Source organism: Rhodamnia argentea, chromosome 5 (genome assembly GCF_020921035.1).
Source record: "Rhodamnia argentea isolate NSW1041297 chromosome 5, ASM2092103v1, whole genome shotgun sequence".
NCBI lineage: Eukaryota > Viridiplantae > Streptophyta > Magnoliopsida > Myrtales > Myrtaceae > Rhodamnia > Rhodamnia argentea.
Genome location: NC_063154.1, coordinates 24,065,012 through 24,137,100, shown reverse-complemented (window position 1 = coordinate 24,137,100; position 72,089 = coordinate 24,065,012). Strand labels below are relative to the sequence as shown.

Below are 72,089 nucleotides of genomic sequence, written 5' to 3'. Positions count from 1 at the left end.
CTGGACTCTTGAGCAAACATTCCCCTTAAGATTTGCCCATTTGTTCTCACTTCACCGGCATTTACGGCCACAAGTGTTATTGCTTCATATTTTGACTATCTATAGGAGGTGATCCTGTATGCACTTACTCCCTGGTAACGTCATGGAGAGGTCATGAATTTGGCATGTGAGATGAATGACCCAAACGAGATGCGAATGGGAACAATGCAAATGGTATTTTTGTCTAGGGTCGTGTTCGATCTCTAATTTTCTTCTGCACTAAATAACTAAATAAACTAGCCGGAACTTAGGTATCAACACTTTTAACCAATGATCATTAGCTTCTCTATTGTATGGTCCTTAAAACATCTATGGTCCATTGAGTTCGAAATTTTTTTAAATAAAAATTAATAAGAGGAAGGCATCTCAAAAATATTCTTGAATGATGTAGTTAGTTTCTAATAAATCTGTCTTCATCATTTGATACTTTATTTGAATGAACCAAATTTAATTTTACTACAAATTATGGATGCTCTCGAGCCTATCTTATTGCATTCTATCCAAATTCTTGCCCGTATAATTTGTCAACGAGTAATGACAAGCTACGCCGGAGTTTGGTATTTCGAGAAGCCTTTATGCACAAGAAGCAAAGTGACATAGCCCCGTCTAGATATGGTCTCTAGTCGACATAAAAAGATTAAATTAATTAAGCAGAGCCAATTTACTGGTACGAAAAAGAAAAAACCCAGAATTAGACCAAGCTTGAATTCCACACAATCCGGGAATGTATGGTTTCAAAGGGCATGTGAGATTTTACTGTTTTGGATGTTTGGGATTTTTGGATCATGGGCAAAGAAGTATAAACCATCAGCTGGATCACAACGGCGTCATTGATGACTAAAACAGCCTCGTGTTATATACAATCAATTAAACTTTTGTTTCGGGTTTTTGGCAGAAGCAACCGGTGTTTCGGCTGAGACAAACACAAGAATATTAGGATGAATTACCTTGAAAAAAAATTTGAAAATTGGTGCCAAAGTGTTGAGCCTTTAACTTGTATGCTTCCTGTCAAATATGGTTTTGTGAAGTGCACATGCATCTGATTGAGGTAACCGAAGTTTCAAGTTTCCAATTAGGAAATGTCCCAACAATAGGACCTTCATCTCAAAGGACAAACTCTCGAAGTTGTTGCAGGTAATGAAACAACCAGAAACATCATTTTCAATTGGTTCAACTCATAGAGAAAATAAGAGAACAAAAGAATATAATCCATGATGCGGAAAGCGTGTGTTTATAGCCAATTCATAAGACAATGAATTCCCTCCTGTTTTTAAAAAAAATGTAAGGAACATAATCTAGATTAACAATGATACTCAATTATTTGTTGTGTCAAGCAATTGTTTTTATTTAACTATAAAAAATATAGCTCATTGATGAATCAGAAGAATGATATCACTAAAATTAATTTTCTTGACTTCCCTTGGCATTCTTTGTTAAGCAAAAGTGAACTGCGAGAAGCATAAAGCTTGAGATGTACCGGAGCATGTCAATAGAAGGACTTGGGGGATGGGAACTATCCATCTTGTGACACCCTGGAAATTCGTAGTTTGTTAAGAGACTGAGTTCAATAAAAAGGATTGTTATTGAATTCCAGTGGGTATAAAATTTCGGATTAAAAGGACGTAAGTGACGATTTTTGAACGTTTCCCGATTTGTCGTTCGGTTTAAATTAGGTTTCGAATCTCGGTCACCACGATTTAGGATTTTTAATCCTCGCACCTAGCCTTTTTCCGGACCGAACCTACCCAATGAAAATCCAAATTTCATTCCCAATCGGTTGAGCCAAAAATCCGATCGATCCCGATTTATCAAAAGACTGTTTCACCCTTTGATATTATGCATATGAGATGAAAGTGTTTAATTTTGAAGAGACCCGTGGGCCCCACTACTAGTCAAAGTCTTCTCTCTCTCGCGTGCGTGCACGGCAAACTCCCCCTCCACCTTTCTTCTTGCGAGTTCCCCCACCCCCCAAGAACCGTGCACACCATCCTCTCCCTTGGCTTTTTTGTGCGACACAACCACCTCCGACCACCACCTCAAGCCCCCACCATCGCTCAACCACCTCGTCGCCACCCCCCGACGGCCGTTCGCCGCCGCGAACCCCGAAAACAAACCCACCCGGCCCCTGCTCTGTTTCGGGTCCAACGGGTTGTTCGGGCTCCGACCGCCCTAGCGGCCGCCTTCGACCACCATCCACCACCACAACATCTTCTCCTCGACCTCCGGGCCATGTCCCACCGCCGAGCTTCGCCGGAAACAGCTGCGAACAGCCTAGGTCAGACCCGAAGCCCGTCCGCCCTGTTTCACGCCGAGTTGCTGTTCCTTCGCCTCTTTTGAGTCGTACCCACCGCCCGCCAACCACCCAAGGACGTCGCCCTTGACCCCTTGACGCCCCCCAAAACCGTCGGCAACCGATCGCCGCCCGTAGAGCTCGATTTCAGCCCCGGCCGGATCTCCGTTGTTTTGACCCAAGTGCCCCGTTTTCTGCGCGGTTCTGTTTACAGCTGCTCGCCCCGCCTCCGGTCGTCCGCCGCCGCATCCGGCGCCACCACCTGCAAGCCCGGAGAACCCCCGATCTTGGCCAACCCTTTCCCCAACCTTGGGCCACCCGAACCCCCTCCGTTCAACCCCATTTCCCCTGAATTTGCTACTGCAATGTTCTCGCCGAGCACTGTTCACCACCGGCTGCCACTGTTCCGGCCAGCTCCAACCACCGGCCGCCACTCCCAAGTCCCGTGCCGCTGTCCCGGAGTGTCACCAAGTCTCGCGGACCACCTTTGACCGAGTTGGAGCCCTAAGTTTAAGTCGGGCCGCGAGTCGTCGTCGTCGTCACGGGCCGGGCTGAGTTCGTGTCGTCGCCGCTCGAGTTGAGACCGCCCGAGCTAGTTTAATTGTGAGTTTGCCCCTAACTCTTGATTAGGACGCTAATTGCGTTCGGATTAGATTAATTAGCTAATTAGAGTGTTTCGGTAAATTAATTACGGTCGGGCTAGATAGAAATATGGTTCAAGTTAAGTGACCGTAATTAGTTAAGATTAGTCAATTAGCTAGGTTGTCCGTGGCTACTTGGTGAGTAGAACTGACCGATTGGATTGATTGCATTGGTTGATTGCGAGCGAGCGATAGGTCAAAGACGAGTGCGCAATTGGAATTGAAATTGGAATTAATAATTGACTGGTTGCAATTGACTAATTGATTTATGAATTATTGGCTCAGAATGCTAGTTTGGTCATTAATTGCCGTGGGGGTCCGATTAGAGGTTAATCGCCCCAAATTGGTTGAGTTATCAGTCAATATAATCGCGCATTCATTTGACCACGTATGAGATCAAATTGTATGTTTTTGCATGAAAATGGCCTTAGGCCAAGTATTTAAACATGCGAGATGAGCATTCGACCTAATTCCAAGAAATGAACCGACTAGTTGTCGAAGTGCTTGAATGATCACATAATGGGATAATTCCGACGATTATTGTCTTATGGTCGATCGGTCCTGTCAATCATTGTCTTATGGTTACTGGATACGCGTCGGCCATTGTCTTCTAGCCGTTAGTTTGTCGGTCGCAGCTTGTGATGGGCCGAAGGCTTTCAAAGATTCATGTTAGCTCCGTGCCGTGTCGACAATCATTGTCTTACGGTTGGTCGAGCGGAATCACATGGACTATCAAAAGCCGTCACCAGAAGTAAGGGACGATGTATGATCCTGGTAGAAGAGCACCAACTGTCTAGTGTGCTAGGCCATGTGGCCTCATCTGTTAATAAATGGACTACGTGTGGTATCCTGTGCATGCAAGTGCTGTGATGCGTTGCTAATGGATTGATTGGTTGGATTGGTTGACTATTGAGTCGAGTCCGCATCGCATTATGTGTGGCTTGGAGGGCAAGTTTGCATGTGATTGAAATACCTGCTCTGTGTTGATGAGATTGTATGTTAGGACGTTTGAGCGAATCAATACCTTAATTGGGCTTAGGCGTTGACTCACGGGGATTTTATATCTCACCCTATCGTTGTTAAACATTTTCAAGCCTTTAGCCGTGGAGAGCTGGAATTGGATGTGGACCTTATGGGATAAGTTGGGTAGTCGTGTTAATTTTGATCTAGTATCTCTAAGGGTTGTAGAAAGTAGCCCGAAGAATGGGCTTGTGGATATTTCACATCCTTGAGTTAATGAAGATAATTAAATACAAGGTGATTTTTTGCTGATCTGTTGTGATTTGGTTAGTGTAACTATCTATTTAACTATCCCCGTTGCTTGATTTGATTCTTTGGGGAGTGCACGTTCCGCATGCGTAATTGAAGATTAAAAATAAAACGGATCGATGACGTGCCCGGGACGTCATTCTTTTTGACCCGAGGCGATTAGGTAGGGATATTGCGGGCCCAAGAGTCGGGCGTGACACATCTCATGTCCCAAACAATCATATTGAATTGGGCATAGCAAATTTCCTAATTCATTACGAACACCAACGCCAAATCAAGCTATTAAGAGATGACATGTTTAGCATATCAATCTTTGTCAAACTGCAAGAATCTTGAAGGAGCTAAGCTTACTAGCAATACATTGTTATCCCGTTTCCTAACAGCTTTTGAGGAATAAAAATGGTATACTGTAAGACTTGGAATGATCCTACTTTCAATGCTAAAATTCTTTGATTTCTTGGCGAGACTTACTGCATGCAAGAAATGCGATCGGTGAAAGGATGGCCTATCCACCTGGTTTAAGAAAACAGGATGAAGTATGATGACTACCAACAAGCTAAAGTTTCACGAAGCGAAGGAAGTGGCAATGGAAGCACTCGCGAGAGCCACTCGACAAGATGACCAACAAACATCACCGAGATCACCTGCAAACAACGTATCATTAGGTTTACTAAGACCAAAGGCCCAGGCACAGCGATTGCCCCCTCATTTCCAAGAAAATGTCTTCTTTCTTACAACCATTCCATGATTCACACACCTTTCTATCGAGAAACCGCTAAAAGGCCGACTCTCTTCGCTACGTTCGCTTCATCCACTAGTTTTCTTACACTTTTGGCGGAATCAGCAGAGTCAAGAGACAATTGCTTAAAAGATTTTCTTAGCGAAAAACAAAGAGCAAGTCGATGATTTTTATAAGGTGAACGAATGCATTTGTCTGTGGTGGCTAGTTATCCAATTCCCACATGTTGTGTCAAGTAGTGGTGTCGGCGACCTACCTTCAAGGGGACAACCACGAAATTAAAGTTTTCCAGGTGTGAGGTAAAAATGAAAACTACAGTAGCAAAGAAATCATCATAAAAGGGTTGAAATCTAGCCCAAGACATATCCTTGTGCACGCATCTTGAAACAATGAGGAAGAGAGCAACCCCCAAAAAGATCAATGAAGACAAATTTGGAACATTGGCAATTCTTCACCGATTGTACACTACAAGATCAATAGCAATTGCTATGCTCAATTACTTGCACACGACCACACACACATGAAGGTATCGTGCTTCCATCAGCAACTATTCCAACCATCACAAAAAAACACAGAGTACAAAACGTAATAAATTTCCTTCCTTTTCACTTTTTTAAAGGACTTATTGGATACATGAACTCGTCTTTTGCTATGCACACTTATCCTTACAACTCCTCATTCATTCCTACATCACACGCATAGCCATTATATTCTGCTTCAAGCACACAAACAAAATTTGCTAAACTTCTAATTAATTTTTGCTCTCTTGGTGATTGCTCAATGAACACTAACAACAAACACACATTGCCATCATGGCAACAACAACTTCTCTTCCGGTGCACTCACTTTAATTCGGAGAACGACATGAAAACATTTTCACATCTACTTAAGACCTCTTTTGAACTCCATTCCTATAAAAAAAAAAATACAAGTCTTAATACCAAGAATATGCTTCAATGACTTATTCAAATATGCAACACTACTCATCACAGAGATTTACATACTTGGAACATCAATTGACATGCATCAATACACAGAAACAAACCAAAGATGAAATAAATACATGTGGTAAAATGAAAATGAAGCAAGCATGGTATATGCACGTCTCAGCCCTAGCCTAAACCACAGGAATCAGAAATGGAAAAAGAGAATTGAACGGACATATTATGATGTGAACAAATGGTAGACAACAAGATATTCAGATTTAGGAAGAAGCCTCTCAAATGTGTATACGATTTCATTCAGGCATTTTCAATTTTGAGAAGCAAGAGTGCAACATCTTAGCATCAGTATAAGCTCATACTGAGACTATCACAACAACAATGAAATGTGTTTATATCACTAATAGATCCCGATTCAGCAACAATTTTCACAGAAATCTCAATTAGGCCCCTTTACCTCTGTTGTATACGAAGTACTTCAGAAACGGAGCATGAACTCCTACCTCTCAAATGTTTGGGAAGAAAGAAAAACACAGAGTAGGTACAAATCCAGCGAGTAGTTAATTGCGTTGCGGTAAAGGGGACCACTTTAGTTGTTTTGTGTCTTGATTCCTAGCATCGATCCTCAATGAGCTTGAGGCATTTACCGGACTTTCTTTCCCCGGCGAAGCCTATGGTTAAGGATTCACCGTGTTAGCTGAAATGAGTGCTTGCGTAATAGCAGTCAGTGAGGGGAAATGATAAGAAGATCATCAATAATACTCCATTCACCACTCAATTAACAGCGATGTTGATTACGCAGCCCTGCGCACTCGGCCTACGTGGTAAGATCTCCGAGTTGTACATCCATGTTAAAGGCCTCATTGGAGAAGAAGGCTATGTAGGAAAACACCGAGGTGAGTCAGAAGGTTATCCCGCCAACACTCTTTATCAACAAAGGACATCGGGTGATGTCATTGAGGAAGGTGAGGACGAGCATGAGCATTGTCCTTTGAAGCAGACCGCCATGGTTGCTCAGAGCTTTTTTGTAGAAGAAGGTGATGTCAGCCTTCTAAAAGATGCAATGGTTATGAAAGATGACAGCATCAATGCTAAAGGCCTATTAGAAGAAGTGGATTCTAACAACACAAATGAGGATGTGGCGGACAGATGGGGTCACGTGGAGGATGAAATCCCGCCACATGCCGTCTCCGATGCTCTGCTCGGTGATATTGACAAGTGCAATGACCACGTTGTCAAGTTCACCAAGTAGGGAACCGAGGGGGGCTTATGGCGGGATCTCCACCCGACCTCGTCCATCCGCCACATGCTAATTTGTGCTATTGAGATTCACTTATACTAAAAAGCCTCTGGCATTGACACAATCGTCTTCTACAATCCTCTTTCCTCGCGTTTTCAAGAAGGCCTACGTCACCTCCTCCGGCAAAAAGTTCATCATGATCATTGCAATCGGCTTTCTAAAGACAATGTGCATCGTCGTCGAAATCTTCCTCCTTGACCAAGTTCGGAGGCACTTGTTGCTACGAATCTCTTCATCCTCGTGACCATTGCGGTGATTTCTTTTGGGGACATTCTAGTGTGTATGCGGTATAATCTCGTCCCCTCTCCGGGTGATTGAGTCATGAGAGAGAGAGAGAGAGAGAGAGAGAGAGAGAGAGAGAGTGAAAAAGTTTAGTTAATCGCATCTCCTCCTTCGCGGGAATGCGAGCCTTGGTGATCTATCTTTTTCTTCTTGGGCGTGCATGAGTTTGTTTCCACAAATTTTAGAACAAGAGAGAAATCCAGAGAGAGGCCGAGCTTGGGACTCTTCATCGAATGAGGTCTTTTTGCTTTGGGTTGAGGCCAATATCAAAAATGGCATGGGCGGTATGATTTGTAGGGGTGAGCATGGTTTCAAGATAGAAATTAAAACCTAGAACTGCAGTGTTCGTAACATGTCCAATTTTAGGTTCCCAAATATGCGGGGCAGGTTCCAAGTTCCAAAAATTAGAAAACCTGTTCCAATGGGCAAATTCCGGATCCCAAGTTTTAGATAGGTGCTGGAATCTAAAACCGGTAACAAATTTTTACGTTTTTCTTGATATATGTTTTTACACGATCTTGCAATGATGAGTGTGTAGTCCGGAATCACCAATCTCGGGTTCCATTTTTGACAATATTTTTTACTAACTTACTTTGTTAATGTTTCACATTTATTCGTGTGTGTAAATATAAGTTGTGGTCCGTGGATTGTACTAGTAAATAGTAATCATTAAAGGTGATGATTCATTGTAATAGTTAAATTAAAAATACAGGTGGAACTTCAGAAGATCCTAGAATAGACCTCGGAACCTGTGACAAAGTAGGTTTCAGATTTTAAGGTATGTAGGATAGGTTACGGGTTCCAAAAAATAAGACATCTATTATGACGAGTAAGTTTCGAAACCACGAAACCCGAAACTAATGACTCATAATAATTTGATTGATTGGTTCTTCTAATGGGCTACGAATCAAATTCTTTTATTGATTTCCCATTAAAAGTCTAGTTTGAGCATGGATTGATATTTAAGGTTCGAGGGCAGGCGATTGATTTGGGCACACAAGATGGGCTGCAGTAATGGGTTTAAGTTGGCTTTTTATTTTTATTTTTTTTCTCTTACTTTCCATATCAAAATCAGCACCTAATTGTAGACTAAAATTCGGGTGTCAACAATATCATCATATATATATAAAGGTCCGGTAGTTGATTCCTAAGCTATGTGCATTTTAATCTAGGAATATCCAAAACTAATTCTAAACTAGTATTAGCACTAAAAATCTAATAAAATTAACTAAAAATCCAATTTCTAAGCTTTTTCCTTTTTTAAAATTTTTCAGAGTTTTTATTTCTAATATTTTCTATTTTTAATTTTTTTAGGACCTGTATAAGTCCTTAAACCGCTTCGTATGAGGGCTCGTCCGGACCTCCGGATCCCTCGGATGTAAAGTAATTAGAGGGTATTCCCCGTAATTAGAGAAGAAAAAGATATGATTAGCAATTTGGAGGTGGGGGTAGAGAAGGTAGACTCCATATCAACTTTGGTTGACTACCTCCGGATAGGGTCCTATAGTAGCGTTTTACGCTTGAGGTGAGTCATCAGAGCTTAAGCTCCCGTGTTGCTAGCCTGTGCTTATGGATAGTGCTAGTAACTAGTTCGAAGCATACCCCTAGTTACTAGCATCTTGTATTTTCAAAGTCTTTTTTATTTTTAATTTTTGAAATATAGGGATTCAAATCGAGTCGGAGCATCCAGTCCGAATTTGTGGGTCCGACCAGCACCTAAGAGTCCATGTTGGGTCTCAAATTCGGACCAAGCCTGTTTTAAATATATCCAATTCTTAATCCATTTCACTCAGCACAAAAATTCCTAAACCCAACTTGTTCTCTTAGCCCGACCTGGCCTTATTATATCCAGCCCATATCTCCATTTTTTTTTTATATTTCTTTTATATTTTACTATTACTTTTTCTTTAATATTTGCTATTATTTATTTCTTTTTCTGTTTTCTATTCTTTCTTTTTTTCGGGAACCTCTTCACCGATGAGCTTGCCAAAGCAACTTTTCCACCGGCCATCCAACGCCGGCAGTCAACCTCACTCCCTCGCTGCCGGCCATCTATTCCGGCCATTACCTACCGGTGGTAATATCCAATTACCTGAATTCATTTATTAATAACCTAATCCAGCCATCACAGTGCAATTACAAGGCAATAAACGAGGAAAATTATGCTAACCGGAACCTCATTTCGAATTCTGTTGGATATCCACACCCATCTGATCTGTCTCCGGTTATTCTTCGCCGAAATTAGTGCAGAGACATACAAGAACACAAAACAAGAAAAAAACAAAAAAAGATGCTCAGATTCGAGAATTAAAAAAAAAGATGAAATTGAATAGGATTCCTGTGCTAGAGAACAAATGAGACAAGTGACTCACACTAACGCATTTCAGAAATGATGAAAACATGGACGATTCTCGGTTACACTATTGAGGCATTTTGTCAAATACTTTACCTGCATAGGAAGTTCTAAGTTTGTTCCAAAAAACGGAGGTACGTTTTCGTCCGACATCAAAAGAAATCCGTATTAAGGTTACAATAATACCTCACAAATAATTCAGTATAGCCTTATTTTGATGTGATTAACCGGTGGGTTCATCAATTGACCTCGGTCTTCAAAACTCCACCAAAACAGAGCAAAAAAAGGAAAAAAATAAAATAAAGGCAATACAGATCACCTGGTCAATAGATGAAAACGGAGCTCTACGGTCGGAGACGTCGGAGAGGAATTGGACCAGCATCGTATGCTTCGTAATCTCGGTCACGATAAGTTGTTTACTTGCTCAATTCTGATGAAAAGTTGAGGACTGAGTGAGCGAAAAACAGGACAGAACGAAAGGAGGTTTGGTGAGGCTCCTGGACGTCGCACGGTATCGATCAGTGGCGGCTATTACGACTGTAGAGCAATGAAAAGAACGAAAATCATCAAGAGGGAATTCTTCTCTTCAGTTTTGTCAGAGGAGAGAGAAAGAGAACCATCATGAAGGAATTTTTCTCCTCCCTTTTGAGCCCAACTTATCGCATACATTTATGGGAGACGGTTAGTAGAGAGAGAAAGAGAGTGGATTGACGGCCGCCGCTCGAAGCTCTGAAGAAACCATGGGCCGAAGGATTCGAGTGAAATTTGAAAACAAGATTGGTTTCTTTTCAATTCAAGCCCAACTCACTCTTGGCAATCTACAAGAGGTGATCTTATGTGCGAAAGTCCGTGGCAACATTACAGAGAGGCAATAAGATTATCACGTGCAATGCACGAGATTCGCTTGTAGTTATGCAAACGGTATTTTGTTTATGGGTCGGTTCAATCCCTAATTTTTTTTCTACTATAAATGACTAAATGAACTAGCCAAAACAAGGTGTCAAACATTTGACCAATGATCATTAATTTATGAAGACATTGCACGACGGAAATGGCATAAAACACAAATCAGCGGGAATGAAGCGTTGGCTAGAGGCCCAAGCGGACAACATCATGTGATATTGATGCCTACGTAACGTCATGACCTCTTTTTCTGATTGGTGGTGCTTATGGGATTATTCAGATGAATTAAATCTGTCTATGCTAGTTGACATGCATTTAAAACATGAACTACAAACCAAAACATGAAATTACATAAGAACTTTAGCTTTACCTTGAGTTGGGGGTTTTGGAGACGCCAAGAGGCAAAACAATATAAGCGTTGTGGCCCTAGACTTGAAAACTGAACACGGTGTCAGCGAAGGGAAGGGGTGTGGCTAAGAGCAATGACAGTGGGGACTTGGCAAACATATCGAGGGCGTGCGACCGCGGCGGGGAGGTACTGCAGGAATCTTGTTGTGGCGGGGCTCGCTGAACATAGAGCAACAGTGATAATGGTGACAAGCCCAGTGATCATCCCATCCCAATCCTACTTGTAAAGCAAATGAGCAGCGATGACAGCAAAGAGAAGCAATTCTGACGAACCTGAGGAAATTGGCGAACCTATCGCAAGCTGATCACAAACAATTGAAACGCCGGGCTTGCAGACCCTTCACTAAGATGTTTGTCGAAATCTCGAATTGATGTGGAAGGATGTGCGTTCTGCCATCTCTTAGAAGTGGCGCGGTCAAGACCCTGGCCTTGTGCACTTCTCCTAAACCTGTGAAATCTCAAACTCATCTCGCCAAATGTCTTGCTTTTGTTCTCACCCCTCCAAGATTTACGGCCACTAGTGTTATCGCTTCATCTTTTGAATTCATGGAGAGTTCATGTGGGATGCATGACAGTGTCGGATTTGATCCCTAGTTTTTATATAAAATCAATGATTAAATAACTAGACACAATTTAGGCCTCCTTGGAGAAACCGGTTCAAGTTCTTTTCCAAGATGGTGAAATCCTGACATATAAAGCAGCGCCTTGATTTCTGAGTCCGGACTTGAACACCACCAACATATGAAAACATGCACCAATGTACTGATTGCTGAACTGATCGTCATTAGGAAAACATTGTTCTCTATCTAGAGGAACTTGACGTGACATTGAACGAGAGCAAATGCAAAAATGATAGGGATCATGATGCCAGCATATGTCCCTGCCTCCCCAGATATACCAGGAATTTGCTTGAAGAAGAGAAAGATTTTGCCCAAATTGGTCGATAGGGTCGCTAACGGAATGCTAGCTAATAGGAGAACAACTCTGCATGTGGATAACAAGCATGCTGAACTGCTTAGTGCCATAGGACTGACCGCAAAATGCATCCCAGGAACTTGCCATTCCTATCTATTAGAATTGCGAAATAATACATGAGGACATATTCACAATCATCTACGAAATCATGTTTGCAACAATTCATACACATCCAAAAATGAAATTTCAGAAGTTCGTAAATATATCCTCGGAACCCACTTCATGCAGTGCTTGAAGCAATCGGACTGAATTGCCATAGTTAACATGTGTCCAACTATGCAAGCTTTAGAAAAAGAAAATGGAGGGGAGGGGAACCTTCTGTACAATCAGATTGAGATGCGCATGACAAATTTCCTAATTCATGACGGAACACCAACGCTACATCTAGCTATTAAGACATGACATGTTTATCATGTCATTCTTTGTCAAACTGCAAGAAGTCTTGAAGGAGCTAAGGTTACTAGCAATACATTGTTATCCCATTTCCTAACAGCTATTGGGCGAAAAATGGCAATCTCTCACTTGGAAATCATAGCTAGATTATGTCAAGAGCTTGGATACTGTAAGACTTGGTATGATCCTACTTTCAATGCTAAAATTATTTGATTTCTTGTCGTGACTTACTGCTCCCAGCAATGCAGTAAGTGAAAGGAATGGCTCATCCACCCAGTTTAATCAAAACAGGATGAAGTAGTATAACTACCAAGAAGCTAAAGCTGGTCGCAGAAGTAAAGGCAAGCAGCAATGGAAGCACCCGAGAGAGCCAGCTCTCCCGGATGACCCACAAACATCACCGAGATCACCTGCAAACAATGTATCATTAGCTTCACTAGTACCAAAAGCCCCGACAATAGCAGTTGCCACCTCATTTCCAAGAAAATGTCTTCTTTCTTAAATCTGTTCCATGATTCAGACGCCTTTTCCTGAGAAACTGCTAAAAAGGCCGACTCTACCGTTTCTGCCAAAAATTGGGCCAAGAAACTGTGGGACTGTGGACTAGCTGCTTCTTTTGCAAGACCTACTGAAGTAAATAAAGCTTAACCAGTTAGGATTACCTTATTGCACCACTAAGTCCTAGAGGTATCATGTAAACCAAGCAGCAGTTGTTCTTGTTGGAAATTGTGATCCATTTTCTCTAAACTAAATCTAGAAACTACTAGTTAAATCTTGAACGTGAAAAGACAAAGTGTGAAGCAAACACCAAGTTGAAGAGTCCAAGGGGCGCTTGAAAACTCTCATGTGAAGACAAGCAATGAGAAGTCCACAAGAGTCTTAGAAAAAATCTTAATACTTGGCGGCATAGAAATGTGTAGACAGGACTAGAGTTTGTATTAAAAATATTCTCTAATTGCAAATAAAATCTGCCTATGTCGGTGGAATAGCTCTATAAATAGAGCTTGTACTCATTCATGTAATGTGTGTGGGGGGAGTTGAGAATAAACTCCACATCCTTGTACTCCTCCACCAACACCACCAACTCCTCCATTAACTATATTTGTACAACCATCTTCATAAGCTAGTGAAACTATCCTTTATCCCATAAACCTTGCCTATATTCCTCAAAGTATCCGACCCTTGTTCGTTCCTCTACATCAACTAGACTATGCACATATACCCTTGCACCCATCAAAACACGATGAGGACCGGCATCTCAAGTTTTGGTTGGGGAAGAAATCCTGATAATAAGATCATCATTTGAATGACCACATCTCCGAGCTGTTGTAGGCAATGAACCAAACTGAAACATCATAATTGCTTCAAGCTACAGAATCATGAAGACCCATGTTGATACTATACAAGGAATAGCGTCAGCGCCAATAAATAAGAAAATGTAATCCCTGTGAAGTCGTAAAATCACGTCACCAACATAAAATAGAATTAAATGGTTGACAGCCCATTAATGATTCTGAAGAAGGAATATGACCATCATTTGTCTCGTACACTGTCCCGCAAGTTTTTGATCTTTTATGGATTTTTTTGTGTGTGCCCAAACTGAGCTAGGAGAAGCATAAAAGCTTGAGAATTACCAGAGAATAACAGCAGAAGGAATTGCCAGTAACAGCACATTTATCCAGTATGAGATAGCATTTTTCAAAGCAGCACCTTCATTTCCTAGTCCAGACTTGAACACCAGAAACCAGCATATGAAAATATGCAGCAATCTGGTGATTCCTGAACTGACCATCACTGAAACGACATTGTTATGCGTCTATAGAAACCTAACGTGGCACAGCAGGAGCACATTTCTAAAAATGCTAGGGTTCATGAACTGAGCGTTGGATCCTGCCTCTGCCATTATCTGAGGATCTTGCTAGAAGAAGAGAAGGATTTGTCTCTTGTTGTCTCAAATGATAGCGAGTAGAATGCTAGCTCATGGAAGAACAATCATGGCCGTGGTATTGCTTAGCTCCATAAGACTGATCGCAAAATGTATCGAATGCAGTTGCCATTGTTATCTATTATGGACCAAGCATCTATAAGATGGTCTTTGTAGCAATTCATAGACGTCCAAAAATCAAAAGTCAATAAGTTCGTCACTATAACCTAGGAACCCAAATGAGGCTTGCTTAGAGCATCAGGACTATTTTGCCACAGTTCACTCAACCTATATCCAGTGGAAGAATCTGAACATTCGTTTTCAGACTGGTGCCACCGAACAGTCTCTTTGCATTCCTGAACCTAGCTAGAGGGGTGAAAATCCCATTTAGCACACTAAGCTTATCGAGAGATAAAATGTCCAGTAGATCAATCTTTGTCAAAGTGCAATAGTCTGAAAAAGAGCTACGGTTAATAAACAAGCAATCTATTCATTGTACTTGGAAAGCAGGAGCGCAAGCAGTCTTAATTGATCCAACAATCGCTAGACTCTGTTTATTCAACAGGAAATAGAACTCCTACGTTCATGTCAACATTAGCAGTGCCTCTATACATCTTCCAAGATAAATAACAGCCTGGAAGGAGACTTTTATGGGAGTGACATAGAATGATGCTACTTTTTGATTCTTAAAAGATCTTTCGTCTCTTAATTGGTCCATCTGAAGATTAGAACAGGAAGAATTGTTGCGTCTTACCAACATGCTAAAGCTAGTCACAGACGCGACGGATGTGGCCATGGAAGCACCGGAAAGTGGCAGCAACAACGAAGATCACCTACAAAAAATATATCATCAGGTTCACCATTGCTCATGGCCTGGCCAATGACAGTTGCCGCTTCATTTTCGGGAAAACCTAGTCTTTCTTGAATCCATTCCCCGATGCTGACGCCTTCTTCTCATGGGAAACTGCTAACAGGGGTGACTCCAAATGCATGTGAGGGAAGGTGAGATGAAAAAATCTCCTCGAAGTGTATATTCTGTGACGGTAAATAAACTTGCTAATAGACATACAACAACATTGAGGAAGGTGGCGACGAGGATGAGCATCATCTTTTCAAAGCCGACAGCGATAGTCGAGAGGAGCTTTTTGCCGAAAGATGTGATGTTGACCTTCTCGAAAATGCAAGGGTTGTAAACAACGATATTGTTGATGCTAAAGGCTTGTTAGAAGAAGTAGATTCTAACGACGTAAATAAGGATGTGGCAGACGGACAGGGTCACATGGAGGATGAAATCCTGCCACACGCCATCCCTAATGCTTCGCTCGGTGACATTAACAAATCCTACGACGACATTGTCAACGTCACCAAGCGAGGAACCGAGGAGGGTGTATGGCGGGATCTCCTCCTCCACCCGGCCTCATCCGTGTGTCACATGCTCATCTGCGCCATTGGGATACACTTATACTAAAAAGCCTCCAACATCAACGTCATCGTACTCTGCAGCCCTCGCATTTTCAAGAAGGCCTACGTCACCTCCTCTGACAATAAGCTCCTCCTGATGATCGGAATCGACCTTGTCAAGATGAAGTTCATCATCATCACACTCTTCCTCATTGATCGAGTTGGGAGGCAGTTGTTGCTACGAGAATCAGCGTTGGCAACATGATCTTCTCACTTGCCTCTCTCAGAATGTGTCTAACCATCATCGGCCACCGCAGCCACACTAAACACTTGTGAGCGGTGGCCATGTGCATGGCCTCAATGTTGTCCTACGTGACCTTCTTCATCTAGATGGGGTTGATCATGTAGGTGTATAGATCAGAGATCTTCCCGTTGAAGGTGCGTGCAGGGGTATGCAATTGGTGTTGACTTGGATAGGGTGATGAGTGGAGTGTCATCAATGACTTTTTTTTTGTTGCATAAGGTGTTCTTCTTCACGATAATGCCAGAAACGCAGGGGAGGACGCTACAGAAGATGTGGCAATTTTTCAGTAAGTACATCAACTGTAGGTCTGCGGCGAGGGATAGAAATGCAAAGGAATAATGGGGTTGATAATTTTTTTATCTGTCATCAATTTTTACATTTTCACGTTGAACGTGCATTTTTCTTGTCACAGAGGTGATCGCTTCTTTATGCGTCTCATGACCCTCCAGAAGCGGTCCACTGTCCGCTGGAGACAAGTTTAGATGTAATGTTGGGTTGGGGATCAACAGTCCTCAATCGGCAGGAATTCTCTCAAACCCTTTACTTGCGCAACGTTGGTACTTCATAATCTTGTGCAAACTTCACATGATAAGAGGTCACCCCTAGCCTATTGCTGTTAGTTAGAAACCAAGTGGGATATGGGAGAAGAACTCACTATGAAACCAGATTTTTTACTACCTAACTTGATTGATTGTTTACTGTCTCATGCAGTGTTTGTCCAATTATGAGTCCTAACCTTTCCAATGTCAACGAACATGAATAAGAACACAAAAAATGATATCAAAGGAATCACAAACAAGCCCATCAAGAACAGTACTGAGGAGCAAATAAATGGTAAAATACGATAAAGTAACTCAATGCAATATTGGGCAAAGAACATTACAATGCCTCATTCTTAAGTACAGGGAAAGCAACCCTGTGAGCTAAAATCGAATAGAATCCTAAGTTTAATTCCAATTCTAATCTCTAATAATGATTCTATTGCAAATAAAGCCTACAAAAGAGGAAAAACAGGTATATAAACTAACCCTTAAATGCACGTCCAATGTTAATGGAATGGGATTTTTATCTTTCAGTTTTATATATTTGCCTACTTTTTTACATTTTCTCTTTTTATTTATTCATCTGGAAAAAGACCAAGTTTGGATTTATTTAACAAATCCAAAGAAAATGTCTCCCTAAACAAATGAGCGTGATCTAAACTAAAAATTCAATTAAGACTTCCACGTAAGATATATACACATATTTTATCATTTTTATTCCCTTTATTTTATTTTTCCCCTTTTTTAGTCTTATTTTACGCCCAAACACATGTTGCACAGCTAAACTTACTCTTCCTCCTTTCTTATTTTTCACTTTTAATTTTTTTTTAATTTTCTTTCTTTCGGTCTCTTTCCAAACATCCTACAGAAACATGATCAACTCTTTGCTTTGTCCATCATTCGCCTAGCTCTGTTCATCGTTGTTCTAGTTTCAAAAGCTAAATATAACGAAAAGTCTTTATCAAACAGGGAAATCATTAAAACTATAATCCATATTCTAATCATCAAATAATGTAATCAAACATGCTCAAATCACAAAAAGGATGTCATGGAAGACAATCATCAGGTAATCGGTAGTTAAGATCCCTCGTCGTTGTTTCTCAAAGAACAGATTAGAGAGGTGCGTAGCTGAAACAGAAAAAGGACAATACTATTGCCTGAAACCAAAAAAAAGAGAGTCAGAGAATGAGAGAGAACTTAGCTTTAATCCTGTCGCCGTAAGCGGATGATGAAGTGCTCGGACCGATGAATCTGAGTTCAATCGAGTTACGGTTGTTCGATGAAGAAGCTCCTATTTATGAGAGTATTTCCTGCAATTCGTAACTGTCAAGATACACCTCCAAATATTCCCTACTTATTCAGTATGAATGTTGAATTCACCTTGATGTTGGAAGTTTTAAACCGATAACAAGTAAAAGTGGTTTGGTTTAAATTATATTTGAGGTTTGTCCAGATATATAAGTTATTGACATGGAGTTCAAATTGAACCAAAATGGACCATGAACGCCCCCGGAGAATCTCCTAGCAACTCAAATTCACATAACATGGAAAGTCCTGTCCAAGAGTACGTTCGAGATGACCGCCGACGAGATGATGCAGATCTGAAGATGTTACTATTCTGGTGCTTGTACCTCGGCTCAGTATAATGTTTCTATCAATGTCCCCATATTCAACTTCATGATATTTCTTCCTTTACGGAGACTCACTAATTTCAGTTGAAACCGAGCATCTATTGGCTACTCATGATGAGCTGCGCTTATTGATGGTGAGGTTCCTGAAAATGTAGTATCTTTGCGTTAGCGCAAAATCCAACTTCGAAAGAAACAAAGGCAAGAAAAGTGAGGACACATGCCGGTGTTGGCAGTTGATCCGACATGTGTTGACGGTCGCAAAACTCAACTTCATATGCATAGAATGTGAAGGAAACAAGAGAGAAATATGTGCCCCGCCCTGCAGACTCTTGAAAGAGGATAGATATACCCGAACAACCGCACGAGCAAAATGAGTAACCTTGATGTGTTCGACGCCTCAAAGAGGATGGCCGGCGGCGACGATGGTTGGACTTTCACGAACAGGCGATGACCGCTGGGGGTGCGGGGGCTCGGAAACCTGCGAAGGGAAAGGTCAAGTGCCGATATAAGTGGATTCGGCGAGCGATAATAGGATCAGCTAGGGATGAGATGATGATATTGTTAGGATTTCCTGGGGGATGCCAACTGAGATAATGATGGTGAATTTGATAAGAATTGAACTCAAAAAGAAAAATATTAATAATAATCTGTCGAGTCCTTATCTATTTCACCACCGAATCTTCTCTCTCAATTCTCCAATTTTCGGTTCTTATCTATTTCACACCGAATCTGAATACATAGAACATTGTAAAATCTTCAAGAATACCACCATAACAAAGAAAGGAGGCTGTAGAGATGAGTTTTCGCTTCACAAATTGAAAGCCCAACGAATTCCATCTTCTCACAACAACTTACGAGAAGTTCCCGAGTTCCACAATCTTCTTTTTGTGTAATTTATAGTTAAAAAAAAAAAATCTTCTTTTGTGTAATTTTCAAATGTGAAAACCACTATAGGTTCTTGGCCCAGCATCAATCTTGATTCAAATCAAACTCACTCTATATGAGATGGGCATGTGAGTTGCATGACCTAAATGAAATGCGAATGTAAACTATGCATATGGCATTTTTGTTTAGGGATCGGGTTTGGTCCCTAGTTTTTATATACAATAAACGACTAAATACACTAGACACAATTTTAGGTGTCATATGATTTGACAAGTGATTATTAGCTTATCTATTGTGTTATCCTTAAATATCTGTCTTTTATGTAGTCCAGAATTAAAAAATATATAAAATGTTCTTGAATGATACAGTTAGTTTCTAACAAATATTTCTCCAATCAAATAATTTTTTATTTTAATGAACCAGATTTACTTAACTAATAAATGATGGATCCTCACAAATTCATTTTATGGTAAGCATGTCTAATTTTTCAACGCTTGTCAGTGTTGTCACCATCATGTCCCTTATTACCCTGCTATTCCCTTGCCTTTTACGGTTTTGACAGAGGCTTATGGCCGTTGGATTAATCAAGAGCTCCATCGTTCCTTGAGAATTTTTTATACTTGTAAGTCAAGATATGTCGTATGGAAATTGCAATAAACTGTTCTTAAATACGACCGCATTATAGATCTAGAAATAGTATTACGAGAATGATTTAATAAGCCAGATGGACTGAATTGACATATTTAACATTTATCCAACTGGGCAAGCTCGGGAAAAGAAAATGGAGTCAATTGCAATATTGGGTTTTGGGGGAGGGGGAACTATCCTTCCCTTGTCCCAAACAATGATATTGAGAAATGGTATCCTCGTTTCCTAACAGCTTTTGGGGAATAAAAATGGTATTCTCTCACTTGGAAAATAGCTTGGATACTGTAAGACTTGGTATGATCCAACTTTCAATGCCAAAATCCTTTCATTTCTTGGCATGACTTACTGCTCCCAGAAATGCAATCAATGAACGGACTTGTCTTCTCTATAAATTGTACTCTCTGATGACTGACGATGGATGTGAAGGAAGGATAGACGGACGTCAGCAGTGATCAGTGGAAGTGAAGCTTCTTGGAATCATGGACTACCGGAGGATTTTTTTCTTCTATGTCTCGGTTCTGATCTTCAATCTGCGATGGTGCTAGATCCGTCCACTGGAAATACTAAATCGAGATTGAAGGGGATCGAGACTGAATTGTCACTCGGTTCCGTGAAACTGTTGAATATTTTCCAGCGTCAATTGTCCATGAGCTTGAGGCATTTACAGGACTCTCTCCTGGCAATGCCTACGGTTAAGTATTCACTGCGTTCGCTCCCTATTCCCATTTCTTGCCATGTATATAGTGAAGTTCACTATGTTGCTGAAATGAGTGCTTGCGGTATAGTAGTCGGTTAGGGAAAATGACCGCCGGCAATTTTTTTAGATAGCCGGATTCAATGGCCTGAATATGTGACCGGCGGTCCATTTACTGTCATGATTGGTGCTTGATGAGGGTGAACTAACAACAGTCGCCAGCGTTGGTAGTAAATATTGATGGCAGGTGTTAGAGGAAAAGAAATTCTGGTGAGCTCAAGGAAAGGTGTTCCTGGTGAAGCTCTCCCTGAAGAATGGAAAATAAAAAGAAATCTCTCCACAACATTTCTTAGACACACTGAAAATTACCTATTTCTCCCGGTCAGTACATCCTGTTAGGACCCCAAGTAACAATGCTTGCATGAAGAGTGCAACTATAATCCAAGTCTAGAGGCCCTGCAGCTCGATAAGCTAGCCTCGAGAGAAGGAGGGGGTTTGGGGTTTAGGGGGGTGAAATTATTCTCGCAAAAACCAAAGAGAACAAGTTAAAACTTGTTGCAGGGGATATATTCATGCTCTACTAATTGATCAAAAAATTAAGAAGACAAAGTAAGATCCGCTGACACGGATACTTCTTGCAAGTCTAGGAAGTCAAGAGCAAGATTATGCCAAGGAAAACACGAGCGGTGGACCGTGCATCTAACTCTTCCTAAAACTAAACACAAGTAAAGTTTAGGCTGCAACATTAGATCCTCATCAAGAGATTTCTGAGATCAACCTTGATGGATTATTAATCTAACATTTGTTTCAGACCATTGGCGTAAGCTCCATGTGTGGCTCTAGCACGTCTTATTTCATCAATTCACACTAGGTTTCAATGCCAGGAACCGGAGTGTTTGCAATCTACCATCTGATTCCAACCGCAATATTTTTTCACCGGAGCTTTACAATAACAATCCAGCGGCAGGACTCATGGCGCTATGTACTCTGTTAGTGGCTTCCTTTGCCTGCAACAATGTAAAATGTCAAGTACCAACCATAGATCGAATAATACTTTACACGGTAACAACGTTCGATTTATCGATTTACTGTAAATTACCTCTTTCTCCCAGTCGATACATCCTATTCGGACTGCAAGTAACAATGCTTGTGCAAAGATGTGCAACTATAATCCTAGTCCAGAGGCCCTACAGCTCGATAAGAAGAACAAGAAATTATAGGAATATCGTACTGGCTACTAGTTACGATGAAAGCAAAGGACGAATTGCAATAGAATGGTGGGGCAACTGTAATTTACAGGTTTGTCTTCAATGAGATCTTTACAAAGCAGGCTTTGTCGGAGAAGACTTGGGGGCAGAGTGATGTGGCATCACGGCAAAGGGATTGGGCTCCTGAAAGAAGTGAGAGATCGTGTAAACCACTAATATTAAGAAGAGGGACGATTTTCAGTTTGATTCGGTTTACCTAAAATGAATCAAACCGGAAAAATGAAATGATATTTTTCATTCTCCAAAACGAAAACCGAATCAAACCGAATAAAACATATACACACGAAATTTTCAGTTCGATTAGGTTTTCGTTTCATATTTTTGGTTTGGTTGTGTCATTCCTAGCTGTGATCATGACGTAGGTAATTAGTTCCCAAAATAAGAATATAACATAATAGAAACAATTCAAAATTTTGTAGAATGCTAATAGTAGATTCAATATAGCCAAAACTTTTCTCAAAGCCAAAGTTGCAGGTACAGCCAATGAAAAATGTTTATTTCCCAAACCACCCTAAACGTCTCTTAAATCATCTCCCTGTATTTCTACTTCTCAAAAACAGCAAGCAATTGATATCAAGCGGACCTTATCTCAAAATCTGACGAAAGGGTTTGATGTGAAGCCTTCTAACTTATTTCCATTTTCATCATTTGTTCCTTCTGAAGTGCAAACATACTGCACTGCCTGAAGAAGCCTCTCAAACCATTCATCAACAACGTGTTCTCCAGTTAGTTCATTGGACCCGACTAATATGGCATAGTATTCGGAGGCCGTACTTGTACAACTTCCTCGTGATTCAGCTTTGAGTGCCGTTCTAACTTGGCTGTTCAATCTTCCTCTCTGGAGAAACTCAAAGGTGACACATTCCTTATTCCGAAGCTCCTTTTTCTCTTCAACTGATCTTCTTGATAAGCATGAGCATCCTCTATATTGAAATCTGGGAGATCTCCCAAGCATTGCATGGTTTTCTGAAAGAGAATATATATCTCAAGTTGTTTGTGGCCTTCATAATTCTTGTCGGCCGACTTCCATACCTTCTTTTCAATAATGTCGTAAACCTTTTGCACTACAAAAGCAGGATTCTCTTTTCCATTAGGGAGTTGCTTGTGAATTGGAATAAAGTGTACCACACACTCGTGCATCACAAATTCTGTGGGAATCTCATCTCGACGGAAACTATAAAAGAGCTCTTTGGGGTCACACGGCTGCCAACTCCCACCTCCCTTTTTCTCTACCTCGCAGGTCTATAGAACCATTGCCGAGTAACCATGATGCTTCCATTACTGGTTTGGGCAATATCCTATATATAATCAGATGATGAGTACCTAACTGAATAAATCATAATACCAACAAATGGTACAAACTTTCTACGACAGTTATCAAAGAAACGGAGTTTTCGCAAGGTAATAAAGAGAGAAGGCCAACTTCAAGTGATAAAAAAGTGAAAAATCAAGGAATGAAATGTGGAAATAGTTGCCTTGATAATAGACACATTCGGTTTTTGATATGTTTCATTGGGGATCACAAGAACAGTATCCTCCTGAATGACAGCCGCAATGGGAAAAGAAGGAAAGTTAAACAAAAATTTGAGGAAGAAGGAAAGTAAAGACTTCCAACTTTGCAAAAAAATACTTACAAGTGCGTATTGAATTCCTTCGGATTCGAAGGCCTCGTAATGGCACCTCCGCCCGCTCCCCTCGCCGTAAAACCTAAATGGCACGCCGATCGGCTTAACATCCCGGTCAGCGTCCTCCACTCTCTCTAGCATCCGATACTTGACCCAAATCCAATGACGAGAGGAAGATCACGACTGATTGATAATAGCATAGCGGAGGCATGTCAATGATACAAGGGGAGACAGACGGGAAGAAGAAACGAGATTGTGGTTCTTGGCTATGTTGCACCGACACGACACGGGACATGGCACATGACACGACACACCGACACGTGATTTTTCAAAAAATAGAGAATTTCGACATGCTAGGACACGTTATATATTAAATATATATTTTTATAAATACATATTAAATTATCATTTTTATGAAGCACAAATAAATAAATAAATAAATAATAAGAGTCCTAGAATGAATTTACATAATAATTTATTTCGACATTGAGTTTTGCTTATGCGTGGATTGCATGACTTCATTGCTTCTTCTTACTCTAAGCTAGAGGTGGCCGGTTCCGTGGAACCACCGGTTCCGGTTCCTAAAAAAGGTGGAACCGCCGGTTCCGGGCCGGTTCCCGTTCCGGTTCTGTGCCGCTGGTTCCTAGGTCCAAATTGCTCTTTTCCCCCATGCCTCCTCCCTTTTTTTTTTTTTTAAAATGCGGGCTGGAACCGACCCAGAACCGGCCCTTGAGGGCCGATTCCGGTTCCAGGTTGGAACCGTGGGCCTGGTCAACGGGCCGGTTCCGGGGCGGTCAACGGGCCGGTTCCGGGCCGGTTCCGGGCCGGTCAACGGGCCGGTTCCGGGCCCGTTCCGAGCCCACGGTTCCATTTGGCCATGTCTACTTTAAGCTATCACTAGCATCAAGCATATGTTTACGTAAGTGAAAGAGTACAAAGATTTACTTTGACCGGCCGGTTCCAGGCCGGTTCCGGGCCCACGATTCCATTTGGCCATGTCTACTCTAAGCTATCACTAGCATCAAGCATATGTTTACGTAGGTGAAAGAGTACAAAGATTTACTCTGAAGTAATTTCTTTTTGTCATTTTTTGTTTTAAGAGCCAGTCATTTACTTCTTGCCTTGCACATTTCTATTTTCACGCATTAAGTTTTTTCTCTTCTTTTATCTTTCGGCGGTACCTCTCTTCTTCCTCCCTGGTATGGTCCATGTCCCACATTGATTGAGAAATAGAAGAAGAGAGGGACAACTCCATATAAAATGGGGATCCCAATATCTTAGGTTGGGCAGTACGCTGGGCTATCAGTAAGGCCCATGGTGCTTGGGCTGGATTTCAAGTATAAAATTTGTCTGGGACGAGAGTGTATCCCTCAGGGCGTGTCGGACACGTGTCCGTGTAACATAGGTTCTTGGTCGGCCACTTTCTAGAAATCAAGGAAACCATATAAAATTGTGGTTCACTTTTCAATTTAATAAAGTAATGGGATATGATGGAGGAAAACCACATTTTCTGTGAATTTTCAAAAAATCAAAAATAAAAAACAAGTGTCCCCATCCCGTTGCTAAATTGTGCATATCTTTTGGATGTAGTTTTAGAGAAATTTGGGATACTAAAATTATAGACAATCCTATGTGAAGAGAATCAAACTCTTTCAAAGTTTTTTAATATTCGATAAAGTCCGTAATATGTTTTGTCAGCCATACTTCTTTTCCACTTTGCTCATGAAATGTCTTTACTCAGCTATATAAAGTGCGGGGATGTTTGAGTAAAAGGCAGATTCCAGAGAAGAGAAAATTTTGCAAACTTCCACTATGTTCTCTCCCATAGAGAAAATCTTGCAAAGTTCCACTATGTTCTCTCCGATGTCCTTATAAATCTTTCTCCTCGGAGCGTGGTTATTGGAAAGATGGACTGAATAAGATGAGTGGATTCAAGTAGACTTCACATTTGTCACTTGTCGCAACCCTCCCAAAGGTCGGAAAAAAGTATGCCCCAGGGGACGGTTAATGGATTACTATGCCAAAAGGATTAGCTCGAGCTCTCCCAAGCCCATACCAATTCGTAGCCTTCGAAGTGTATAACGCACAAAAGCAATCGCCTCTAGCTTATTTGGGCCGGCTAGAAACCAAGTAAGGTGCGGAAGCATTCCTACAAAACCAAAGATTTCTAAGGTCCGAGCACTTGATTACACTAGCCAATCGGCTAATGCTTTTTTGGTACTTAAAAATGATTATTCATTTTTTAAAGTGTTTTCATGCCATTTTTCTATCAATTTATTTCCAAAATTCTTGTTTGCTAAGTGTCCATGCAACATCTCTAACTGCTAAAAAAGAACAAACAATATAAGAAATGCACAATCGGGTAAAAATTGAAACAATGTAAAATGCACAATTAACAACCTAGCATTTTTCTAAAAGAAACGATCAAGATCCTAAAGTAAAGCACTAAAGGCTTATTCAATTTTTTGAATCACTAAAATCTTTAGTTGTTCAGCCTTTTGTTGATCATCCCCAGCTTTGCTTTAACGCTCCCTTTCACCTGGATCCCCATCCACTTGCTGTTCCTGTTCGGTACTTCCTGTTCCTTCCGGTGTTGGTGCTGGTTTCTCTTTGTCTTCTCCTCTTCTCTTGCTCTACTTCTCCTCTTCTGTTCCTTTACGTTTCCTGTTGCTCTCTTGGTCTCTTTTGGCCTCGGCTTCTTCTTTTCCTTCCGCCCGCACTTTATTCCTACCTTCCTGGTGGTGCCATGTTGTCGGCTCTTCCCTTTGCTTTTCTCCTCTCTTCCCCGGGTGTCTGCTGGCTATTTACGGGCCCTCTGTTTGTCCCTTACCTCTTTGGTCTCCCCTTCTTTGGACACTTCAAGCCGGCCTCCCAAGCTCCTGCTCTCTCTCGTTGGTACCTGCTTTCTTGAAGTTCTCCTTTGATTCAGCTACCTCCCGGCTCTATGTGGCTCCGTCTTCTTTGGACATAGTTCTCGGATCCTTCTTCTATCGCTGAAACAATGGGAGTCTACTGCTGGTTCCCCCGTGAGGTCCTACACCACATTTGCTGACTTGGCTACTCCCTTCCCCACCTACTACCTGCGTGGCTACCGAAGATGATCGATTGCACCTGTGCTGTCCTCCCACCGCTGTCACCCACAATTTTCCCACCACGGTTCTTGCTAAGCTGCTTTTGATCCCTCCGACAGACGACGCCTCTGTCGTTGCTGCACCTATGCTGATGCCTCCTCAACATACTACCCGTGTGGAATTTTGAAGCTCCTTATGGCGTTGTTTTTCTGCTGATGCGGGGGTCTATACATTGTCTCTCTCGGGACTCTCCGTCTACTTTGGTTGATCATTCGCTCTTTGGTTCTCTTGGAAGATGCCACTTCTCGTCCATCTTCTAGGCGTGTACTTCGCTTTGTTGGTTCCTCTTCTTGTTTGGCCACTTGTTTGGCCTTTTCTTTCCCCCTCTAGCTTGCTAGTCTTTTGGCTCTGGCCCCTCTCTTGGGTGTATTTTGCAACCAGTCAACGTTGAACTCTCCATGGCACCCTATGTGCCATGTTGAGTTCATAGCTTCAGTGCCTGGTTTTTTTGTATCTAGCTTTTGAAAGATCAATACATACTTACCTTACCAAAAAAAAAAAAAAAAAAATCTAGTAAAACTAGTCTAAATCTAATTTCTATTTTTTTTTTTGGAATTTTCTAGAATTTTTAATTTTAAATTGTATTTTTTATATGTATATTTTATTATATATTATTTTAATTATTTGTTTTATTTCTTTTTATTTCCTTTCTTGATTTTTTTTAATCCTTTTATTCTTTATTTTATCTAAATCGGGTCGGATGACCCGACCCACTCCACTAGCATCCGACCTCGACCTTAAGGGTCCGAGTTGGTCTAAAGCTTGGACCCGCCTTAAGGCCCGACTCGAAAATGAACCTGTTTTAGGCCCAAATTCATTCAATCTATTCACAATAGGAAGCACAAACTCCAAGGGCCTCCGTGTCTGATTTCTCCACCCCGCGATCGACATGTGATGTGTGAGACATCCGACAAACAATGAATGATATTAACAAACGGTAGATTAATGTTTTTAGCGTAAATTCGTTCTAGGCTCTTTCCTCATTATTAATTTATTTGTGGATTTAAATCAAATTAATATGATTGAAATAATCATAAAGATGATAGTAAAATATATACAGTTAATATACGTGTCCCAACTTATCGGAATTCTCTATTTCTTAAGTCAGCGTGTTGTGTCATGTTGCTATCACGTGTCGGTGTTACTTAGTTATTAACTCTTTAGCCCAATTACTACCCGACTCAATTCTTGAGTAGGCGTACAGTGTTGTGTCGCTATCGCGTGTGGGTGCTACTTAGCTATAAACTCTTTGGCCCAATTACTACCCGACCCAATTCTTCAGTAGGCATGCCAATTCTAATTTTTTTATTTTTATTTTCTGGATCATCTTCTTCCTCGCACACCTTCTTCCTACGTAGCATTTCCGAACTAATTAGCTACAAATCGGTTTCATCGATCAATCTTTGAGTACTCGGTTTCCGAGAAAAAGAAGAAAACATATTATAAAGGGAAGCGTTACCTGATTCGATGGCGAGGAAAGGTCGCCGGAATCACTGACGGCGGTGGACCTTGGCTTGGCTACCGTCTCGGTCGCCGACACTCTCTCGCTCGCTTCAGCAACAACAAAAGACCAACCTCTCCTTTCATTCGGGCCTAAAACAAGACAAAACGTTGGAGAAAACCGGCCCAAATGTGGGCAATTCAATGGGCTTACCAGGCTTATATCTTTTTTTTTTTTTTTTTTGTGGTAGCATCGCCTAAGTAGATCTTGCCGATAAGAATGAAGGACAAAGAGTCTTAGGAAAAAGCTAATGGTATTTGGAGATAAACAGACAATCCAATTTAACGGTAGCGAAGGGTAGGTGTATGAAGATAACATACTTGTATCGAACATAACTCACTGCTGAATGCAATATGTATACCTGTACATCCGGTGTATATATAAATAACATTTGATAATTCAGAACATAACCAACCAAGCACAATATACAAAACTTGTCGACGGCTTAGCTAGAGAAGCATTGAAAGTGATTGTTTTCTTCTTTTTCTAAAAGCAGAACTCGTTAGGTGAAAGATGCACGAACCCCGACAGATGAATTTGGTGGATCCTATATATAAAAAACAAGGGAAAGGGGGACAAGAGGGCATGTGTTTGACTCAAAATTTCAATCTGCTTATAGTATTTTTTTTTTAGTCCTCATTTGCGTTAAAGTTGAAGCAGACAAAATTATAATGACATAATCAAGTGAAAGTATAGGAGTGACGATTGAAAGTTCAGAACGAAATACTTATTAATTTCAGAATTTAGAACGTTTATACAATTTTCCCTAAACTGAAAGTAGACATAAAGGATGACTGTTGGGAATGTGGGTCCCAAGAATATAGGTCCTACCTTGGACTCATCAAATGTGATAAATTCAGTTTAGGACATGTGTAGCGTTTACTGGATATTTACAGGTGGAAGATACTGTCATTATCGTTATCATCGATTATTTTTCGCAATTAAGGAGGATAAGATACAAGAGAAAAACTAATCAAATCAAACCACTGAAATCCACACGATGAGGACGCTATTACTATAGTTGCTTTCCTCCAAATTTTTTTTTTCAAACTTGTAGAAAACGTTGACTTTTCTTAATGTTATGAGACCAGAGTTTCCTGTAGATATCGTGTCGTTGAGATTTTATGATAGAGTTTAAATAATACGTGGTTTATGACCTCTAGCAATCTTATACATAGCCAAATTAGGGTGCCATACACGGAATCTAGTAACGCAGTCAGTGGAGTAGAAGAACTTTTCACCAGCGGCTTTAATAGCCATGTAAGCTTCAGTTTTTAAAGCAGGTTAAGAGCCATGCATACTCGTAGGATAGTTGAAGGGTTAATTCCCTAAAAAAAAAAACCATCAATTTTAGATTTAATTCAATTCTATTCCGATTTTTTTTTTTTTTTTTGTCTAACAAAATCCACAACCTTCACTTTAGTCCTAAATCTGCATGCGTAAAAAAATCACTACTAGTTCTTTTTTTTTTGGTACCTATATGTATATGCATAAAAGACATGCATCCTCGGTCAATCCCAAACCCAGCAAACTATAACTCTATAGCAGCTATGTCGCTGATTATTTGTACTCTCTTTTCAGGTTTATTTTCAATGAAATCTTTACAAAGCAAGCATTGTCGAGAGAAGACTTGGGGGCGTGGTGATGTGGCATCACGGCAAAGGGATTGGTATCCTGAAAGTACAAAGAGATCATCTAAATCGCTAATATTATGACGAGGGGCCATTTCAGTTTGATTTGATTTAACCAAAATGAGCCGAACCACAAAAAGAAATTTTATTTTTTTATTATCTGAATCGAAAACCGAACCGAATCGAATATGTGTTTGGTTCAACTAGGTTTTCATTTCTGATTTCGATTTGATTTGACACCCGTAGCTATGACAATGATGTAGGTTAATAGTTCATGAAATAAGAATCATAAGATAAACGAAACAATTCGACAATTTGTAGAATGCCCATTGTAAATTTACTAAAGCCAAAGCTTTTCCCAAAGCCAAAGTTACAGGTACAGCCAAGGAAAAAGTGTTTATTTCCTAAACTCTCTTAAATTGATAAAAGTGTTTATTGGATAAGCACCAGAAGCAAACTTCCTCCATAACGTCATCTCCCCATATTTCTACTTGTCAAAAACAGCAAGCGAGCAAACATATCAAGCGGACCTTATCTGACAATCTGGCCAAAGGGTTTGATGTGAAGTCTTCTCCAGTTAGTTCATTATACCCAACTAAAATGGCATAGTGTTTGATCTAATTTGGCTGCTGAATATTCCTCTCTGAGAGTCCCAAAGGTTACACATTCCTTCTTCTAAAGCTATTTTTTCTCTTCAACTGATCTTCCTGATCAGGATGAGCATCCTCTATATCTAAATCTTGGAGATCTCTCAAACGTTGAAAATAGGAAATTCCAGCATTATAGGAAAATACCGCACGCGTGCACGAGGAATAAATTCCAACTCGCACGTTGAATTAGTTATAATGCAGATCTTCTCAAATCTTCTCAAATCAGTCAAGATTGATTGATATTAGCAGTGATGGCACGTCAATGACAGACGGGGAGGAGAAGAGAGATTGGAAGTGTAAAATCAGTAAGGAGAAGAGGAAGGATTCGAGAAGATTTGAGCTCTAGTGAAGAGGACGGATTTCGTTTTCTCTTTGAACTGATTTGAGAAGATTTGAGAAGATCTGCATTATAACTAATTCAATGTGCGAGCTGGAATTTATTCCTCGTCCACGCGTGCGGTATTTTCCTATAATGCTGGAATTTCCTATTTTCAAGCCCAAAGAACCTAACCATCGAGGCCAGGTCGGTACCTAGAATTGGTTAGTCGAATGCTGCTTCACTGGCCTTTCTCTTTTCTTGGCTGTAGAGCAAACAACGTAACGTCACACGTTGCACTAACCTCTACTCTAGCTTGAACTCAATCTTTATGATGCGATCCCCAACTACGGACCGGTCGGTGAAGCAGCATTCGACTAACCTCTTCTTTGAAATAGAAGAATGTCGCGTAGAATTGAAGGCACGATCTCTATGCTTTGGTTGAGTTACTCTAACATCATAGCGTCAAAACCATTGCTTATTACTCCAATTTTTTTTGTTTCCCTGACCCCTTGGATTCAATTTGGATTAGGAGAATTACCGGAAAATTAAAAAAAAAGGGCCATGGTTGTATGGGAACAAAAAGTGGGCTTTTATGGTTGATTTGGTCTATTAATGTGAAAATCACGACAATCATACAGTCTAAGTTCCTCTCATATCATCCTATGTTGTTCACTTAGTAACCTCATTGTGATGTGACGTTGCCTGCTGTTCAAATCATTTTAGAACTTTCAGTTCTATAAAAAGTTTAGCTCCTTTGGTATAGGATGCTGTCCTTGTTAGGTTTATAGCTTTCTAGTCAACGAATTTACTTATAATTGTGATCATTTTGATTCTATTAGGAGTTTAAAAAGTTTTTAGCACGGTGGTGGGGATGAACATAAACAAAGAAGGAATCGCGAAACACGATGTGCAGGAAACTACGGGGAAATCATTTTAGCAAAAAGCAAAGCTACTCGGACATAGAAGCGAGACACACCCCTGCGGTCCTTTTCGTCGCAATCAATTCTCGTAGAGGAGAAAGAGATTCTTCACTGGATCAAATAGATATGTGTGTCTCACTTCGAATTTCGAGCAACTACGCTTTCCGTGAAAATAATTTCATCGTAGTTTCCCTCATGTTGCGTTTCCCAATTCCTTTTTTCTTTACACATATCTTGCTAGTTAACTTCGCCTTTGAAGAGGCCAAAGAGCATGAAGAATCTCCTTCTCTCCTCTGCAAGAATTGATTGCGAAGAAAAGGACGGCAGGTGTGTGTCTCGCTTCGAAGTCGAGGCAGCTTCGCTTTTCGCCAAAATGATTTCCTTGCAGTCCCCCACACATCGCATTTCGCAATTCCTTCTTTGTTTATGTTCATCCTCGCCATTGTGTTAAAAAGTTTTTAAAGTTCTAATAGAATCTAAATGATCACAATTATAAGTAAATTCGTTGCCTTGAAAGCTATAAACCTCACAAGAACAACATTCAATCGCAAAGGAGCTAAACTTATTAAGATTTTAAAGTTCTAAAATGATTCAAACAGCAGCAACCTCACTTCACCACGGGGTCACTAAGTTAACAACATATGAGGGACTTAGACCGTATAATCGTCGTGATTGTCACATTAATAGGCCATGCATCCATAAAAGCACACATTTTTGTTCCCATACAGCTATCACTTTTTTTTCCGCAAATTCTCCTAAAGCACATTCAATCCAAGTAGTCGGGAAACAAATTATGGAGTAACAAGCACTGATTTTGACTCTACGGATGTTCATGTAACTCAACCAAAGCACAGGGATTGTACCTTCAATTCTGCGCGATATCTTTATATTTCAGAGAAGAGATTAATCAAATACTGCTTCATTGACCTGTCGGTAGTTGAGGATCGCAGCATAAGGATTGAGTTCGAGCTTGGAATAGCGAGTGAGAGCTCTTCAAGAGAACTTCTTGCCATCATTGCACTTCATTATGTACACAGATTTGGTCAGGATCAGATTGAATCTCATCTTGGCCCTATCGACATCGGCATATGCTTGTTCACCACTGTTGTACTAAAAAAAACCTGCGGTTACATAACGTCAGGATGAGCAATATGACTTTCTGAATCTACAAAACAAATTTATAGGATCACCTCTCTACGACTGCCGCGGTGTAAGACTGCATGTTTTGATAATATAAGCACCTGAATCAAACAATGGATAGAATAACTTCAACTCACTGGCAACATGTCCAGTATCTTGGAAGGTTCTCGGTAAAATTTATACAGCAAAAGGCACGGACAAACCGCCGAGCTTTTGGCAAGAATATTTTTCCATAACCCAAACAATTTCTTACCTTCAGAATGAACAATAACTGCCCCCACGAGGCGATCTCTGCGATTTCGATGGCTGGATCAAGTTCACGCCCTCCCTTCCCCTCGTAATCCCTCTGATGCTATCTCCATCTCCTGAGAGCTCAGCTGGTGCTTGCAGAAGCACCGTGTCTGCGGAGAAGGGCGTCAACCAGGAACCAGAAAGCACCGTGTCAGTGGAGGTGAGCATCGATGGGCGAGGTCCGGTGGCCGAGTAACTTTGAGTCCCAACATGCCCACCCACTGGCACCTGATAGGCGCTACCGCCGAAGCCACCCTTCTTCACATGGTCGCCAGGCTTTCTTGTTTCCTGGAGGACTCATCCGGTCTTCTCCGCGAAACACAGAGCTGCCGCAAGTGCTAGCCGAGATCTCAGGAATGGAGACGGCAGGGAAAGGGAATCGCAGGGATCGCCTCGTTAATCGGATGGTGATGCCCATGCGCTTCTTTTCTTTTCCATCAGATGTACGTTGTAGAACCTCGAGCATCCCATCTAGGTCCACATTTGCATGGCTAGACTTCGTTGATTTCATTTCATCATGCGACCTATCGAGTCAAAGCTTAGAATGTCAGGATCATTTTTCTTGTTGAACATTGTTTAAGATTCTGATGTGATCCAGTTCAAAACAGGCAAGAACCGAGACAGGTTTAATGGTCTACGAGAAACACAGAACATCAAACATGTAGTGATCTATCTTCTATTGGCTTCTAAGCAAACAATAATCAAAGCATTCATTCATCAACGTATGAGCGTCTTATCCACTATGATATCCTATATGCATTTGACTTCATCAAAGTTCAAACTACATAAGTTAGAGATGAACTCTTTGACCAAAAAAAAAAAAAAATTAGAGATGAACTCACCAATCCGACGATTAAACTAGCGATCCGGCCACCATTTCCCTCCTTGGGAACTGGACAGATAGGCCAAGGAACACTCACCACGACTCAGAGGGTGCGCACTCGAGTCAATGATTCCAGATTACATCCTCTCCGGTACTGCCATTGAACATCGACAGGCCTTGGTTACCAAATGGAAGCGAAGCGGAGATGATGGTAATGGTGCAAGATGAAGCCGCGATTCCCACCTCTCAGTTGCGAAGCAAGGGAAAACAGAGTACCTCGGACGATCCTTCGAGACGGCGTTCAATGGCGAGCGAATACCAGGACCTAGGTAAAACACACATCCGAAATCCTCTAACGAAAACCAGTGAGAGAGACCAACGTCACCAGAGGCAGAAGACTGATGGCGCTGATGAGAGGAAAAAGAACGATGTTCTGGGTTGCTTGATGCTTCTAGGGAGAGAGCCGGTTCAGAGAGAGAGAGAGATCCCCATACCCTCCGTCTGCCCTTTTTCTCATGACGTCCCATGAACGTTTTTGGCACCAAAGGAAACGACGCCCTCCATCTCCCCTCTCTTGCCTTGCGGCCGCCACCTTCTTTTCTTCTTTTTGCCCAAAAGTTGAAAAACTATGTAGGTTTTACTTAGGGTTTCGCGCGATTTTGAAAGGTAAGCGCTCAAATCCTCCTATGTCAAGCATGATATTCTCAATGACCAATCGGCTCTTGAAATTTAATTTTTTTGATCGGGATCTGATGTCTTTTAAAATTTATAGGGATCTCGGATCTTGAATCTCGAAATTTATAATTTTTAACCATTGGAAAAATTCAGGTGTAAACAATCTCGAGAAAAATCTTAGTTTTGTGTGTATATCCCCCTCTCATATCCCTCATTCCACACTTTTCTACCCCCCAACTGCGTCAAAAAACCTGTTAGAGTCTTCTTGACAGAATTGATCCCCTTTTATTTGCTTATTATTTTTTTATTTACTTACTTTTTTCATTATCTATCTTTTTTCTCTTTTTTACAATAAAAAAAAATTATTTTTTATTTTTATGTTATATATTTTTCGACTAACTAGTGACACATGCACTGTCGGTCAAGTTGTTTTCGTAATTTTGTGATTCTTATAAAAAAAAAATTTATTATCTTATGTTGTATCAATTTTGTTGTTTTATTAATTTCTCTTTAGTTGCACAAAGTGTAAAATTTGGTCAAAACTGGTGATCAGTAATATAATATGGACATGTCATGAAAGTATTAGAGAAGAGATACGGCACAACAACATTAGTCTCAAATTTCATCTAATTAGCTAAGAAGATTGAATATGGTTGGTCATTCGCTCTCTCACTCTAATAAATGAAGAGGCTTATAATAGAAATTTTTTGTGCTCCCTCACCTACCTCCAAAACTATTTTTCACGGCCCTTTGATGCACTTCTATCTTGTGTTGAATTTGCGTGCACAACTATTTAGACTTAAAGTTTAAGAGAATATAATATACCGGAATTAAGATAAATATGCATGCATGTCGTACAAAGAAAAATGTAATTTGTATGAGCAAACCAGGACATTTCTGTTTACAAGGTAGTTTTAATCATTGTAATGTAATTAGGAATTTTGATTGATCACATTAGAATAATAATCTGTTTCTTTTAAACTTAGATATTCAGTTCTCCACGTGCAAGGCGACATTTTCGAGCTTTGACTTTTAAGGGCGTCCGATTTGTTAGACCTCAAGGACTTTTTCTGGAAAATCTGTTGCTGTTGGTAAATTTTTTTAATGAACTTGGTAAAATCCTAGTTAGAACAGTAACTTCGAATAAATGAAGTAAGTAACTTCTACTTAGCACCCCTAAATCTCAGTGTTTGCATTTCGTTTTCTCTAACTACATTATTGATTTCAATTCAAGTATAGCTTCCCTATTCTATTTTCACCTGTTCCCTATTCCTTCATTGTTGCACTCAATCCATCATCAAACTCAGCAAAAATGGTGACTAAAATCCATATGTCAACAAAGACCGATAAAAACTTCATGATTTCATCCTCATTTTTCCTTTTTCTCTGTTTTTATTATTATTATTATTATTTTGACAAGTTGCATTGTCTAGAGAAAGCGACACAGGACTTCAAGACTAGCCTTTTGATCCGGGCTCAGCCGAACTTTTAGATCAGAAGCCCCATTGCTCGCAGCCATGACTCCAGATGTGGAACTCATGGCCAAAAGCTGCTGGAGTGCCGCGAGCAACATGGCTTGTTAGTCGCCAACGACCGTGGATGACCAGATCCTAAGATATATTTGCGTGCATTCCTCTTTTCTATTTTTGGTTCCTTGTTCCAATAGTTGTTTATTGTCTGAGGATGCTTTCTTCTTAAGTATTGTTTCTCGTTATGATTTGTAGGTCAACCTAGTTAACGTTGGACCAGTCACCATGCAGCTCAATTCATTGCAATCAACCAGGTGAATGTGATGTAAATATTGGTGATTTAAGCGGCATTAGTAGAGAACCCTTTAAAGTATCTGCTGTTGAAGCTGACAAGACATTGTCATCATCAATCATTTTCAGGAATGCCCAGTCTGCAGCCGGCGGGTCGGGAAAGTAGTTATGTTGGATGATATCCATGAACCTCACAAATCTCAAATTGTAGAATTCTTTGAACGTAATGGCAGTAACGATGTGATCAGTGAAAATACACCCTCACTGAACTTACTGGGTTTTGTCCGGCATTGCGTGAACTCTTTCTGTATGACCTAGTAGAATAGGTGAAGTGTATAATGCACTTGATAATACAATAAGCTTCATTCGTGGCAATGGGTTGTACCGGGTGACTTCTGTACTCAGTAGGTTTCTCGGCTCAAAAGTTTAAGATGCTTGCCCAGGCACTAAAGTGATGCCCTTCGGTTTTCCCAAAAAAGGACTAAAGATGTATGCAATAATAGGGCATGCACCCCCATAATATTGTATGGTGCCCGCCGTCCAGTTTACCAGGATTTGGTTCCTCTGAGCCCAGGGTCCTGGCCCCCAGTCCCAGCGGCCCCAATTGCGGACTCCTCGAAAAGTAATTTATATCTTCTGTAGTATACTCGTTTGTCGACTCAAAAGGTTTTAGAAGGGACAAACCGAAGGATCAAACTGATGCTTTTCATTTCTTGAAACAGGACTTTACAAGTGCGTGCACACTCATAGATCATAACAAGGCACAATATCTACATGTACCGGTTGCCTGACCATGCATGGGTCCCCCATGGCCAGACCCAGGTCTTGGCTCCTGGACCGAAATTGCCTGAAGGCTGGACCTGGGTCACTGCTTGCCGGACCGGAGACTTGCCTGTGGACCTGTGCACCTAAGGTTGATCCCACTTTAAAAGCATATCATGAAATTTCTCAGCTACATATGCCGATGAACGGACTCATGCTGGGACTTATTTTCCGTAAAAAATTTGTTCGATGAGAATATTTTTCATTGGAAAGCAATTTTATGGGTACAAGAAGGCAATATCACCGAGATTCCGTTTCAATTTTGTACACCTGGTTCAAGACTTTTAGATTTTTAGAACATGGGATGGAAGGACCAAATTAGGTGGAAAAGAAAGAAAAATTAATAAGCTTGAACGAGGGAACACAATTTAGTATGAGGACCATATCCCAAATCGTTGCTAGATAAGGGACCAATTTGTTACTGCATCCTTAAACCTGTCAACTGAAAAAATGTATAGACTGAAACGCAAAAACCATCGTTTGAGATTCTTCTCTAAACTGCAACGATAAGGCAATTCAAAGGGAAAGTGACTGTTCAGGCATAATTAGAAGGCATAATGCCAACATGAGAGGTACTTCATATGAATTTGTCCAAGTCGAGAATATAGCAAAAATGGCGAGATCACCTGTTGATAGAACTCTTCAGAAAGTCTTGAGGAGTGATACAGGGCAATTCTGTTCATTGCTACGACTTGATTGACAGGATGGCAGTGGCTACAAACAACGCTTCTTTCCCAGTTGGTAAGATGTCCATCTGCCTGTCCATGAAAGTTGCGCAGTCGACAATGAGGATGACTGTAGCATTTAGACAGTGATAACTGTGGTGCTATAGTCATTTGACTTTGACTCTGTTCATTTATAATGAGATGCATGCAGATGAAAATTGAAATGGAAGCTATTTCAGCTAAACCTAAGGAGATGCTTACTCATCCATTTTTTTTAAGCCATCAAAAGCAGAGATCATATGCTTGCATATTTCCATCAAGGAGCAGTCTACGACATCTCCGTCGGACTTGAAAACATCCTCAGCAGAATGAGATTTGCATGAAAGAGCCAACTGGGCCTGAAGGATATCCATGAAAAGAAAGAAAAATAATCAATATAATGCAAGACCTCAAGACATCTGTAGTGCGTATTTAGATCATATCCTTCACCTGGAAAGCATGAGCTAGGAGCAACTGGACTGTTTCTGCACCAATCTTCTTCATAATGCTTCTCAAGCTACTCCCGTTTGAGAGGCACTTCAAAACTCCACCAAATGTTGGATCATCAGTATAATCACTTGATCTTCGAGTACGAACAGAAGGCTGTCGATCAGGGGAAAGAAAAAGGGCATGCAGCTATCAAGGATGACAGGAGTAATTCATCCCTTAATTTGTCCATGAATAAAGCATGTCTAATGAAAATTTCTATTGAGGAAAGATAGAAACACTTCATCAAAGAATTGGCAGCAATCCTATGGTCCAAATCAAACCTTGGCAGTGTACTTAGAGAGATACTGCAAGATAAGCTCCAGCTTCCATTTTGGCTGATTAAAAACCTGAAATCAATTTTGTGAAATTAAACTCAATCTTCTAACAACCACTAAATTTAAAACGTTGCAATAGAGACATATGAACTGTCGTAATATCAGAACACAAAATATTGGGATATTCAGATAAACCATCCTCAAGTTTCATCTAACCATACTTTGCATCCTCTAGTTTCGAGATTTACATTTCGCACCTTAGTTTCAATATCCTAAACTTTGCACTTCAATATTTCAGAAAACCTACTCTGCACCTCACATTTGCCTATGGTGTTAGACCCCAAGGTGTCAAGTATTAGGTCCTTTCAAAACTCTAGTGTGCAAAGAGTAAATATTGAAACTAGAGGGTGCAACATGTAGATTTAAAATTAGGAAGTTCATAATTGTTTTTTCAATTGTCCCTAGAACTTTTCATGAAGGTGAGTCAATACACATCCACTAAAGAAGAAATATAACAATATTTGCCTTACTGCAAGTTTTATGATTTTCCCTTTACTAGATAAGAAAAGTCCGGATGGTTTTTTTGAAGGTCTTGCTAACGAGTGCCCCCAAACACTCATTAAACATGCTCAATAAGGAAAAAGTCGATTTTCAGGACATTGATTGTGCATATCATGAGGATAGTCACTGCATCGGAAAGTGAAATATTTCTGTATCTAATTGCTTAACAAGTACCCTTTCTGACAAAATCCTTCTTCAGAAAGTTTGAGAGCTCTAGCATCCCAACTCTGCACACACCCCATCCCATTCCCCAACCAAAAGAAAGAAAAGAACAAGCAACACCCACAATACCACCCCAAATATGTCCATCCCTATGTGAGAGGTAGAGACAGTCCTATATTGGTACCTGAAGATATGGAGACAGGATCTCATTATTGTATAACAGTTCATCTAGTATTATCTCCAGCAATGGAGTTCTGCACTGAATCCAACTGTTAATGCATTCTTAAAGGTAAACGGAATTACCATACAAAGGTGGTTTATAAGGTGATTAAAACTAGGAAACATGTACCTAAAACCATCAGCTCTTGTCGTACAGCCTTTCTTATCTGCTTGGTTTTTCAACACATCAAGCTCCATAATCTAAAAGAACACAAGTCAGCACCTCATGTAGAAAGCATTTCTCTAAGTCCCCATACAGTAAAAAACAATTACCATTGTCATAAGTTTCTGCATAGCCGTGCAAGTGTTGTCCACAGCTTCAAGTGATGCAATTACCAACGAAGTGTCACAAACTTTGGATGACTTGGCCTCTGAAAACTCTGGAAGCATAAGATCATTACCAAATCCAGTGCAAAGTTGCCGCAACTCACACAAAACAGATGGGCAATCCTTCATCAAGTTCCTGTAGCTGAATCTTCTTGAGCACTACACAGACGGCAATGCATAATAATTGACTGTCCTTGCACAAGATTTTACGAGATAATATCCCTTCCCCTACCAATACTGCATTGTCGAACAGAGGATTTTTTTCTCTCTCTAAAAGACAAATTAGAACATGCGCAAATGAAGACATTGCTATTGTTGCCATAAAAAGAAGTAATTTAGCAGATACAGAAAATACCAAAAGCATGCTCAGCGAAGACTCCCTTATGACAGTCCAATCCATGGTTTCTGCAATAGCGTCTAGTCTCTTAAGCCTTCACTGTGGGGCACAAATGCACAAATTATCAGGATTACAATGAGACAGGACATCTTACCTCTATAAAAATAGCTGCGAGATGAAAAATCTCCTTCAAGAAAATTGATGAGATACTGGAGCAATAACATATTTCTGAGAGACTGCAGTCAAAAAGACAAGGAAAACCAATATTTTTAAAGCTATAGAGAACCTGTTATGGCATTAGACACAAAAATTACACTTGGAGTAGAGCCATAGAGAACAACAATAAATTGGTCTCTGGCATAAACAGCAAAGAGGACTGAGTAGTCAGGATACTGGAACGGATATAAGTATTTAAGATCAGTAACAGTGAAGTGTGACTGTCATCAAATAAATTCTAGAGCAGGAGACATTTACCAGAAAGAGTATACTGTGTCATTAAAGATTGTTTTGGACTAATTACCTCCATTTTCCCTTTTTAACCAGAGTTTCTAAATAGTGACTAGCATAATTTTCCGACGATAGAAGGGGAAAGAATTTCTTGATCATTTGTAAATTTATCTTTAGCTCAACTTACAGATTCAGCTTTTAATTTTGCACACAAAAGTTCCACCAGAAAGAGGGTTTCAAGAAGATGCCTAAAGAATTAACAAGTAAGATACATGATGTGAAATAGATCAAGCTTTTCCTTTTTGTTCCTTTTGTTTTCCAGCTTTATGGAACTAAGCCAATTTATTATGAACAGCAGATGGATATACTTCACAGTTCACACTCTTCCCAGAATGGAATGGTTGGTAGACATACTACTAAATGCAACTTTGTAAGCATGATTTACCAACATGGCATACCATCTATTCACCAAAGCAAGAGAGTTCGGTTTAGTTGACATAGCACTGAAAATAAAACAGATAAGCAGACCTCCATGTCAACTACTTGATGATTTGTCCCATCCACCAGTGTAAATAGGCCTCGTATCAGAAGCTCAAAACCCTGCAGTGATGGATCGAAGAGCTTTGATTAACTATGGCAAGGTTTATGGACCACTTAAGAAGAAAAAACACCAGAAGGTTAACCAAGAACAAGGTCAATCACCACCAAGAGCCATGATAAAAGAACTCACATTTGCGATCATGAAAGTGCAAAGAACTCACATTTGCGATCATGCAGCACTTTCTATCGTCTACATGAAGTATGAAAAAAACGCTTTATTCTACTTAGTTCGTCCTCCGATTTAGAAAGAGTAAAAGAAAAACAGAAGGAGAGATTGCCACTATGTCCATCCAACCAGAACTGGGTTTTTATGAGAAATTGGAACATAATCATATATCTGTAGCCGGCTAGCATTTTTAATCTATCACATTCATATGCATGTTTACACGATTCAAGGTCTAGATATATCTACCGCTAAATGCATTTCAGTTCACAACTATCAGCGCCTCAAACCTACGGAAAGTGTTGAGAGCAACAATACAAAAGGAATGTTACTATTGTAACAGAAGATATCGCATAATCAATCAATTCCAAAGAAATGAAAATGGAACAGATTAGCCAGCATACACAAATTCAATCAGTTTAAAGTACTATAAAATGAATGTCACGAAGCATGTCTTAAATTCAACTCACAGGGGGGTCAAGAGGTCCACAAGGGTTTTTGTTAACTGCTGCTCTCCCACTAGTAGCACTGTCTGAAGCGAGAGACAAGGGAGACCAAGCCTGTTACAGAGGTGTTGCTTTAGCAATTGAGGGGGGAGAGAGAGAGAGAGAGAGAGAGAGAGAGAGAGTACTAATACCTCCTTTAGCACTTCAAGCTCAGGTTGAGCAGCTGAAGATGATTCAGATGTACGTCCAACAGATGAGAACACGCGAGGATAGCGCTTCAAATAGAGCAAATTCAGAACTTTGGTCATCCAAAATGAGTACATCAATATACAGAGAAGCCATTTACCTTTTCCAACTCGTTAAGAAGTTGGAAACTCGCCATGATAGATTGCAGCGATTCTCCAGTCCTGAGAATCCGAAAGATAGCCTCCAGCATTTTGCTGTTGCCACCAAATGAAAAGAAACTCACAATCAACTTAATGGGCAGCCAAAAACAAAGCATTAAATCGACAGAAAACCTCTGGTACTCATGAAAGGTAACGAGCGACGCAAATATAGTGCAAAGAAAGAAACCAAGCTGAACGACACACCAGACAGAATCAATAGGTGATTGCGAAGAACTAAAGTCTTCACAGTCGAGCTTAGCTTAACATTAACAATTTCAACATCTAGCACAACGACAATCACAGAGAGGGAGAGACAGAGACAGAGAGATCAATGGGGGATTACTTGGTCGGAGGAGTTCCATTTTCTGCAACGACTGAGGCACCGCGAACTGCTTCGAGGAAAGCAATGCCTAAAATTTTGCAATTTCCCAGAAACGAACAATCACAATCATCAATACTCAAGCTCGCACGCGAAGTCGAAACAAAAAACGCCGCCGATTTTCAAAACATGCAGGTGGAATCGTCAATCCAACAAAAGAAAGGCGTGAACTTTTCGGGAAGAGAACACACGTACGGTCGTCGTGAGAGTAGCGAGGGTCGCTGGACTCGAAAGCATCGAGGATCGCCAAGGTGTTCTCTTCGACGCCCGCTTTTAGTCTGACGCTCCTCTTGACGCTACCATCAGTGGCCTCGTCTCTCGCCATTGCCCGTTCCCCCGAAGCTTCTGGTCTTCTTGCTTGCAGAGAACTTTCAAACCCTAAAAATTGCTGAGAGAATGGGGACTGGAACTGATGACTGAAGCTTTTATGGTTCTCCCGCCATTGTTGTGTTGGACGTAGAAGAGGGTGGAATCGGGTCGACCCGATCTAACCAGATTGGTGCCCCGAATTTAAAAATAATAAAATGAAAAAAGAAGAAGGAAATTTCGCCTGTCGAATGTCCCCGATCTCAAGCTTTTATTAAGACACACGTACCTATGATTCGGTTGCCACGGAAATTTTGAAATCTGATGTACAAGGTTATTACGTGAACAGCGCGATAAGACCCACAAAATTAATAATGGAGATGGACTCGATCTATTTGTTTCTAGATCATGCAATAATTTCTCGTCATCCTACCTTGCTCTTCTTCTTATTTTCTATTTGTACAATCCCATGCCAATCCCTAGGCTATTAGTCCAAGAGAGGAGTCCACTAGGCCATTGGGCCTAAGACTTATTTCATGATCATTTAGTGCTAATTGAAGTTGAAAGAACATTTGCTATGAGATGGCACTAGTTGTTATTTCGAACAAATGTCAATTGTTGAAGATAAGTATAATTTCTCAGAAGGCACACTTCTTATGGGAGGTTGAGTAAGGACGAAATTTTCTCAATTTGGCATTTGATAATATAGAAAATCCAATCTTTCGCACCGAGCGTAATCCACATTTCAATACGGGCTCTTTAACCACTAAGCCAACCTCGGATTACGACTCCAAAACTTTTCCAACTTGCGAAGATCCGATCTCATCCTGGCACTTAAGCAAAAGTTGAACACATGAAAGTCCACAAAACCTTTCGCGGGTGTGACGGCGACATGCTTAAATACAGATGATAGTGTATGGTTTGATGGCCACACACTTCCCTTCATTCCAATCCATTATACATTGAATATGTGTCACCACAAATATGGATTGCGATGACTTTTTGAGCAACAAGCAAATCGGCTCCATTCATTTCTCTCAGCGATTCTATCGTTTAAGGTTTCATAAAGCGTGTACGCTTATTCTATGTGCTAGGAAGATACCTCAGCTTAACAGCAATTAACTTCCTTGAATGTTGAAATTACAAAACACAAAAATAAGCTAGAATGTCTGTTCCATTAAATGTTAAAGGAAGATACATAATAAGATATTGGAACCTTAAGAAGGAAAGTATCATTTAAGAAACCGCAAAACATGCTTATCACTCATCTCTCTCTCTCTTTCAGAATTACACAATCACAACTTAGTCATAATCCATTCATTGGCCAAAATGAGAAGACAAAACCCAGCTTTTGCAATTCAGATTAGCTTCTCTCTTACTCAACCCCACATTTCAAGTCCTTCTAATTCTCTCTTCCTTGTATTTTGAATCATGAATTAGCATTAAACACTCTTTGTTTCACACAAAGATGACATCTACACGTTCATTAAGCCTCAGAAATGATTGGATAGACCACAAAAGTCAAAGTGTGTTCACAAAGAAATTGTAAACCTTCATTGCTGCGTCCCAATACTCATAATCCCCATGAATTTAGCAGGTCGATGAACTGATGCACAAGTTTTTCCAGATGGATCCTCCATTAGTCAACCCCAAAACACGGACACATTTAAGCTGTCCTTGTCATATTTGGATTGCTCTACATTTCTCAATCCTAGATACAAATGCTCGCAATTCGATACCCAGCTTGAAAAATGGATGGAAACCTAAACCGCGCGGCATCGGAGGAAATCACCACCCGAAACGTGGGAACAACTGCCCGGTCTCGACGCGGGAAGAGGGTGGGCGGAGATGTTGCCAAGGCTGCCTAGTTTAGGCAGGTGGGTGTCGATGGGGTCCAAAGCCTGGGAGGAGATTCTAAGTGAGATCATCCCTGAATGGCTCAATCAGATGTTAAAGACAGGACAAGCGGCTCATGCTCCGAAGCTGAAGTGAATACCTCGGAGGGCAAGGAGGTGATTGCACGACACTATTTGGGAGTGAGGAGGTGGCCGTGGCGGAAGTACGCGGCTGAGATACGGGACTCGTCGAGAAAGGGGGCCCCTGTTTGGCTTGGGACGTTCGACACGGCGGAGGAAGCCGCTCTGTTTTACGGCAAGGCATCACTGAGAATTAGAGGGCCTAAGGCCTTTCTAAACTTCCCAATTGAGCAAGTTGCTCAGGCTACCATACACGAGGATTGCCAGCACAGATTGTCGGGTAATTTGGCCACGATCTGGCAAGAACGGGCAGTGATCACGCGTTTGCGAGCCACGGAGAGAAAGTCGTCAAGGCCGCAAAGAGGGCGAGGGAGTGGGACAGATTCGATGAATTTGACGTTGTGGAATTCTAAGATTTGGGGAATGATTTGTTGGATAGCACAGATGGTGAATTTTAATCGTCATTGAGATAGATTCTTTTGAAGTATCGTCGAGGATGTTTGTAAGATTTTGTTCGTCTCTGTCGCAAGATTTACCGTAAATTGTTCTTCTGATTCACTTACATTACGTTGCCAATGTGGTTGATCCAAACTAATCACTACTTTGAAAGGACTGATGGTGTGTTATAGTAAAGATGACACCAAATCTTCGGGAGATCGTAAAGCTCGGCTAGTAAATTACTTCGGCTCCATGAGATTAATTTCAAGCTTGAGCAATTTGAGCCCTCTGATTAGCTCGATCGCAACTTTGATAAATACTTTATTGAAATGGATTGAAACCTGAATAACGTACAATATATGCAATGTTAAACCTGGCTTCTGAGTCCAAGCTTAAATGAAATAGAATCTTGCTAACGCTCAACCTTGAAGTTGCATAATATTTTCTTTCGAGCTTGAAGTTTGAAAAATCAAGCGCAGTGTGAGCATTAATTCTTAAGCACGCAAGTCGATGGGGTGGAATTTTCACTTGGACAGATTTTTTTAGGTCAGGTTCGTCTGAACAATCTGATTGTGCTTCTGAAACTTTGTGTTGTTGGAATGACGTAGTTGTAACGAAAATATCCGAATAATTTAAGTGCAGTAAAATTTTCATTTATCAACAAGAAATGTACAAAATATAAATGTCACCCCCTTACGACGAATTATAATTTCTTGCATCGATTTAAACATTAATCATAGTGGGGAGAATTACCCCAAAAAAAAAATTTTAAACCCGTTATAATTATATCAATTTAATCACAAACCTTTTTATTTTTACCATTTGAGTCTTAACTATTTTGCAATTGTGTCAATTCAGTCAATTGGACATATTTTGGCAGGAAATTGCTGATATGGACGCCATCAGTCCTATGAGTTACGCAGGCACTAACGTGGATTATTTTTAATAATATTTAAATTTTTTTATAAAGTATTTATTGTTTCTTTAATTTTTTTTTCTTTTCTTTATCTTTCTTTTTTTTTTCTTCCCTCCCTTCTTGCCCCTAGCCGATTGCCAAACTGGCCAATGGCAAGGACCGGCGAGGTTGAAGCAAAAGTGAATCAGTTTGGGTAGATAAACTTTTTGGTATGTTCCATTCAATGAGAGTTGTCGAGAGAAGTATATCAAAAGTGACAAAAGTTATGTACGGTGCTCATTTTAGTGTCAAAATTTTTTTTCCGGATCACTTAAGTGCCAAGTTTTTTTAAAAACGATTATTCAAGTGCCAACTTCGATATGCTTGGTCAGAAATTCGATGTGGCATATTTTTTAATTAATATCTAAAGCCAATGTGGCTAAACGGAGGTCCAGTCAGCAATAAAAGAATATGAAAGTTAAAAAAAAATTCAAATTTAATTAGGCTAAAAAATAAAAATCAAAAAATCAAAATAAGCTTAAAAAATAATAATAATAAAAAGAAGATAGTTGCAAGCCCATGGGCGTGCCGAGTCACAGATCTCGGCCGTGTACTTCCCCTACGGGTGGCGCCGGACCCTTCGATAGTGCTTCTTCGCGATGCCACGGGACGGCTCGATGGTGCCACTGCCGCCCGACGCGGAACCGGACCGGTTCGGGTGCGGGAGGGACGAGTTGCTTTGGGACGTGGCCTCGTTTAGGACGTGGTAGATGACCATGTCCTGGGAATCATTCTCGTTGAGAGGGAGTTCTTCAATCTGGAATGGCGGAACCATGGAAGACAGCGAAAGATGTTAAGAGTGAGTTCGTGTGTGTGTGTGTCCAATATGTTGCCGGGGATTGAAAGTTGTAACGAAAATATCTCGAAATTTAATTTTTTTTTAAATCGGATTTGAGATCTTTTAAAATTTATGGTCCCTAAAATCAAACGCTTATTAAAATGAGAGTGGAAACTAACAGGATTCTAATTTTAAATTTTTATTTTTCCGATCAAAGGTTAAGTTCTTCGGTTTGGCACCACTCACTCTTACCTCATTATTGAACATTCCTACAAGTCATCCCCAAACTTATCAGTTTCAGCTTTGCGTCTGACACCAAACCGTCGTAGGGCCAAAGTTCTCCACTCGATACTGTATGTAGTGAGTATGAGCGAAAGTTTCTTTAGCGGTTCATATTATTACACCGGAAAAATTAACAAAAAATTATAAACCTATTGCAATTGTGTCAATTCATTTATTTATTTTTTTCAATTAAGTCATAAACTTTTTATATTTGTGCCAATACAGTCCTTCCACCCAATGCTGATGTGGCGCTGGCGTGGCACTTTTAATAATATTTAAGTATTTTTTTTAAAAATAGTATTCTTTTTTTCCTTTTTTCTTTTCTTTTTCTTTCCTTCTCATTCTCTTAGAGGCCTCACCTCTGGCTGGTCGCCGAACAAAATAAATAAATAATTTGAAAAGATATTAGAATATACTGTTAAAAGTTGTTCGCGTGAGGATCAGCAAGCCCACTGAATTGGCACAAAAATAAAAGGTTTATGATTAAATTGGTTAAAATAATTTGTGATTAAAGTGACACAAATTGCAATAGATTTAGGAATTTTTTTTATAATTTTTCTTATTGCACTACTAAACTTGATAAGAAGCTGGTTGCTCTCTATCGAGATCGCCATATTTTGCGTTCTATATAGTAACCAATCATAAATCGGGGCAAAAGATTAGTCTTGTAGAGGGAGCAATACATAGTAATATGATAAGGTTCTCTAATAAATATGATTGCTGAAAAGAATGCATGACTGTACACAATAGCAAACAAAAGGAGGATCGGCTGGTCAGTTTCAAGAGAGAATCCAAAGCATCTGCAAATAATTTTGCTAGAGAGATAGTGAGCGTGATCTTTTCTTTTTTTTTTTTTTTCAAAATGACCAACTTCGTTTCATAAAGAGAAAGTAGTACATAACTTCAAGATAGATGCAAATCCTACAAAGCAAGTGAAACAGATATGAAAAATGAATCAACTTGCTCTGCCGTCAAAAGACTAGCTCATTCTTCAAAGATAGATCTGTTGTAGCATCAGAGCTCGTACGGCCCGAATCTCATACCATCGGTGATGAGCACACACCGAGAATTTCTCTTTAGCAACAATGGCTATGCCAAAAGATAAAGCGTGCCAAAGTTCGGCGTCCCCAGCACCATCACCGTGTATAGAACACAATAATACTAATAAGTTGTATGAATACAGAACACGTCTTGAAAATCCCAGATCTATCTCGAGATTAGGATAGAAGAGCGTCCGAATCTAGACCTAGCTCTAGATCGGGAGAGAAAAGCTGCAAACTATATAGCAGTTGATCACAAAATCATATAAGCCGTCCACGAAATCGATGGAGAACCCAACATAAACAAAAGAAAGGAAATAGAGAGGTCCAAACAACAATGCAGAGCAGCCTTAAGCAATGATTAAACTAGGATCAAACAGCTCCTACTCGCATCAAGCAAAGCCGGTGAGGCTAAGTAGATCGCGGGAGTAGCTGTAGGCAGCACCGGTGGAAAAACAGGGACCATTGAGGCTGGCGTCAGGACTGCAACAGGCTGCACCGGGAGGAAAACCAGGGACAAGAGAAACCCTGAGAGAAAATCGGAGACTGAAACCCTGAAAAGAGAGCTCCCCATTCTCTAGATGCTTCTCGAAGGTAGGGGAAATGGAGAGAGAAGGAGAACATCATATGAGGGGAAGGAGGGGGGAGGAAGAGAGAGGGAGAGCCCTCTCTATCTCCCTCAATAGTATGCTTCAGACGTGTTGTATCCTAAACCGAATCAGAAGAATCACACAGAAAATAGAAGAAACAGATGACGCACGAGTTTATTCAGGTTCACTCCTGAATAGGGCTACGTTTTGTAAAGAGATTTCACTATGATGTTTAGGTTTACAGTTGTAAAAACCAGTTATAATGATCTTTCATACGAACACAATATATATGATTTAAAGTGGGTCCAAAAACTAAGCCTATCCAAAACCCCTTTAATCCCACAACGAACAGGCCAACTTAAACACAAACCCAAAACACGAGTGGAACCCCTACTAGCTAATCGGGTTGCGGGACCCTCATCATTCCAAGCGTATATGTCACATGTTGTCGGTTCACACTTCAGTTTTTCTAAGTTTACGTGGGTGTGCTCGATATGAGAAACAAGGGTCCTTGAAGTATTCGCCAACTCTAACAAAAAAGCAGGGAAGGTTGGGCGGTGGGTGACAATGAGAAACCCTAGCGAACTTTCGGTTCAAAAGAGAGTTAAAGTTTCAAAGTTGACAGTCGAGGAAAACGTTCCATCATGATCTTCATATGTCATGTTTTTTCCGTGTTCTTTTGTCAAAATGACCCATGAAATTCACCTCCTCCGGCCGCACGGCCGTTAATTACCATCTTAACTACAATTAGTTTTTCACCATTGAAGACGGTTATAGTGGTAAAAACCAAAAAACAGCCATAATTACTATCTTAACTACAATTAGTCAATCTGAATTATGTTGGTAATTGAACAAAGGACCTGTATCGTATACGTTCATCTCATGGGACTTAGTCAAGGACTCAAAAGTACATTAAGGAGGATATCCATATGGAGATAAATGTGCTATATGTTTTAAGAAAGCGTACTCTTGCAAAATAATGTGGTGGACATCTCATCTCTACAGCCTTTTTCCTCATGGAATCCCACGATGATAGAGATGCGAATGGGTTCTTGGACGTACCCGAGGAGCAGAAGCTTGAAGAGGCCAATAAATCAATGCAAAGTGATGAATACGAGTGAAATCGAGTCAAGCCAAGTCGATACACTGTCAAATTCGAGCTGGAAGTGCATATGCGACGCGGAAACCCGTCTCGAGCTCGATCGACTGTTATAATTTATGTTCGAGCTCTACTCGACTATAATTAAATTGAGATACATGTGCAAGTCGAACTCAAGCTCGAGCTCGGTCTCAATCTTTTAGAGACTCTGATAATGTGGGTATTGTTATGTAATCTTGCGGAGGATATCTCCTCATCCAGTTGATGATTTTCATTTTTCATTTTTTTTTTGGGTTTAAATATTGTCGTGTTAGTTTCTTCTCATTGGGGTAAACCAAGAAAATCATTCACGTTAAAAAAAAAAAAAAAAAAACCTTTGAAATGCCAAATGAGTGCATTTAGCGCCTAGTGGTTAATGCATTGTGAAATGGAAAACGTTAATGAAAGCATCTACTGGGAAAATTAAGAGAAGTGTGGATTCCTTAATTATTGGTAAAATCATCACCCAATTAAACCAATTCAGATATGTTTAGCAACTTCTTATTCCATTTTGTTTCTCACAAATCAAGCACCATCCCAAAACTCATTGATATATGCCGATGATAAATGGCCTTTTGTGTGTGTGTATATACACACAAAGATAGAATTCGTGGCAAACGTACGTGCATGATCACATGATGTGCGACATCAATGGCCACCATCTCGCCGTTATGGTCATTGTCAGCCACAACGGAAGAATGTGGACACAGAGCTCCACCTTCCCTTAGGTTGTTCTAAAATCTAACCCTTGCTCGTTGCGATTTCTGGTCTGGATTCGATTGCCTTTTACTAGCAAAGAACTTGATCATGTTTAACCGGTCCACCGATTATGAAAGCATGAGCAATGAGATCTAGATGCGTTCGTGGTCCGATCTCATGTTGACGGTGCTCTCAAATTGGGTTGATCCATACATATGTGCCATTTTGGTCAACAAGTGGAAACAACATTTTATCGCCATTTACGTTTGATCAAGACAATTTTGCTTCATTGCGAGATTATTGGATGACTCAATGCTTGTTACACTCCCTTTTTTAGCTGGGGTTATCAGAAGAGGAGCATTTGGCTTCTTTATCGTACAAACGTAATAGACAGAAAAGGGTTCAGCGCAGCTCAATTTCTCGTTGCAGAAAAGGAGTTCTTAAGTCGACTAGATAATGCGACTGAACTAAGTAACTTCTCTAAATCGAGATGTCGGGTCATCCCTCTTTCTTGTTTCCTCCGGTTTCAAGCCAGAAGAGATTTTGCCGCCATGAAAAGCTTTTGATGAGCCTGGCTCGCTTGCTCCAAGAGGGCAACACCTTGGTAGCACAAAACATGTGGTTATCCAGGGAGAGCCCGAAACTGTTATTCGCGGGAAGAAGGTATGTAGTAGGTGCCTTTTTGTTTATATAACAATAGGATAATTTGAGAATGCAAGTTGTGTTTGTCTCAAAATTAAACTGAACAAGGGATGATGCCTGGAATTGGAGGAAATTAATCCGTCATGCTATAACTTGTTATTGGATAAGGGGGGCATCACGGCTATTGATTTATTCCCCATGGTACTTCAAACCCTGTTCCACTTCTAAATCATTCGTTCACTGTGTTGAACAATTCATTCATCGTCGATACTTGAAAACCAAAGTAAAGTTTGAAATAGAAGATATGCATGGCCAGAAAACGATCTCAAGTGCATTTCGACGACCCATTGTTGCCAACTTCAATTTAAAGTTGAAAATTAATTTGTAAATTTTGTGCTTATTTTACTAGAGGACTTGTACTTGAGAAGTGTAAATATGCAAACGCCTTGCTTCGAGCAGTGAGGACCGAAGTGATCGTGGGCATATTCCTCCTCGACAATCTCTGCCCTTCGTTCTCCACTCATGATTTGCTTCTTCTTGGCCTTGACCACTTCTTCTGAATCCGAGGTTATATCATCAATTGAACCTTGGGTTTCCGCTTAACGACAGCAGCTTTCGCCGCTGCCGCTACTCTGCTTCGCTCTTTTGCCTAATCGAGGTCTAGCAAGAATGAAATGCACGGCACTCAACTCACGTTAATTATAGCTTGTTTCTGCAGAATTTTATTAAAGAAAGTAGGTCAGTCATAGGTCTAAATTATGAAGAACAAGAACATCCTGTTTAAAGAGGTAACCTTGTTGTTTTCGTAAGCGGCAGCAACTTGTGCATTTGGCAGTAAATGTGCACTGGACTTCTGAGGTTAAGAATCACAATAATGCCATTTGGCAGTAAATGGCAGTAAATGTGCACTGGACTGCTCATGTGCACACTGGATCTGACATTTGAGAGAAAGAGGAGAGAGAGCAACCTCGTAATGGGGAGAGAAATCTAAGGCTGAACCTTGCCTTCGACTCCTCGAACAGTAACAAGATTGCTGATGTCTCCAAGGGCTTTGCGATTTCTTCCTTAGGGTGCGCTCTTGCTACTTTTGTCCTCCTCCTATCAAGGCCTCGCCTGTATCATGTTCACACTAAGAATGTAATCAGAAAGAACATCTAGCGTTAATTGGATGGAGTACATGCATGAAACAAAAATTATAAACGCCTCATGCTGTTTCCTAGAAAATCTTTTGCCCGCTCCTCAGTTTGGTCTCGACTCTCGGCCAGAGAAAGATGTGACTCCTTGTTTTACAGTCACAGATTTGTGACCTGATGATTGGATGCTTCATTTCCTCTTATCTGAGGGTTTATTTTAGGAGTGAGCAAACTGGACCGGACTGATGGTCCGATTCCTGGATCTTGGTTCTTAATATTAGAATCGGTGGCCGGGCGGTTCGGTTTCCGGTTCTAGGGATATAGGACCTATCGGATCCGTCGAATTTAAAAAAAGAAATAACCATAATGTAACTTCGCACTTCGCAGCCCTTTTTTTCAAAAGAAGAAAGAAGAAGCAGTGATATGGTCTTGGCCTTTTTTCCAAACGTATTCCTGCAAGCAATCTAAGTAGAGGTTAATATGTAACCTGTTTGATACGTTGCCTTAGTTTTCCCTTTTAGTGTGATAGGCATAACAGTTGATAGCTTGCGGAGGATGTATAGGATAGAGATGATGAGGCTATTTTATATCTGACTAGTCACATTAAGTCCTATTTTGTTCATTCATTGTATCCACTGATGTTAATGCAAACTGCATATGGAAGAGGGCAAGTTGATGCTAGGAATTTTTTTTTCCTGGATACGTGCAGAAATTTGAAATATTATTGGTTCCTTAGAACAGACCGGAAATCGGACCAGACTCTAGGACGGCCGGTTCGGTCCCCGATTCCAGAAAATGGAAACCAGGACTACCGGTCCGGTCTTCGGTTCTTGAGGGGAACCGGACTGGGAACCTAGCACCTCTAGTTTATTTTATTCGTTGGCGGAAAGATGGAATGATGCTATTGTACAATTTGGGAACCAAAAGATTGAGTTCCAATAGCACTAAGTTTGGCCTGCAGGTTCTTGAGTAAATGTCGCTTTTTTTTTTTTTTTGTATCTTCATTTCTCTATTGAAAGGGGAACTCTAACTAGGTTAAGTTGGGTGTCTAGCTTTTATTTCGAGCAACTAAAACTCAACCTCGAACAGAGATAAATCAATCTCTAGGGTTTGACAAACCAAGAGAAATTTTGGAAGCATAACCATACTATGGATTATGGGAAAAGATCACTTACAATAGCTTTTGAGGACTACTTATAATGACTCAAAGCAACCCTCATAATCTCACCCCCTAATCTAATTTAAGATCCCTTAATCTGAACAATCAAATGTCTATCACGATCTCTTAATCTCTAAAAGACATTAAATATTGAAATTAAACAAACGATTGACTCCTACAACACAAAAAAAGATAAAAAAAAATTGATTAGTCCGGTTAAACTTCAAGTAACTCGATGTTCCTGCATCACTAAACCTAATAAACTTATTCAATCTTGACTAGGGTCTAAATTCGCTAGAAACTTTAAAGCATTCTAAGATTGATTGATTTCATGATCACTACAAACTGAAAGAATCTCGTGATAAGTACAACTTGGTGCCATTAAGGCTCTGTTTGGCAGTGATTCCGATCCTCCGTTTCTATTCCCAGAAACAAAAAAGGATCAGAAATATGTTTGGTAAATAAAAAAAAATGATTTTGATTCTGGTCTCGGGAACACTTTTAGACCATTTTTCAGAAGCAAAAAAAAGATGATTCCGGTGTTTTGGAACACTTTTGGGGATTACTTTTTTGCACGATATACTTATGACTTATCCCTCATACTTATAATTAAATTTTTAATATAAAAGGGTATTATTTAAAAAATTGCTACAAACTAATTTTCTTAAATTAAAAATTTTATTTAAGGTAAATTTAATTAAAAAAATTTAAAAATTTAAGCAATGGGGGAAATAAAAAATATTTAGATTTTTAATTTAATAATTTAAAAATAATTAAAAAAATTTAAGATTGAAAAAAGCTAAAATTTTGAAAAAAAAAATTCTCGTCACCAAATTCTTCCCCTCCCCATTTTTTTAAAAAAAAATTAGTTGTTTTTGTAAAATTTTAAGCCTATATTTAAATTCAATTTAAATTTATATTTATATTTAAAAAATTAGTTTTTAGAAATTTTTAAATCTAATTTATTTTTTTGTATTAAGGGACCTCTAATACGCATGTTTTTTTTTTTTGAATTTTTATCTATTTTATTTTTTATTCTAATTAAGTTTGTATTTTTTTATTTCCTATTATGTTTTTTCAACTTTTATCTTTTTTTAATTAAAGAATGGACCCAACCCTCAGCGTTGCGAACTAAATCTCCATTTTTTCTCCATTTTTCGAGCTGCACAAAAAATTTGTCGAGTCGGGTGAAAAAAAATCAATGTAGTTGAGTTGCAGGTCTTGTAAGCTTGTACGATGTGTAATTACAAGAGTGCAATACCATAGACGGTTGCACAATGAGGAGCTTTTCTTTCATTTTTTTTTTTTTAGTAATCAATCTAAAAGTCACAAGAAATAATAACAAACAAATGATTTAGACAAATTCTATAAATGCAATACGAATTACTTTTCAAACAATATAAACGATTGCATACTCATGACAAATCGACAAACGAATTGAGAACGGAAATTTTGTTGCTTTTACTTCTTCTTTTTTTGGCTCCATAATCACTATTTGATTATTTTTCCTATTCTTTGCCATCAAATGTGATTATATAATTATTTGATTTAAGTGACAAATTAGGAACAGAAATTTTGTGTAGCTACCAAACGTGTTTCTGTTCTAGAAACAAAAATTTTAAACGATTACCAAACGCGTTCTGATTCTCAAAAAATCATTCAGGGAACAGAATAAAAAAAAATGATTTTGATCAGAATCATTTTTTGGGAACAGAATTACTGCCAAATAGAGCCCTAACCAAAGTGATTTGACTTCCTTTTATGATAAGTTACCTTAACTAACCAAGGGGGACAAAACCTGATACAAGCCCTAGATAACCATGAAATCCCCTGCACACCCCCATAAACTGGTCAAGTTCATCTTGTTGACCCGTGCAAGTTATCCTGACCTACGTAGTTTGCACTCAAATTGTGAGATTTGAACGGGTGACATCTAATTTCTGAGTTAGAAATCCTCTGAAACCCTAACCAATCACACGAACTATTGGGATTTTAGCTAGGCCTTCCAACTAATAGTGCATATGCTTCCGCATAACTTCTCAGTTTGGAAAAGAGTTCTGATCTTGCTTATGCCTTGAATCCTCTATTTGAGGCATCGATTAAGGAATCAATACTACGTTTTCTCAGGTATAATAGAATAGCCTTTCTTTTCTTTTCTTTTCTTTTTTTTTGCTTGGATTTACATTCCCTCCGATTCAGGTTGCTCCGTTCAACTTAGGGCGGATTCGAGTGTGCATTTGTCGGGGTTTGGGTCTTTATTGTATTTGACGATTTGGATCTTTAATTGCTAGGAAAAGTGTCAAAAAAGTCCTAAACCTATTGCATTAGTGCCAATTAAGTCCTAAACCTTTTTTTTTGTGCCGATTCGGTCCTAAACCTTTTACATTTGTGCCAATTAAGTATTAAACCTTTTATTGGTGTAAATTCAGTCCTAAAACTTTTGCATTAGTGTCAATTTAGTCCTAAATATTTTATATGCCAATTAATTAAGTTCGGCCAATTTTGGCGAAAAATCATCGACGTGAATGTCGATTGTCCTATATGGCACTGTTGGCATTGACATGGATATTTTTTAAATATTTTTTATTTTTGAAATAATTTTTTAAAAATATTTTCTACAATAACAAAAAAAATACTTAAAAATTATTTAAAATATTAGAATAATATGAAAAAAAATGTCCAAGTTAGCGCTAGCCATGTTACGTAGGACAATCAACGTCCACGTCAGTAGATTTATAGCCAAAATTAGCCGGATTAAAGCAATTGGCATAAATACAAAAGATTTAGGACTAAATTGGCACCAATAAAGGTTTAGGACTTAATTGGCACAAATGCAAAAATTTTAAGGATTGAATTGATACAAAAAAAAAAGTTTATGACTTAATCGGCACTAATGCAATAGGTTTAGGACTTTTTTTATACTTCTCCCTTTACTTGCCATCAGAATCATCATTTGTTTCTACGACTATTATCATAATATTTAGGGCATCGCATTAAGAGTGTTTGAGATTTTTTTTAAGGATATTCCTCGGTTAAATATACTTATAACATGTTTATGTTGATTCTTCCTATCTTCCCAGATTGGACATATATATATTTTTGATTGTGCATAACTTTGATTGATACAATATCTTAGATAGCCATTTAATTACGTTTATAAGAAATATGATCTACTCTTTATCAAGATGCAAAAATATATAAAATTTTCATTTTTGCCTCTTATTTTCTTATCCTATTAATGGTTAAATATCTCATCTTGTTAATTACAAGTTTATATGCTCTGTATATACGTGAGGCTTCTACCTCTTAATTTTAAATACATTTTGTTCAACTTTCAAATATAGTATCAAAATCAGGATTTGTCCCAGCTCACTGGGCGTGGGTCGACCCCATTTTTTGAGCCATTTTAATCAACGCCAAAGAAGATGATACAAGAAGGACACAAATTGGATATACGTCGTTGGAGAAGATTCAACAAAAACGAAATGTCTATGTGATATCTTGGAGAAGATAGTTGATGTTTAAACAAATACGTCGGATCACATCGTTGGAGAAGATTTAGAATAAGAAAAAAAAGAGACGTATAACTTTCTTGGAGAGGATATCTCGACGTTTTAAGACAAAAACGAGATGTATGCGTGGTACCTCAGATAAGATAGTTCGAGGTTTTGAAGTACTCACCGAAACACATTGTGGGAAAAGATATAGACAAAAAAAGATGTAGAACTTTCTTGGAGAGTATATCTCGAAATTTTAACGCGTGCTCGAGTAGAAGATACCTTGTCGGGGGAAATTAAGGCGAAAACGAAATGTCCACGTGATACCTCGAAGAAAATTGTTCAAGCTTTTAACGTACACACTGAAACACATATCGTGAGAAAAAATTTAAACAAAAAAAAAGGTGTATGACTTTCTTGGTGAGGATATCTCAAAGGTTTAACGTGTGCTCAAACAGAAGATACATTGTCGGGGAAAATTCAAGCTTTTAACTAAGGGAAGATAGTTCGAGCTTTTAACTATCATCGTTGACAAAGGAGGTGCTTGATGAATGCCGCAAGTGGAAGCTCGTCTGGGTGGGAACGAAAATGTTGGCTCCGTTGGAACTGATGAACTGGAAACGAGTTTATGTTTCCCCGAAAATCACGCCGAAGGAGGTGGGATAAGCTGATCCCATAGATAGAAATCGCTCAAGATTTAACAGGTCTTATTCGTAGGGATGGGTTGGAAGTAGTTTCTTTGTGAGATGACAGTAAATCATTTCTTGCTTGTGCTACAAGCAATGTGCAGTATCTTAACAAAATTGACAGCACTAATAAAGAGTGAATAAATCAAACTACAGTTAAAATAGTGACACTGTAGTACATGTACACAAGCAGAATTATTCAAATTTGATGAAAATGAAAATTTCCCACGCTCTACTAAAGATAATATCTCCATTGAGATCCCTCATGGTGTAAGGCTCCCTTACAGGCTCGAAACACTCTGTGCATCACATGAACGGCAACGTTCAGCTTGGAGCCAGTATCTATCAAATTAATCAGTATCAGTAGACCTTTATAGGGGTCCATATCAAGTTCCCCACGCCCACCTGAATTGGCTTCCTCAAGAGTTTATTGAGCCAAAGAAATATCTGCAAAAGTGATTCCTTATTCAGTGGACGCTATAGCTAAGACTCCATCGTGCAACCGCCATATAATTGTGTAGCATGGTTTTCTAAATTAAAATTTGTAAAATAATTCGTAGTTTCCCATATAGGAAATCAAATTTTGACTTTCTTGTTCCAAAGGAAAACAAACGGCTCTACCCTTCGTTTAGCCATCCCTACGAATAATAAGGCTGCGCATGGCTCAGTTCAAAGCGTTCCACAACGTGACATTACCAAGACAAGTCGGTCATACATTTGGGACAACTTGCGCTCTTCACGATAAAGATATGGCCATCAAACGAAAAAAGCAACCAATAAAGAGAGAGTAGGTGAATTAAAAGAGGAATTGTATGATGAACAAGTCAACAGCCCCCCTCAACCTCAGCTAGACTCGTGCAAAGAAGTCGGATTCGGTTCCGCAAAGAGTGGGGTCTTCCGAGGCTCCTCCAACAACCCCTACTCATTCAAATCAAAGCTTATCTTACCTTAACCGATTCTGTTAAATCCGCGAAGATCAAGCGGAATAGGCTGCGAGGTTCTCTCTCCCTATTTCCCTTTGCTCCTTGCTGCTCGCTTGACATTAAATCATAGTAGAGAGCCAATTCGTTCACGCGTGCGTTTCAGAACAATTCAGGCTCTTCTCTCTTGCGTTCTCTGACCCACCGATGCCTTCCTCTCATCCCTTCGCAGCGACAACCTCGACACTTACTGGCAGTACTCTCTCTCTCTCTCGCTCTCTCTCTCTCTCTGCTTTGGGAAGAATTTCGAGAATTGATCGTTAGGTTTGTTTTTTTGGTGCTTTTCTTGGGAGGACTCAAATCCGACGGCGCGCAACCTCATCTTGTGAACATTCAGTTCTAGAAGAAAGTGAAGCTCCAGGTTTGATTCTTCATCAATTTCTGATTTTTATTGATTGAAATTTTCTGCTCGTTGTCATTGGCGATACGTTGCTTTTGAAGGTTACAAGTGTAAATTGTGCTCTTTGGATCCGTGGATTTTAAGCTTGATGAGATTTATACGCCCAGCAAATTCCAAAATCTGATTTTTTTTTTTTTTTGTGGGAGAGGAGATTTTGAGCTTGTCATAATTGATTATGGGTAGTTACTTTGATGAGATGTTATTTTGATTATGAATATGCTTTGCTGGTAAATATTTTCGCTCTATCCGGCAGTTAGTTTCGAAAGCACTGTCATGTTCCTCTAATTATGCAATGCTAGTCAATAATTCACTACTTTTTATGTATGATTTGATATTAGTACGACATCATGAGACGAAAGCATTTTCAAATAAATTTTATATTGGAAGATAGGGTGTAATGTCCTGGAACACCTTTCTGCTGGTGGTTGTTGTTAGTGCCAATCGTTGCCATGTAGAACTATTTGACCATAGTCTCTTTTACTGGCATGTGATGTACAACTATCCCATGATGAGCCTGGCTGCACATAATAGTCATGAACTTGTGGAAGCTCAGATACTTACAATGCCGATGATGAATGTGACCGATTCAGGTGAATTATGATGCCATTTTCTCGTGTTTTAAATTCTGATATCGCGTGCCATTTACTCATGGTGCCTAAATTCGAAACTCCTCATTTCATTGCCATCCCTATAATATATTGAATTTGGTGTTTGACATGTATGCTATCTTCTCATTGAATTTTGAATTTATCAATGCCGTTCTCTCGTCATGTGTGCATTATTGCCATGCCATTTTAGTGTCACGTTTTTTCCTTATCATATTGAACCTGAATTTTCTATGTCCTTGCCACATTTGGACATACGTAGATTGAATTTCTATGTTGCATCTGGAGTTGACATTTTATTTGCATCAACAGTCTCTCACGCACAAATCCAACACCACAAACTAGAAAATGGCCTTGTGATCGACAACGATGTTAAATAAGTGTTTTGGCAACGCCTGAAAATTTAGAACAAAATCGATGCCTGCTTGGGAAATTAGATCATGAATAAATTTAGCACATTAGAGAAAATAGAGCTTGGATACTTAAAAAACGCCATCAAGTACATCTTACAGTTAACCAAATCCTCAATTTACAATATCTAGTTCTTTTTTTTAGAGATAACCGACTTGTCAATTATCGCCTAAGCATGGTCATGTCTTTTATGATTACCTAATGGTTATAGGTAGCCAGGGCAGTTAGGAATTAGTTCTCCAAACAACCCGACTTCGACTAAACCATCTCGAACATGTTCTTCCATATTTATCTCTTTCAATTTTGATCTTTCATTGATTTTGAATTATAGAAAGGGGGGCGATGTTTCTACTTATTAAATGGTTTCATCCACCCCTAAACATTTAAAAGGACATAATTACCCAAATAATGGGTCCCACTAACCTCACCCTGGCTTCATGTTTTTCTTCCTCGTGACGTCTCACTATCTCTGTCTTCACTACTGTCTTCTATAGTTAAATATCACTCCCGCCACCTCTTTTTCCAGGGTGTGTCCTACTCTTGGGACAAAATGTGTGGTTTCCAAATTGTCCTATTTTGGCAGGAAAATGTGAGGTTGCCATGTCACGATGCTTGCATTAAATAGGAAACCTAAGTTTTTTCAATTTATCTAAAGAGAGAGGGGGAGGCAGGGCTGTTTTAGCCTGAGACAAAGCGAAATGAACCCCAATACAGCTTCTCTGCTGGTTCATCGGGATGATCCTCGTGGTGGCGAGATCCTGTCCTAGTGGAAAAAAACTATATAGACTCTTTTCTTAAAATTTCCTCACATCACGTCCCACCTGGATGCTGACCATAAGTTGAGGAGGAAATAAGGGGGCTGGCAGAATTGGAGGCTGTTGTTAACATTAAAAACCCTGAATTTCAGGAAAAATACGAAGAGTTCAAATTTCTCTTCGACTATAGCTCACGAACCTTCAGGTCCAACATTGAGCAAATCGCCTCCATTTCTAGTCTTACACGGGAAGCAAGAAATGCAAAAGTCTAAAATTGTGGGTGATAAGTCGGTGAAGCTTGCTTATAAATAGCAGCTCTTCCTTCCATTTTTAAGAACGATTGATGTCTCCAAACTCAAATAAAGAGGTGTCAAATCTAAAATAAGTACATGAAGAAGTCGTAAATACGAACTAACATAGATTATTAAAGGTGAGTTGCGCAATACGTCATCCTTAGGGACAATGCCAAATTAAGTTGTCTTGAAAATTTGCTGCTAATAGTAGACACAATGTTCATATCACTAGCAAAGCTCTGTGCTTTTCACACGTGCAGAGCCGTAGCTGTAGTGTTGTAGCCGACACTTCCTAGTTGCTACCTAGGCATTCTAATTTCACAGCTATTAAGTCATGTAAGATGGCATTTGTTCCCTGCTTAGTGCTCACTGCTATCATTAGAGCTACCTTTAGATTCGGAAATGCAGTATTCTCGGAAGATTTAGAATCTTCTTTTTGGGGGCATTCTAGTATGTCCTCTCAAGTAGGTCAATATCTTACTGTAAAAATTTTCTTGCATAAATAGAGTAATCTTAATGTGCATAACAATCAAGATGATTACTCTATTTATGCAAGAAATTTTTACTGTAAGATATTGAGCGACTTGAGAGAACGTACCATAATGCCACCAAGAAGAAATGGACATCTTCCGATAATACTGCACTTTCGAATTTTAGGGTAACTGGAACGATTGTAGCGAGCACCTGGCCGAGAACAAACCCCATCTACATGATTTAATAGTTGTGAAAATTAGAATGCCTAGCAACCAGCAAGTGTTAGCTACGATGCTGTATCTATGGCACTGCATGTGTCAAAAGCATAGCGCTAATGATCTGAACATTGTGTCCACCGACCACTATGCCCGAAGAGGAGCAAGTCCGATGTTATTAGAAATTGTAAGCTTGCAGCCATATCTCATGAACATTCATGAGGGACAGCTCACTGCTTCTCTTTCAACAATCTAAAATGTTGGTCTCAAAGTGCCGTGACTTCTAATAAAAGAACAGTCTATTCAATTAATTCCGAGGAAATAATTCAGTACTAACTATTGAGGACAAACCATAAAAACCTGCTAAGATTTTCATTATCTACTTTGCCTAGCGTGGCAACTACGCCGATGACATCCTTCGATAAATGCAAGAATGGGAGCCTGAGTGCCGTCCGCAGATTTGTCATGCTTCGGGATTCGCTCCCTTGTTTCCTCCTCACCTCCATTGGAAAGGCTATTAGCTTCAGTGCTAGATGTTGCAGAAGAAGTCAGCTCTGTACTTTGTGGGGTTGTAGAAGTCTCTGGAGAACGTGCGTTGCCAGCTTGAGGAGAGAGGTTGCAATTAAGGGCCTCAGGCATCGCCATGGCTTCCGTCATCAGAGCAGACGAAGGAAGCAGCGACCAATTTGGCCTCTCCGTCCATCAAGCAACCCTTCTCATCGTGAAGTACCCAAGCCGTCACACCTACCGTCGCTCCCGGGCTGAGGCTGAATTCAAGGTCTAGCCTTCTGATTTATTTTTACTTGTATACTGTACCATAAATGACCATATTGCAAGGAAAGACGCCCATATTTCAACCTCCGTTTAAAAAGCTCTGCAAGGTGTCATAGGCATTCACGGGCAAGACTCTGATTTCAGATAACATACCTTGCTTATCAATAATAGAGTCCTCTAACATGTTTTTCAGAGCCTTCAGAAATCCTATCTTGTCCGCATGCCATCTGATGTTTAGACCAAGAAAATGTAGATCATCTTGAAGTTTCTACAGAAATACAGTGGAATGTCAGTTGGATTGCCCAGTCCAATCTAAAAAAAGATCTCATCCCTGTATTGATATGTTCAGAAAGGGATCTCTATAACCTCCTCTGCCCTTTTTTGTCGACGTCCACAAACATTTTTGGACCAAAGCGAAGGACGCCCTCCATCTCCCCTCTCTTGCCTTGCAGCCGCCAGCCCCTTTTCTTCTTTTTGCCCAAAAGTTAGAAAACCTAGGATTTACTCGGGTTTTGTGCGGTCGCGCCAAGTGGCATGATCTTGAAAGGCAAAAGCTCAAATCCTACGATATCAAGCATTTAAATGATCGATCGACTTTTGAAAAGAAATTTATTTAATCGGACCTCGGATTCTAATTTTAAATTTTTATTTTCCAACCAAAGGTTGAATTCTTTGGTTTGGCCAAAAGATTAGCCTTCGACCAATTTTGTGAAAAATATGATATTAAAGGCCTAATTCTTATACCTATACTAAATTGATACATCCATGCAGTTGAGATGCTAAGTATGCTAACCTAATTTTTTTGGGTCGAGAAGTGAGACCGTGATCAAGGATCTTGAAGTTGCTAATTTTTAACTGTTTGGAAAATTTTGGTGTCTAATAGTCTCGAGAGAAAAATCTAAGTTCTGTGTGTATATCCTGCTCTTTCGTGGTTCATCTCAGGCTTTATGCAAAAGGAATTTTTTCGACTATGGATTGACTTTTTAGCCAAAATCGGCCATAAAAGTCAACCCAAAAGACAACATTTTAGGATTTTCTTGAAATTTAAATGCAAAAGAAGGGCTAAAGATAATTTTAAAGCTAAATGACACCTTTTGGCAAGAAAACATTTTGAATTTTCTTCAAATTTAAATGCAAATGAGATGCGAAAGAAGTGCTAAGGCTAATTTTAAAGCTAAATGACACTTTTTGGCAAGAAATGGGTTTTGCGCCCCAACTGCATGAAAAAACCGATTCTGTTAGTCTCCTTGACCGAATTGATCCCGTTTTATTTGCTTATTACTTGTTTATTTATTTATTTCTTATTTTTACAATAACAAAAAATTGTTTTGTTGTTTTTCTATTATTTAGTTTTTGACTAATTAGTTACACATGCATCGTCAATCAAGTTGTATTCCCGATTTTGTGTTTCTTATAAAAAAAAATTGTCATTATCTTATGTTGTGTCTATTTCTTCTTTTATTAATCTATCTTTAGTTGCACAAAGTATAAAATTTGGTCAAAACTAGGGGTGTTAAAATAACGTCGACATATCATGACAATATTGGAGAAGAGGTACACAACAACGTCAATATCGACATATAATATGATTTATGATGGTCTCTCCCCTACCTCCAAAACTTATTGTCACGGCCCTTTGACGTACTTCTAACTTGTGTTCAAATTGCTTGCACTACTATTTAGACTAAAAGTTTAAGAGACTATGATATAACGGGAATTAAGATTAATATACATGCATGTCATACAAAGAAAAACGTCATTTGTATGATGAAACCAACACATTTTTGTTTTTTGTTCTTTTATTTTGGTCATGAGGAAATTTTCATTTCACATAAAAGAAAGGTACATGACATATCAAGACGCAATGTATCACAAAGCGTTACAATCCGATGTAAATCTAAAAAATAGATCAACTTGGTATAAGTTGCAGCAACTCCCTCCTTTCACAAGAACGGATTTGTCATAATATGATAGCAGAATCGGCAGCCGATCACGAAACTCACATCATCAACACCAGGACATTTTTTTATTAAAAGGTAGTTTTAGTCCTAGTAATGTAAGTAGGAATTTTAATTGACCGTATTAAAATAATAATCTGTTTCTTTTAAAGTTAGTCATTCAGTTCTCCACATGCAAGGCGATATTTTCGAGATTTGATTGTCAAGGGCATTCGATTTTGTTATACCTCAAGGTTTTTCCCGAGAAAATCGTTTGTCGTTGGCAAATTTTTTTTTAATGAACTTGGTAAAATCTTAGTTAGAACAATAACTTCAAATAAATGAAGTAAGTAAATTCTACTTAGCATCCGTAAATCTCAATGTTCGCCTTTCGTTTTCTCTAACTACATTGTTGATTGCAATTCAAGTCTAGCTTCCCTATTCGATTTCTACCGTTTGCGGTTGGTGAAAATTTTCATTTGATTTTGCAAAAAAAAAAAAAAAATCATGCGGCTAATGTCTTGATCATGTTAATTTTCCCTAATTATTCTCATTGAATTTGTATAAAAAATCAAATTAGAATTCTCAACTTGCTCCCTTTTTTTGGAGTTGTCCCTTCACATTTTTTCATGTGGTTATATGTTTCGATTGGTTCCTTCACTGTTCACTCAACGTATCATCAAACTCAGCAAAAATGGTGACTACAATTGCTATGTCAACAAAGCTGCTGGAGTGCCGCGAGCAACATGGCTTGTTACTCGCCAGCGGCCGTGGACGGCCATATCTTAAGAGCCGGCCAAAAAGACGTCTGAACACAAGACCGCCGGGCAGATCCGGAGAAAAGAGTGGTTGGAGAGGAAGAAGAGAAAAATTAGATTTTTATTTTTTTAAGGCCAACTCAGTAATAAAGGCATGTCACTCAAATATTGGACTTGAGCAAAAAATGTAGTCCACGTCAATTACTGTGCCGCTTTGCATTCTACAAATTTAAGGAGAGGGGTGGTTATGACTGATAACCGTTTAACTCATGGGTCCTTCACATGCGTTGAAGGGATCAGCACCTCATTTTGGACTAGGGAAATATTTGGACCCATGAACTTCCACATTATATACAGAATTCGAACTTCGAACTCTATTTACAATTCATTATTTTTTATCTCATTGGCACTTTTGGACAAGATGAAATTATAAAAACAGGAGGATTCACTCGGCCGACACCTTTGCACAGTAATTTTTTTCAAAAAAGGCGAGTCAATTGGAATTATGTCGAGAAAGAAGAGTTGTGCAATCGAAAATATTAGAAAAAATTTGTAGTATCTTATACTGAAACAGATTGGATTACAATGGAAATATAATAAATATTTGCAAACTTTTTATAATCAATTTTTCCAAAATTATTCCCCATATTTCCGTTCAGTTCAAATGTCAAAGAGAGTAGTTCAAAGCCTTTACAAGGATTTTCTCTTTTAGGTTGTTTTCAATGTCGAGAAACCAGCTCAATTTGTCCCATAATTAAGCCGTAATGATAAATTTCTGATAGTAGCCACAATTTTCAATAGAGGAAAATGGGAGATTGATTTGACCGGATTCAATTTTATTTTTTTTTTCACTTAGCATTCTTTCTTTGGGATTCAAAACACCACCTCCACGACCAAAAATAAAATTTTTGCAAGATTTAGCAAAGCTCCAACAAAATCAAGAGCCCCATAAAAATCAAGAATCTAGCAAACAAATTTAAAAAAAAAAAAATTCAAGTGCACCCGAAGAGTTCTAAAAGGTTTGAAAGCAACAGTGGACGATAGAGTGTGAGCCATGGTCGAATAGAGGCGAACGGCAACAGCTCGTCTTAGCGGCTCGGGCGGCTTCTTCACTGCGGAAGATCTTTGTCACGAAACGCCCGCAACTAAGGCATTGTTAACACTGCCATCGAGTTGGTGGTGCCTCGAGCTGCTTGTTGACGGGGGCTGAAGAAGGAGAATATGATTGTGCTGTGTCGGAAAAATTGTAGAGAAAGTTATAAACTTATTATATGGCGGCCAATTCAATTTTATATGTTTCAATTTAGCTAATTAAATCCCAAATTATTTTACAATTTTTCAATGTAGTCATTTTGGCAAATTTTACCCGAAAATTGCTATCATTACAGTCTAGTTAGCATTGACTATCCTATGTGGTATGGTTGGAGCCGAAGTGGATGATTTTTGCAATTTTTGAAAAAAAATCTGAGATATCTTCTTGTTTTCCTTTTATTAGAAAATAATTATCAGCCGATTGTGGAGGCCGGCCTTGACAATGGCTGGCAACCAACCATAGTCGTAAAGGAAAAGATTAAGAGAAAAAAATATAAAAATAAAATAAAAGAATGAAAATGGAAGGAAAACAAAAGAAAAATGACTCAATAAAAAAAATTAAAGAGTTGCTAAAACTTTGCACATTAGCGTTGTCGGTCATGTTACGTAGGGGACAATGTCCGCATTAGCGATTTTCAGCCTAAATTTGTTGGAAGGACTACATTGACTAATCGTAAAATAGTATTTGCCAAATTAAAAAGTTCAGAATTGAATTGATAATATAATAAGTTTATAACTTTGTGGACTATTTTTCCGTGCTGTGCAGTATTGTGTTCTTCCCCAAGTAGCTTAAAGGCTTGTGATGGTGAGATTCAAGTGAAGTCACCAAATAAAAAGTGTAACATTCTGAATTCCAACCCACTTTCAAAGCTGTGAATAAATGAAATATCTCATTGATTTATTTCAGTATAATCTCACTTAGAGTTGATCCATCTTGAGCAGACTAACCAAATGGGAATGGCTAGCTAGGAAAATCAAGTACGTGGACCTAAGAACTTGATCCTGGATTGACTCTTTAGCCATGAAAATTGTCGAGGGAATATTCTGGACTAATATAGGCCGATCCTAGAATGATTAAAGAACGATTTGGATAATACCCTACGCTTGGATCACGAGTGATTCCGTTTGACCTCGTATGGGTTCCGAACGTTCCTAAATTATTTTCTAACCATCGTGTCCATCGGGACTAGTAATTGACCATCGCAATTGAATGACAACCAAAGTCGCCATAGCTCGAGAAATTTTTAAACGTGATTTTAATCACGGGTCAATACGCGTAACTCCTAAAAGCCGCCCGTTAGTTTGAGATACGCTGAAATTTCTATTGATCGAGATTGATCGCGAATCGAGCTTCGGAATTTGACGTCGGACCTTCAGGAGTTTCAATACTTAAATTTTGGACATTTTCTAATCTAGTGTATGAATTCTTCGCGGTTCGCCTCAAAGAGGTTCAGAAAAAAATAAATTTGGATTAGAAATGGGAAAAGACCCATTTGCCCTTGAAGAATACCCAATTTTTCACTTAGACCAAAGGGTATTTTGGTCATTTCTCCCCTTGGCCGAAAATTGACTTTGAAGACCCCAAAATTATCCAACATTTTTATTAATTAGTGTTTTTGGCCTTCTTCTTCTTTATTTTCAAGAGCATTCTCTCTCTCTCTCTACCTCACTTTCTCTCTCTGCCCCTCACCCTCTCACTTAGCCGAACTCCATTGCTCCCACTCTCCCTCACGGAAAAATTTCCCAAGCCTCGCCGGATTCACCTTGGATCGCCGGAGCTCGACTACCACCCGAACCGCCTTGACCCGCCGGATTTTTGTGGATTTTTAGCCAAGCAAGGGAGTTGCCAAAGCCGCCGGTTAGAACCAAGATTTTTTCACCCGTTTCTCGCCGGAAAACTTACAAAAATTGTTGTAAGTTGGTCCCTAACCTTATATTAGGTACCTAGGGTGCTAATGGACTTGAGATTTAGGTGAAAAATTGGTTGTTTTTGGCCATTTTTATGCCTTGGCCGAGAATGAAGTTTTGAGGAGAGAGAAATCATGTTTTTGAAGTGAATAGTAAATTCAAGAGAATATTTGCATGGTCAAAGTTGGACCATAGTTGCTTTTGCTAACTCTAGTTACTTTATGCAATTGTTTAACCATGGTTAGGTTATTTATTAATTCTAGTTAATTTTTGAACTATGGTTAGATTAGATTTTAACTATAGTTATTTTTATGTGACAATATGTTGTTATGCCATGGAATTAATGAAATGTGGTATTATTATAGTTTAGTACTATAGTAGTGAATTAATTGCACGTTACAATATTTAAATTGTTCGGCCCCGATAAATTCCCATGTTGGTGTAATTAAATTGTATGGTGCGTATTAATTGCACGTTAGTATAAAAAATAATCGTACGTTATTTATTTATTGCTACATTAGCATAAATATGGTCGTATGGCGTGGATTAAATTCTGTGGTAGCATAAATTGATCTTGTGGTCTGGATTAATCTATGGATTAGCGTGAATTAATCGGGTGGTCCCGATTTATTAATTCTCTAACGTGAGCGAATCACGTGGTCCCGATCTATTCTCAGAAAATATGAGGGTTGTATTCAATCAAGTCGTCCGAGGTCAAAGTGAGTCGTATTCGTCTGATTGTCCGAGACCGAGAAAATATGAGGGTCGTATTCAATCAAGTTGTCCGAGGCCAAAGTGAGCCGTATTCGTCTAATTGTCCGAGACAGAGAATATATGAAAATCGTGTTCAATTAAGTCGTCCGAGACTAAAGTGAGTCGTGTTCGACTAATTGTCCAAGACTTAATCCGGTCGTGTTCCTATGTGTCCGAGACCGAGATTTATGGGTCGTATTCCTTTGTGTCCGAGACCCCGGTATATATATATATATATATATATATATATATATATATATATATAGATGTGTTCCATAAAGGTCTGAGGCTCAATGTTATGAACTTGTATGATGTCGGCGGAGTAACGTGGAATGTTCAGAGTAACGTGGAATATTTTCGGAGTATTGTGGAATGTTCGGAGTAACGTGGAATATTTTCGGAGTAACGTGGAATTTTTGGAGCAACGTGAAATTTTCTATGATAGCCTGATGCGTTAAACGCGGGCTTTGGATCAATGTGGATATTTATATTATGGCCCGATGCGTTAAACGCAGGCCCCAGAGCACGTGGAACATTTTATTGTCGGACCGAGGCGTGGAACGCCGAAATGGGAGTAACGTAGAATATTTAAGAAGGTGTGGGAATTTTCGGAGAAAGAAAGGAATTTTCTGGAATTAAATTGTGGAATTTTTGGTAAGAAAGAAGAATTGTTGGAAATTGTTCACTGAAAATATGTCTGGAGGCACTAGAGCCCTAATCTAGGATTAGGGGCCAGCTTACTGAGATTTTATCTCACCCGTCGTGGCCTCGTTGTTTATTTCAGAACCTCCGCCGCAAGCATGAATGATCCGCCCAGGAGATTCGATATTCCCCGAGGTCATGGTACCGGGAGAAGATGGGGAGGTTGTAGAGCCATCGGATGCGGAACAGCCACCTGAGCTTGACGAGGATGAGTTGGAGGCAAGAGATGATATAGTGCCGGATAGCGAGGATGAGGCCTAGGGTAGTTGGCCTCTTGACTTTTGCTGGCTGTTTTATTTTGGATGTATAGTAGACTTCGACCATGTAATCTTTTTGTTTTAGTGGTCATAGGCTTGTACAGTGGCTTCCGAAGCCGTAGGTTTGGAAAATTGTATAGAACATGTGGATGTATATATAAGTTTGTTTTTACCGTCCCAAATCATCGTGATGTTAATTGTTTCTGTACGGGGATTTTTTTTGCTTCCGCATGAATTTGTTGGCCTTTGGATCCTGGAGAACTGTACATAAGCGTGGCCAGGTGGGATGTCGACGAGCTCGCGGGGTTCGGGTCGTGACAAAAAATGAGTGTGCGCATTGAATTTGTCCATTCCCTCTACATTTGAACAATCAAAACTACAGTTGGTTGTGTGAAAAAGAGAATTTTGGGGCTAGATTTAGAATGAGGATGAGGTTTTTCTTTTTTCTTTTTTGTTCGAGATTCATGATTAGATTTTTTCTTATTGACTTGGTATATTAATTTTGGAGCGGCTCGGTATATGATTTAAGTATATATATTCTCGATAAATTGTTGACCCCTAATTAATTGAAAATTCTTAAAATTGATTCTGTGCGTGACGAAATGGCGCGTCGGGATGCTAGACTTTCGTGTTGTTAACGTGTCTGGAGTGTTGATCATGTGTTGATTGCATACTAAAGAGTGTCGGAGAGTGTCGGACACGGTAAAGAGGTTCCGGAAGAGTGTTGGTGCTTCTGAGGCTGTATGAATGGCGTAGATTTATGAGGTTTGTAAGCTGACGAAAGGAGAGATGTGTCCTTTGGGGGAGGGGGGGTGTAGAGAGTGTGTGTTTAATTGTGTTTATGGAATTATAAAAATAGTGGAAATCTGATCAAGGTTTCCAACTTTAAAATCTGGGGCAGGCAATAGACGGTTCATTTTTGTAATACGATGGGATTGTTATGTGCTCTGGCTTGACGTAATTTCCACTACTAAAAGAAAAATCAGAAACCATATGAAATCGGACAAAATAGTCTCCATGTTTCCAACTTTAAATCTGTGGCCGACAATAAGACCGTCAATTTTTATAAAATAATGGGACTGTTATGTGCTCATAACTCTAGCTTGATGGGGCTTTCATATTTTCATCAAGAAATCAGAAAAATTATGTAACCGGACAAGCTAATCTCCAAGTTGGATGATTTAATCTAGGGTTGGAACAGGTTCGGATGGTAGGATGCGATTGGACCCTTTCCTTAATGGCGTGTTATACTCCTTAAACAACCATGCTTCCTGTTTAATTCTAGAGTAATCATTTCCTTATTGTCCACTTCCTGAGTCAATTTGGCAGGTATCTACTCCACAATATGGTGACACAGTGGTGACCTTTGTCCACTTGAAAAATGGGTATTTTTACCATTACACTGGAGGAAGTTTGGGAGGATCGAAAATGAAAAATTTTCATGGTGAAAGCGTAAAATGAGTAATCAAAACGGAAACTATCCATGTAAGCTGAAAGTTCCACAGGTAAAACTGTCTATTATAAATGTAGTCATGCTCGGGTTGTGAGGGCATCACAGATAAGCAGTTGGTGTAAGTTAATTTGAAGAAGATGAGACACAAAAATGCGAATATGGTGTTGCCTTTCTATGATAAGTACCTTTAATTGAGAGAAATATATATATATATATATATATATATTTGTATTTGTGTGAATTCAGTACATTCAACTAACTTTAGCTTGCTAGCTCTGACAATTTCTAATAATATTTTATTTCATTCAATTTTTATTTTATTTTTCTTGCTTTTCCTTTTTTTTTTTTCTTTCCTTCTTTCTTCCTCCAGCGGTTGCTGGCAGCAACCGG

General features: G+C 39.5%; 1 protein-coding gene, 1 long non-coding RNA gene and 2 pseudogenes across 2 annotated transcripts; 2 read left to right on the top strand and 2 right to left on the bottom strand.

Annotated features, from left to right (window-relative positions):
• The window catches only part of LOC125315259, a 23,088-nt pseudogene extending 8,763 nt beyond the window's left edge, over positions 1–14,325 (bottom strand).
• A 23,323-nt stretch (positions 14,326–37,648) lies between these two features.
• Positions 37,649–43,027, bottom strand: LOC115729140 (negative regulator of systemic acquired resistance SNI1-like). The gene is made up of 15 exons (XM_030659590.2): positions 42,809–43,027; positions 42,578–42,644; positions 42,195–42,288; positions 42,040–42,123; positions 41,873–41,962; positions 41,168–41,239; positions 40,347–40,428; positions 40,211–40,260; positions 39,802–40,014; positions 39,659–39,729; positions 39,494–39,563; positions 38,593–38,658; positions 38,273–38,425; positions 38,045–38,181; positions 37,649–37,876 (listed from the first exon to the last, which is right to left on the bottom strand). The coding sequence occupies exons 1-15, from the start codon at positions 42,936–42,938 to the stop codon at positions 37,804–37,806; spliced, it is 1,452 nt and encodes a 483-aa protein (XP_030515450.2). The 5' UTR covers positions 42,939–43,027; the 3' UTR covers positions 37,649–37,803.
• An 876-nt stretch (positions 43,028–43,903) lies between these two features.
• Positions 43,904–45,308, top strand: LOC115729139 (annotated as a pseudogene).
• Positions 45,309–48,224: 2,916 nt separating this feature from the next.
• On the top strand, positions 48,225–67,162 carry LOC125315045. Its single transcript, XR_007198416.1, has 3 exons — positions 48,225–48,660; positions 61,340–61,349; positions 67,152–67,162. It is a non-coding gene; the product is annotated as an uncharacterized LOC125315045 (long non-coding RNA).
• The last annotated feature ends 4,927 nt before the right edge of the window (positions 67,163–72,089 follow it).

Bases quoted from the DNA above. Each gene is read 5' to 3' on its own strand.
- LOC115729140 (XM_030659590.2), bottom strand. From the start codon at position 42,938: ATGGCGAGAGACGAGGCCACTGATGGTAGCGTCAAGAGGAGCGTCAGA. The intron at 40,015-40,210 runs GTATTTTCTGTA...CCGTCTGTGTAG, and splicing joins CTTCGCTGAGCATGCTTTTG to TGCTCAAGAAGATTCAGCTA. The intron at 39,564-39,658 runs GTACATGTTTCC...GATTCAGTGCAG, and splicing joins ACAAGAGCTGATGGTTTTAG to AACTCCATTGCTGGAGATAA.